This window comes from Mus musculus, chromosome 19, assembly GCF_000001635.26.
Source record: "Mus musculus strain C57BL/6J chromosome 19, GRCm38.p6 C57BL/6J".
Classification (NCBI taxonomy): domain Eukaryota; kingdom Metazoa; phylum Chordata; class Mammalia; order Rodentia; family Muridae; genus Mus; species Mus musculus.
The window spans coordinates 28,730,661-28,796,794 of record NC_000085.6 but is presented as its reverse complement, the minus strand read 5'-3'; the positions used below and the strand labels follow the sequence as shown (position 1 = coordinate 28,796,794).

General features: G+C 42.3%; 1 long non-coding RNA gene and 2 pseudogenes across 2 annotated transcripts; 2 read left to right on the top strand and 1 right to left on the bottom strand.

Annotated features, from left to right (window-relative positions):
- Positions 1 to 8,609: 8,609 nt before the first annotated feature.
- Positions 8,610 to 36,762, bottom strand: Gm35922. 2 transcript variants are annotated; one of them, XR_877801.1, is made up of 4 exons: positions 36,508 to 36,762; positions 24,628 to 24,878; positions 17,287 to 17,363; positions 8,610 to 8,697 (listed from the first exon to the last, which is right to left on the bottom strand). It is a non-coding gene; the product is annotated as a predicted gene, 35922 (long non-coding RNA). The 2 variants fall into 2 exon arrangements; XR_386639.2 differs by lacking the exon at positions 36,508 to 36,762 and adding an exon at positions 25,944 to 26,029.
- Gm6788 (predicted gene 6788) lies at positions 33,256 to 33,930 on the top strand (annotated as a pseudogene).
- On the top strand, positions 54,227 to 54,672 carry Rps15a-ps2 (ribosomal protein S15A, pseudogene 2; annotated as a pseudogene).

Sequence of the window (66,134 nt, the reverse complement as noted above, 5' to 3'; positions counted from 1 at the left end):
AACTAGAGATGCTCGGGGAAAGGCAGCCTCAGCCCATGAAGGGGCTCCTAGACATGTCTGTGGGGCACTTTCTTGATTGGCAATTGATGTAGAAGAGCCCAGCCATCTGTAGTCCAGGGCTGGATAAGAAAAGGAACTGAGTATGCAATCAAAAGCAACCCAGGGAGTTGCATCCCTTCATAGTCCCTGATTTGGTTGCTGACTCCAGGATCCCATCTATGTTCTGACTCTGACGTCTCAGTGATGAACTGTTTGTTACCATGGAGTTGTAAGATGAATTAAGCCCCTTTTTCCCTGTCCTGGTTAGGCTTGTGCCAACAAGACACAAGCTAGAGTCGTCTGAGAAGACAAGAACCACAATTGAGAAAAATGCCTTCATTAGATTAGTCTGTAAGCAATTCTGTGAGGCATTTTCTTAATTAATGATGGGGGGGGCATACCCTACTGTAGCTGGTGCCAATCCTGAGCAGATGGTACTAAGAAAGCAGGCTGAGAAAACCACGGGAAGCAAGCCAGGTACCAGTGTTTCTTCATAGCCTCTGCTTCAGTTCCTACCCTGGATTGCAAGCTAAACGATGAAATATTATATGATTGTATATAATAGCTAAGAATCATTGAATTTGAGCTGACACTAGCTAGTAATCTAGTCTTTAGTATTCTTGCCTCTAAAACTGATGAAAAAGAAGTCTTTCCAGTGTGAAAACCACAACAACCTGTCCAGTCTGTCCAGTGTTACATGGCCATTCATGGAGAAACCAGTGAGTCTCTAGTTAGAGTAAACTGAGTTTTCTTCTGTCTGCTAGAAAGGTAGATGTAATCTCACATTTTCAACATCCATCATAAACAACACACCAAAATATGACTTTAGACCATGGTGGACCAAATGTAAATTCCATCAGTAGTTTTGCCCCTACAGAGCCTCTGGCAATGTCCGAGAATGGCCTTTGATGGGTTTAGAGCAGCCCATGGTACTGATCTCAAGCACATGCAAGTCAGGGATGACGCTAAATATCCAATAACGCATGTGGCAGCGGACCCTCAGCACAGACATTCTCAGTACCACATTGCAGCAGTGCCGAGATTGAGAAGCACAAAGGTGGGACAGTAAAAACTCCTTGGCTATGAGGAATCTGGGCAACAGGAATAGGCACGGTGGGAATTTCACATTTCTTTCCGTGAGGCTTTTAATTATGAAAATAAGTATCATCTCCAACAAATAAATAAGCAACAGGAAAGTTGTAAAGGCAGAAGTACAACCTGTGGCGAAGAAGAGGACACAGTAAAGCAGGCTAGATCTTGCCAGATCCCCATGATGTCTGACAATTAGGTGCTTGCAGAATGAATGAACAAGCCTCACTTCTAATCATCTTAACAGAGTTAAGGTTAGGGTCTTAGTTAGGGTTTTACTGCTGTGAACAGACATGATGACCAAGGCACTCTTAGACAACATTTAACTGGGGCTGGCTTACAGGTTCAGAGGTTTAGTCCATTATCATCAAGGCAGGAGCATGGCAGCATCCAGGCAGGCTTGGTGAAGGAGGAGCTGAGGGCTCTACATCTTCATCTGAAGGCTGCTATGAGACTACTGGCTTCCAGGCAGCTAAGAAAAGGGTATTAAAGTCCATGCCCACACCTCCCAGTAGTGCTACTCCCTGGGCCAAGTGTATACAACCATCACAAAGTGATATGGCATAAATTTAGCTTCCTGGGGGTCAAATGCTTTTTCTGAGAGGATGGATAATTATACCCTCATATCTTATCAAATTGAGAAGGTACTGAAGTTGAGATAAGAGATCAATCACCTTGTGGTAGAAACGTTATACCTTCCTGGTGAGAAATGACTGTCCACAATTAGAGATTAGTATGGAAAAGCTTTGTTGAAAAGCACTCAGCTGGCTGTGGCCAAAGCCTAAAGAAGAGCTGGCCTCAAATAGAAGCTCTTAATTTTACTAGCCTTTATACCCCTTAGGCTTATGCCTTTTCCATACACTGCCATCTTTAAATCTCCTTTAGGTTCCCTCCCCTGGTCACACTTTTAAAAAAATTTAAACAGAGACAAGGGACTGCAAAGATATTGCCAGAATTATTCCTTAAGCACACCAGTGTTATTCTTTCTGAATAGCTGTTACCCAGGGTCATCTTGCCCGCATGGCAGAACTATGCTTTTTTGATAAGAACACAGGACACTTAAGAGCAGGCCAGTACTTCATGGTAGCTATGATCCTGGCTGTCCCCTGGAGCTGCCCGACAGAGGCCTGGGCCTACTGACTGGTCACTCCCGGTGGACAAACATTCGCAGGCATCCTAGCTCTTGCTTACCTCTAACAGGCTTTAGAAGAGTTCTCATATTTGTGGTCCTTTGGAGGCAGGGCTAAATTCTATGCCATATGATTTAATTCCTCCAAACCTATTTGTAAATTCTTTACAACATCAGTTCTATTACTCTGAGCTTCTTCTGTGTCAACCTGGACTGACATTCAGCCAGAGTTGTGTCAAGTCCCTGCTGGAAATGAGCAACAATCTCTCATAGTATACCCTTCACTTAGGTCTTTCCCAGAGCCAGTTAAAGTGGGCCCAGCCCTTTTGGGAAGGGAAAATGTTACCTTCAAGGACACAAGTCCTAATGAAGCTGGACTACCCTTTCCTTTGACTGAGCTTGGGTGGCAGACACCACCTGCATATTGGAGATGTCAAAGGTTAACTAGATTGACAACTCTTGAAAGGTCACGTGTTCACCCTGAAGCCCTGCAGGAAGTGATTTTGGGGAATAAAAAAATCATATCAATGTGTCTAAAAAGCAATCAGGCTAAGCATGCAGATCATGTGTTTCAGGGGTCACATAAATAATGACAAGTCAATAAACGGATTTACATTCTACTTGTAAAACTGTCTTTCAAAGGAAAAGATGTGGTTGGGGTTTAAAAATGGAATTGCTAACATTTACCTTCATGAGAATAATTTGTAACTCATGAACATAGCCTACATAAAGCCCTTACCATCAACCTTTAGTATATTGTATATAGGCAAGAGCTGCCAACTCTATCTACTCTAATGAGCAATTAGGAAACATTGTATACAATTGTACATTGTATACATTGTATACAGGCATTCTGTTGTGGTTCTGAATTTTTAAATCAGCAATTAGTCATCTTCTAGATATTTAGTGCAGGGATCATATTCAGGGTGCTCTCCCAGACCAGACTGAGTAAGTAACTAATTATACGTGGGCTGTTGTGGTCTCCAAGTATAGAGATGGTCACCATAGTTAGACGTGGCTATATTTGGCAGTGTTTGGCTATTGCTGCAATACAAGGACAGCTCAGTGAGGTTGTAAGCATTCTTGTTTGCAGTGAGAGGAATTAGAAGCATGCTTGCACAAGTCCATGCCCAGTAAAACAATCAAATGTAGGAAAAGTGAATGGGTGAATGCACAGGCAGATTTTTCTGAGAAACTCTGGGGTGATATATATGTGACCCTGCAGAAGGCTGTGGATTGGATCTAAAAGGCAGTTCATCTGAATGAGTCTGCATTCCTCCCACTTACAGGCCCTCAGGACCCACTAAACCAAAGCCTGAACATAGTTCTCACTTGCTTGTTCTTTAAGAACTGCAATCATAAAGAATCCTTGTCTATTAGAAGCATATGCCCCAAAGCCCACCACTAACTTTCCTGATAAAATAAAGACTGAGAACAGCCACAAGTGGCTCCGTTAGTCCTGGAGAACAGGTCTTGTCTTACTTTGTTTTCTGTTGACCAAAAGCAGTGCAAGGAGGAAAGAGTTTACTGCAGTTTATAGCTTCTTACAGTCCATCACTGAGGGAAACCAGGGCAAGAACTCAAGTTAAGAGCCTGGAGTCCAGAGCTGATGCAGAGACCACAGTGGTATGTTGCCTACGTGCTTGCTCTCCATAGCTTGCTCTGTCCAGGGTTGGGGGGGTTGGGGGGTGGCTCCACCCACCATGGGCTGGGCCTTCCCACATCAACCATTACTCAAAAGTGCCCTACAAGTGTACCTACAGGCAACTCGTATGGAGTTGTATGGAGTTATTTTCTCTAGTGAAGTTCTCTCTTTCCAGATGACCCTAACTGGTATAAAGTTTAAAAACTAACTAACTAACTAACTAACTAACTAACTAACCAACCAACACAAGGCTCTAGAAGAAGAATATTTTTTTTTCTTAATTACATTGAAGTCATCTAGAAAAAAAAGACATGCTGTTATGCCTCATCTCAAGCATCCTTCACTTATGTACTCCCCCAGAAGGAGTCCAGGTCCTCAGAGTCAGCAGCCTTATTAGCTCTTTTTCTTGTTGCTGAGACAGAGTACCTGATGGGTGTGACTTGAGAGGGGCAAGGTTTATTTTGGTTCCCCGTTTCACATGTCTATCATACATTGCATTGAATGTTGGTCTGATTTAATTCCTTGCATCTCCAGTGGTTTCTCAGATTTTCTTCCTGTTTTAGCTTGAGCTTGTTCAGGTCTTACACAGGCATCCCCATACTCCTGGGGTTTCTGGAGGGTAACCTTCCTGTCATGTCCAGAAGACACTCTTGGCTCTGGTTGTCACTGACCCCGGTGTCTCCCGTTCCCACCATGGTCCCTGATCCTTTGGTGGAAGTAATGTGTGATAGTCACAGTTGTAGCTGAGTATTCCAAAGACACTGTTCACACTCTGGCCAGTTGTGAGTTTTTTCTGTTAATCACCATGTATTGCGCAAAGAATAGTGGCCAGTCCGGATGGCACATGCTTCATCAGTTTAATGTCAGCACTCAGGAGACAGAGACAGGTGGATCTTTGTGAGTCGGAATTCCAGGCCAGTCTGGTCTACAAGTTACAAGCCAGCCAGGGCTGCACAGCCAGACTCTGTTAAAACAAAAGATAACAAAAGCAAAAACAAACAAAAACAGCAGTTCACCGTATAAGTAGAACACCTGAGGTTACCACTGCTGACTGTCAGAGATGGCAATGAACAGAGACAGGAATTTAATCTTTAAATTGCTTTACAGGGGGCACCATCAACCCTATAGTAGATGCCATGCTAAAAGCCCATCTTCCTTCTCATCTCTAACCAGTAGCTTACAAAGAGAGAAGTGGGGCCAAGGACAGCCAATCAGCGTGGAGCTTACTTATCCTTGCCCTGTGGGTCACTGATCGAGTCCACTTTGACAGGGGTAGAAGTTCAGCTCTGTACTGCCACTCTCCATGAAGCCCAAAGAGTTTCCCTAATCTTTTAGGGACTCAACTCAGGGAATCCCAAATTTATGGCTTCAGCCAAGAACTGAATTTAGGACCAGCCAGAATAAAATAGAGTCAGGATCTCATTAAGTAAAAAGGAATATAGGAAGGAACAAAAGGCCACTCAAGAGCACGAGTATGGGCTTCTCTGAGAAAGAGTTACAGTTTATTCGGTTTTCAAAACAAGCTACTCTGTGTAGCCCTGGCTATCCTGGAACTCGCTCTGTAGACCAGGTTGACCTTGAACTCAGATATCTGCCTGCCTCTCCCTCCCGAGGCCCGAGATTAAAGGTGTGTGCCGCCACACCCAGCCATTAAGATATTTTAAAGATGATTTTGAGTGTGAACGTTAAGCAGAAACGAGGCTTGGGAAAGATAAGGCATGCTCAAGTGTGAACAAGGGCTCCCGGTGGACTGACTGACTGACTGGGTGGCTTTCACAGAGAATCATAGCCTTAGACCAATGAGCCAGATGTTAAACCTAAAAAGTAAGAAACGCTCCTCTGTTTCCCTGATTTATCTGTCTTGATAAGTGAGATTGCGGGATGGCTCCCAGATGCCTCGGATGGAATAGAATCTGATAACGGACCACCAGGGGGCCACTGGAGTTGCACAAGGGTTTTCTGAAAGCCACAACTTTTCAGGCCCGAAGGGAAAGGCCTGAAGCAGTTGACACCAACTGCTTCCCTGGGCTGGGGTTCCCACTTCCTTGCAGGTAAGAGGCTCTAACCCAGTTGTTCTCAACCTTGGGGTGGAACGACCCTTTCACAGGGTCGCCTGAGACCATCAGAAAACACAGAGATATACATTAGGATTCGCAACAGTAGCAAAATTACAGTTCAGAAGTAACAACAAAAAGGATCTTATGACTGTTGGTCACCACAAGATGAGGAACTGTATTTAAAAGTTGCTACATTAGGAAGGATGAGAACAACTGTTCTAATCAAATCACGGGCTGAGGAATTTGTCTCCTTTCCCACAGCTTCCAATGGCTTATCATCTTTCCCTCCTGCTTTAGTCACCTTTAGGAGACCCACGAGACCTGCATCTTTCTACTCATCCATTGCACTCTCTCCTCATTCCATGAAAGTTTGGCTCAGACACTTCTTGGAGTACTACAGGGATTAACCTTGTCTCCTTTGCAGGGCATGTGGGCTGGAGTTAAAGAGTAACAAACCCTTAGCAATGTGTGAGGCTAAAATAGCAGCAAGTGCCAGCAGGTTCCTTCCTAAACTATGGGCAGCAGGGTCTTTATAAGAAAGAATATTAAAGTGTCCCCATCCATCTCTCCTGTCCCCTAAAGCAGACTTTTCTCTGACTTCCCAGTTTGTGGCTTTCTGAATAAAGAGCAGCTTTTAGAAAGGTTCAATCTCTGATTTCTGTTTAGGTGACAGGTGGCAGGCAGAGTCCAGTCTGGTTTCAAGAGCAAAGAAAAAGAGGGGTGGGGAGGGAGGGAGGGAGGGAGGGAGGGAGGGAGGGAGGGAGGGAGGGAGGGACTTACACCAAAGAGACCTGCTGATGGTGACTTGTTTTACTTTGTCATAAATATAGTTAGAATGTATAGAATTTAACTATCTGGTCAAAGACCTGGTAAATCTCTCCTGCCTTCCTTATAAACCTAAGCTCTTAATTTCTTGATCATCTAGAAAATGGAATATTTAAATCTATTAGGAATTTTTACCACATCTATAAAATGGAATATTTAGATCTATTATGAATATTAACCAAAACATGAATGTACTTTAAATGCAACATTAAGAAATATCTGTTCTTCTAAGCAAGTATTTTAAAGCGTCACTAAATATCCACCCACTTTACAGAAAGCATTCTATCGCTTGCTTACATAATGCACATGATGAATCATAAGATGGAAGTCTTGTTAAGTTACAATGTTTTGCATTCATTACGTAGATTTTAATAAAGATTTTTTTCTCATAGATAGTGGAAATAAATTAAATTTTATTCATTCTTCCTTAAGTCGTTGAGGGTAATAAAAATGGGAGGGCACAAAATGCTTTTTGTTAATCAAAATGCAGTATTTTAAATGCATTTTGAAAGAAATGCATAAAAATCCAAATATGATTGCTTTGCAAAATTTTCTTGATGTATGGAAGCTATCAAGCAAAATTTTGATGATATATATAAATATCTTAATATATAATTCTAGAAACAAATCAAAATAACTCTAAGTGCATTGATTAGATCAGTGCTGTGTATTTATTTCCCAGAAATATGATGTGAGATTTCATATGATATTTCTATGGAGACTGGGATACGTATAAATTATGAATGCAAATGCTTTACAAAGAGATTTACATTAAGTTTCCTTTTTTATGATGGGATTGCAGGCAATACCAAGCCCGTAAGCACTACCAGTCAGGATCTAGGTGAGATGTTGAAGTTATTCTGTACCATGCACAGGGAAAACAAAGACTAGATTTAAAGGGTGACTAAAAATTAAATATGTCTATTTAAATGCTTAGAAATTTTCTATACTGTTTTTGTGCTATGTAAACTTAAATTTAAGAGATTAAAAAATTAAAGGACTAGTACTACATGTAGAGAAAAATTTTAATGGCCTCTTAAATTTTTTTCCATATAAAATATATATTTATATATATATATTTAGAATGAAAAAATTATATGTATACATAAATATATATAAAGTTGGTATTGAAATATATATATATTAAAGGATTTATTTATTTATTATATCCAAGTACACTGTAGCTGTCCTCAGATACACCAGAAGAGGACGTCAGATTTCATTACAGATGGTTGTAAGCCACCATTTGGTTGCTGGGATTTGAACTCAGGACCTTCAGAAGAGCAGTCAGTGCTCTTAACCGCTGAGCCAACTCTCCAGCCCCTTGAAATATATTTATTTATATATAAGGTTGGTATTGAAATGGGCTCAATTGGTTATTAGGCCATAAAAATTGCTATTAAACAATAACCCATTACTAATAAATAATATATTTATTTTATTTCTATGATATTAGATATTTTAATATTTAACTTGATATATATAGGATAAAATGTCTTAAGATTAAACCTGAATTGGCCTCAAAAAGACAAAACTACATTTAGAGTTTTTAATGTTCATTGACTCATTAAACTCAACTTTTCTATTTGCTCCTATGTGTAATCTCATAGTCATGTTATGGATATTATGTAACATAATAATACCATTAAATATGTTTATGGCAACTGAAACAATAAAAAGTTATTAAAATTCTTTCTCATTTTATTTTATAAAGTTTTTATTAGCACATTTATATAAAACTAACAGGCTACATCAGAACCTTCTCATACAAGAATACAATGTGTTTTGATCGTATTTATTCTTCATTACCCTCCTTCATCCCCTTTCCCACTCCTGGTGACTTCCTTCTGCCCAGCTCTTCCCTTTTCATGTCTTTTTGGATTTTATTTTCCAGTGAGTTTAGTTTCAGTTGCCTGCAGAAGAAAGGGTGAGAAACCATTTGCAAATACCTAGACACTGTAGCAATGTCCAACCACTGAAGCAAATGCCTGTGCCTCCTTCAGCAACTGTTAACTGCCTACCAAACCTCAAGAAGGAGCCTGGCTTCATGACCACTGGGTAGGGATTCTCCTTTCCCCACATCTTCACCAACACTTGTTCTCATTTGATCTCTTGATGATCATAATTCTGACCAGGATGAGATAGAACCACAAAACAGTTTAATTTGCAAATCCCTGATGGCTAATGGTATTAAGAAAAAAAACTTAAAAAACATAGCCATTCATATTTCTCCTTTTGAGAATTCTCTATTCAACTCTATAGTCTATTTTTCAACTTGGTTATTTCTTGATTTAAAAAAAATGTATTCTAAATATTAATCCTATGTCATAAGTATAGCTAGCTGAGATTTCTCTCTGTAAAAGTATCTTTTATTCTCCTGTTATAGTTGTTGTCTGGGAGGCTTACTGTGTCTGTCTGCTAACCTAGGCAATAGTCCTGGAAGATTCTAGCCTCCATACAATCTAATCTAGGCCTATCATGTTTTTAACCTCCGAGACTCACTGTTGAAAAAGCTCACCCTTTCTTGTTATTTCTGAGCTCCTCCTGGCTAGATCAGCTCAGCTGTTGTGGCTCAAACTCCTCTGCAAGCGAACTTATTCAATCTGGCTTTTCTTTCAGCTTCTGAATTGCTCCTCTTGGCCACAAACTATACCAACCCCCTCCAACCTCTGGCTCCTCCTTATTCTCTTCTCCTTCTGTCTTTACCTGTGTCTAGGTTGTTCTTTCTTCAGTCTGCCTCTGTAAAACTTTCCCAGTAAAACTCCCTCCCTCTCCCCCTTCCTCGCCCCTCCCTCTCCCCCTCCCTCTCTCCCTCCTCCTCCCCTTCTCCCTCTCTGTGTGTCTCTATTCTCCTCCCTCTCAGCTCCACTGTATTGTTCTCCAAGAACTCTACTGTATCCTAGACTGTACTCTCTTTTTCCTGTACTGTCCATCTCTTCCCTTAAGTAGCTTCCCTTTCCTCTCTCTTCTTGTGAGAGTTGGGCGTATCCTACTCTGTCAAATCTTTCTCTAATTTTTTGCTTTTTCTGTCTCTCAAGTAGACATCACTTTCAAACATGGGTGCTTCCTTCTACAAACTACCTTCATTGTTTGGGATTAAATGTGAGTGCTGAGTGCATGTCTATATTTCAGCCAAAGAGATTAAAGGTGTGTGATAAGGGCTGAGCCACACCCTAACTGGAAATAGATTCAAATATCCTATAATTTCTCTCCTTTTCTCTAAGAAATTGTGTTTTCGTTCAATTGACTGATTACTTAGCTGTATAGAAAGTTTTGGGTTTTATGTGGTACCATTTGTCAATTATCTGGGCGAGTGACCAGACTCTTTCCCATGTTTACATGGTATAGCTTACCCTACTTTCCCCCTAGCAGTCTCAGGTTTCAGGTTTTACATTGAGGCTTTGATATGTTGGAGTTTGGTTGTTGTTGTTATACATAGGGTCTCATTATGTACCTGGCTGGCTTGATACCCACATAGACCAGGCTGGCTTCGGATTCACAGAGATCACCACTGCCTCCTGAGTGCTTGAATTAAAGGTGTGTGCCACCACAGCCAGCCTCTAGAGTTTTGTGTGCCATGGGAGTGGTTAAAAGTTTTAATTCATTCTGTAACACATGGGCACCCAGTTTCCCAATGCCATTTGTTAAAGATGGGTCTTGCTCCAGTGTGCAGGTTTTTCTGTTCTCTTTGTCAAAAAACCAAGAAGGCTGATGGTGAGGTCCTGGCCTGTGCTGCCACCAAGGAATGTGTCTGGGTCTGTGGCCCTGCAGCAGCTGGAGTCTTTGTCAATGTCAATGGCTCATGCAATCACCACAGGTCATGCAGACATCCCTGGTCTGGGCTACTGCCTGGGGCCATGGTGATGTCCAAGAGCAACACAGAGGTGGCTCAGCCCCTAACAAGCTGTGGTGCTCAGGAGAGCTGACACCATCCCTTGCCTGGTCAGTGTGAGTGAGCTAGCCCTGAGGACGTGAGAGCAGGAGATCAGATAAATGTCACAGCCTTATTTATGTTCAGGATTGCCTTGGCTAGTCTAAGTCTTTTGTACTTCCATATGAATTTTAAGATTTTTTTCTATCCTAAAGACTGGCATGGGGATTTTGATGAGGAAGGACGGTCATTTTTACAATTCCAACAATCCATGAGCATGGAGGTCTTTCTCTCTTCTAGTGTCTCTGTGTCTTTGAAAGTTTTTATCACCTTGGTTTGATTTTTTTCCCAAGGTATTATATTTTACTGAGGCTACTGTGAATGGTATTGTTTTCCCAATTTCTTTTTTTTAATGTTAATTAATTTATTTCATGTATATGAGTACACTGTAGCTGTTTTCAGACACACCAGAAGAAGGCATTGGATCCCATTACAGATGGTTGTGAGCCACCATGTGGTTGCTGGGAATTGAACTCAGGACCTTAGGAAGAACAGTCAGTGCTCTTAACTTCTGAGCCATGTCTCCAGCCCTCCCCAGTTTCTTTACCCTGTGTCTGTCATTCGTATATAGAAAGGCTACTGGATGATTTTTGTATGTTAATTTTGTATTTTGCTCCTTTGCTGGAAATGTTAACTAGTTGCAGTGGGTTTTGTTTGATCCCTTTTTGTTGTTGTTTGTTTTATCTTTTTGTTTACACGTTTTATTTCATTTGTTTATTTTAGAAACAGGTTCTTAGTATGTGGCTTTGGCTGTCCTAGAACTCTCTATGTAGCCCAGCATGGCCTCAAATCCACAGGGATCCATCTGCTTCTGTCTCCTGAATACTTGGAGTAAAGACAGATACACCACACCTGCCAAAATTATACTATCTTCTTTGAAGTCTTATTTTTCTTATCTTTAAAAAGTGTGTGTGTATGTATGTGTGTATATGTATGTGTGTGCATGTATGCATGTGTATGTATATGTGTGTATGTATGTATGTGTGTATATATGTATGTGTGTATGTATGTGTGTGTATATGTATGTGTGTATATGTGTGTGTGTGTCTGTGTATGTATGCATGTGTATGTATATGTGTGTGTATGTATGTGTGTGTATGTATGCGTGTGTATGTATATGTGTGTATGTATGCATGTGTATGTATGTGTGTGTATGTATATGTCTGTGTATCTGTGTGTACGTATGTGCAAGTGAATACAGGGGCCTGTGAGACCGGAGCCATCAGATCCCTGGGAAGCTGGAGTTGCAGGTGGTCGTGAGTCACATGACACAGGGGTTAAGAAATAAATTCAGGTCATCTGCAAGGGCAACCTGTGCTCCTAAACCCTGAGCCTTTCTCCACAGCTCTACTGTTGTCTTCAGAATCTCTTGTACATAGCATAATATCTGCACACAAGGATATTCTAACATGTTCTCCTACTTGTATCCCTGTTCATTTCTTTTTGTTAAAAAAAACTGGATATTTTATTTATTTACATTTCAAATGTTATCCCCTTTCCTGGTTTCTCCTCTGCAAAACCCCTGTCACATCCCCCCTTACCCTGCCCCTCACTCACCCACCCACTCCTGCCTCACCGCCCTAGCAATCCTCTACATTGAGGCATCAAGCCTTCACAGGACAAAGGGCTTCCCCTCCCATTGATGCCAGATAAGGCCCCTTCAGCTCCTTCAGTCCTTCCCCTAACTCCTCCATTGGGGTCCTAGTCCAGTGGTTGGCTGTGAGCATCCAAGCATCTGCATCTCTATTGGTCAGGATCTGGCAGAGCCTCTCTCTCTCTCTCTCTCTCTCTCTCTCTCTCACACACACACACACACACACACACACACACATGTCATATAAATATAGCATATAAATTCACACACACACACACATATGTATAGTTGTGTATTGTATTGGGTTTGCTTCTTCTACCACCAAAGGGCAGGCCAATTTAAAGATAAAGTAACTGTCAAATAAAAGACAATCACCTAAATGCCAATCTTTTTGTGAAGTAAATGAACATTGATAGCACTATGTGTGGATATGAATATATGAGTTGCTATAGCTATAAGTTAAAGGAAAAATATACCAAAGCTAGCAATTAGTCTTATGTTGAGGAGGGGAAAGTAGAAGGGGGAAATAGTAGGGATGACCTGTCAAGAGATGAGGCAGAGTTTGCTAAGTGTATAATGAAAAAAAAAATAAAGAAATGTAATTAGTTAAACTAATGCAATCCTATCTCTCAGAGAGCTGAGACATGCAGAACCCTATACCAGGCCAGTCTATATTTTCAGGAAAGCTTGTCAAAAGAAAGATGAAAAAGGAAATCATATATAGAAAATAAGAGGAGAGGAAGAGGGAGGAGGGGAGAGAAGGGGAAGGGAAGTGTGAGGGGAGGGGGAGATGGAGAGGGAGCAGGAGAGAGCACTCAGAGAGTTCACATGCTAGCCTATGAAATGGACACCGGGTTTTAAATGAAGGAGGAATAAATGTGAAGGGGAAACCAGCTGGACGAAGGGTGAGGATATGGATGCGATCTGGGCTGCTTGGTGGCTCCAGTCTGCACTCTCTAGGCAATTCTCAGCCTTCAAGATACCCACCACACCTTTCGCAGGCTGGGCCATAAATTCTTGTCACGTTTCTCGGCTGTCCACAGGGGTCAGGTTGCGAAAACTGTTCTTACCTCTGGCTGGTCTTTGGTAAGGTCTGGTCATGGATGCTTATTAAACCTTTGGATGGTGTTTTAGAATCCAGCTGGGAATGCTGGTTCTGGCCCTGGGTGGTCCTTCCTATTCTGTCTGTGGTTCTCTGCAGACTCTGTCTCCAATCAGGGTTCCATCTTGTTGATCTGGACAGCTCTTATTCAAAGTTTCTCCTTCACAGTCTAGGAGCATTTGGCTGACTGGGTTTCAGTGGAGAGCCCTCTAACACTTGCTCTGAGATTCCAGAGAGGTCCATGGACAATCTGTTGCTGCTGACTCACCGTCTGAGTGGTCTAGGTGACCTATTTCTCTTAGAAGCTCTCACACATCTCAGGCTGGCCTCAAGCTCACTATGTAGCTGAAGATGACCTTGAACATCTAACATCGATTGTCTTGCTTCTTCCTCTGCAGTGTTGGATTTCTAGGCTAGGGATAAAACCCAGGGTTCTGTGCATACCAGGCGGTCATTGTATCATCTGAAGTACATCCTTGTCCAGAACTTGAATGTTCTCAACAAAACAAATGGCAAGTGTTTGAGGTAGCTAAACATAATACACCCTATTGTGTGTTATGAAATATACCAACAAAAAGACCACAATGATGTGAAGAAGAGGGGTTTCCTGCTGTCTTTCCTCCTTCTGACCCTGGGTGTACAACTTTCATCTCCCTTCCTTCCTCTCTTTTTATTTTCTTCTTTAAAATGTCTGTTACTAAGAGTATAATGCCTGTTTTCTGAGGCTCTTCATTTTAAGTGTGGTTCTGGACACTCCCATTTCGGACTGTTCTTGAAGGACTAATTATATACGGACAGAATCTGTGGTTTGAAGTCTGACAAATCTACGTAACCTGTTTCTTGCAGATAGATGAATTATGGGACTCGGCACAGTGTGAATTACTTTCTCTGTGTATCGTAAGATTGTTGAGCACTTCAGCTGTATCTGGTATTTGCCTCCTTTAAATGGGATTCTCTCTCATTCCAGAACACCTTAGAGTTCATTAGACACACCATGATCTTTCATATCGAAGTAGAATAAAGTAGAAACCCAGTTAGTATATAATGATTTGTTAGTGATTGCCTATCTGCCAGGCATGATGTCATTTGCTACCTGAAGCAGAATGACCTGGAGAAATAAATGAATATGACAGATCATTGCCCTTAGCAACCTGCAACTCTCGCTTGCTTGCCTGCCCAACCCTGTGGCTTGAGAGTACAAAATGAGAATGCAAACTGGGCCCAGGATCAAAACCTTTCAGGAGCTGGCCCTGGTTGTGGTCTGCTGGTGACATCTCCTCTCTTCCACTCTCCCTGGCGAGTGCTTATTCCAGAAGGATTCCCACAACAATATGTGCCTGTGGTGTTCTCTCCCTAGAAAGTCTCTCTTTTTTTTTTCTTTTCTGATGAAAAATTTTAATTTATCTGTGCTTTGGCCCATTATAACAAATAGAACTTGCTCAGACTGTGTTAAGGGAATGAATGACCATGACAGAAGAGTGGCTCCTTCACCCCTCTCTGTCCTTCACCCTTCTCCTTTCTAACTTAGAACCTGATAATCTTTTTGTCTTGTTGCTGGGATGAAATACCTGATGGAAGGAACTCAAAGGAGAAAGGGATTCCTCTCTCTGGCTCGCAGTATCCTGGTGGAGAAGAAAGGCAGGAGGTGGGGGAAGCAGCTGCTCACACTGCATCTGAAGTCAGGAGGAAGAAAGCGAAGAGTGCAGGATGCTCAGCTGCCTCTCTCTGCTTGCACACATCCAGATCCCAGTGAGACAATCGTGCACAGTGGATGGATCGTCCCACTCAATCAACACAACCGAGGCAATTCTCAGGGGGCCCGAGCTCCATCTCCCAGGGGACTCCAGATTCTGTCCCGATGACAACACTGATCACTGCACTTTTAAAAGTGTCAGCCATCTCTCATATCCCCTTCTGTTTTGCCTCCTTGCTTGTCTCTCTTCTGCAGGAAGACTCCTGACCATTAGTGCTATTATTGCCTGCGAGGATAAGTCTGAAATGTAGAAGAAGCTCAACCAACTCTACCTGAATCGATTTGAACCTTTGTTTGTTTTATCTTGGACATCTGATTACTCTGTGTAGTTTAGATGTCCATCTTCCAGTGCAGGCATCTGCCCCACATGTGTCTCTATCGTCACGTGATGCGATTGTTCTGGATACAAAACTATACACTACCTGCACACTACAAGAAGCATACTTCTCTGGCGTGCATTTATTATTTTATTTATTTAAAATGTAATTTGAAACAGGAAAATATGTAACCCAGGCTGGCTTCTAGTTTATTATCCTCCTGTTTCTGCCCTGTGAGTTTGGGGATTATAGGTCTATTCCACGATGCCTGGCTTTATTCTTTAATCTAGATTCTTCCCTTGAACCCTAAATTTTTAGTTTGTTTCAAGATCTAAAAACCATTGGAAATGCAAACTCTTAGTGCACTATATTTAACAACAGCAGAGACTTTTGTGTCTCAGCAGCCTTGGAGGTCTTAGGTGGTCCTTTGCTCAGTGTGGAATCTCAAACTAAGAAACTAAGACAAGTTCTCTTTCTTACACGCCACCCTTCTCTGCTTGAGGGAAAACCAGAAACTAGTGCTTCTTTGTATGGGAAGAGACACTGAATGGCACCCTGGATGGAGGCAGGCCAGAGCATGGCTTTCCGGAGCCTGGACTTTGAGATCATCCCTGGCATTGAATTTCAACTTCATTCCTTATCAGATGTTCTAATGTGGACAAATGAGTTTTTCCAAACCTAAATGATATCATATGGGAAATGGAGGAGAATAAAGAATACCTTTGTTGTGGGACACACACACACACACACACACACACACACTCAGATTTGATGAGCTAAAGCATATAGACAAGTAGCCAGAGTGACACTTCATAGCTGCTAGATCCTCTTGTGAAAGTTTAGGCTGACTAAGGCTTTTACACCTTAGCCAATTTAAGTGTTCTTACTTTAATTTCATACACACAAATCTGTTAAGTATAAGTGACGGTTCCTCTTTAATTCATCTTCTACCTCCTTGAGGACTTCAGAAGCTTAGTTTTTTTTTTTTTCCCAAATGTATAGTTTATGACAGTTCTTCTGGCTTAGTACCAACTCATAACTTCAAAGCTATCTAATGGTAGCTTTGGAGACACTTTGGGCTGTTCGTTATTGCAAAGAGTACACATGGAGGGACCCATAGCTCCAGCTGCATATGTAGCAGAGGATGGCCTTGTTGGACATCAGTGGGAGGAGAGGCCCTTGGTCCTATGAAGGCTTGTTGCCCCAGTGTAGAGAGGAATGCTGGGGTGGAGAGGTGGGAATGAGTGGGAGGAGGGAGAACACCATCATAGAAGCAGGGCGTAAGAGGATAGAGGAAAGGGTTTTGGGGGGGTGGAAGATGGAAACCTGGAAAGGGGATAACATTTGAAATGTAAATAAAATATCCAATAAAAAATAAACTAAAACTTTAAGATTTATTTTTTAATTTTTACTAATGTTTATATGTGTATCTGTACACACACACACACACACACATATATGTATATGTATATATATATGGTAGCCAAGGAGACAGGAACCGCACCCAGCCGCTATCATGAAATTCTTCCAGTAAAATTTGCTCTTACTCTTCTTCTGCCCTGTTAGCGAAGATTTCTGGAAGTCAGAGTATTTTCCAGGCCCATCTTACTAGCCAGGATTCAACTTGGTTACTTTTCTATTGCTGCAACCAAACACCACGACCAAGACAACTTATTAAAAAAAAAATGCCATGTGGAGAAAGCATCGGAACTTCAATCAACCAGAGACTCCTTGCTTGCTCATCTTGGTGAGAAAAAAAAAAAAAAAAAAAAAAAAAAAAAGAAATAGAATTGACTTTGACTTACAGTTTCAGAGGTTTTGAGTCCATGAAGTCAGAGTAAAGATGCAGCTGACATCTTACATCTTGATCCACAACCGTGAGCTAGAGGACAAGGGAGAGGGAGAAGGGAAGGGAGAGGGGGAAGGGGAGAGAGAAAAATGGAGAATGACACAAGTCTTTTGAGACTTTAAAGCCCACAGCCTCTCCAATAAGGCCACACCTCCTAGTCCTTCCCAAACGTTTCTACCCATTGGGGACCAGGTATAAAACCATGATTCTGTGGAAGCCAGTCTTAGTCAAACTACCACAGCCTTCTCCAGCAGTCATGGCTATTGTTTTAATAATCTTCCCTGATGCAGCAGTTCTCAACCTGTAGGTCACAAACAACCTTTTCTCAGGGGTGACCTACCATTACATTTCATACAGTAGCAAAATTACTGTAATGAAGTAGCAGCAAAAATAATTTTATGATTGGGGATCACGACAGCATGAGGAAGCGATTTAATGGGTCGCAGCTTTAGGAAGGTTGAGAACCACTGCCCTGATGGAGCTCATGAAAGCCCAGCCTCCTCCAGTGGTCATATCTTCCTTAGCACCATGTGGGGAATAGAAGGAACGAGCTTAATGCCCTGTAAGTGCAACGATGATTAGCAGACCAGAACTCCTCCAGCCATCCTGCGAACGTAAGGAGGGCCTACTGAGGTAGATGGATTTTCAGGGATGTAAATGCAGGGGAGGCATAACCTAGGTGTGATGGGGGGACCCAGGTTCTCCCTGGGACAACAGAAAAAGAAAGACCTTTGTTTTGAGCAAGGAGGGAGTCTACTTCTATTACTGGAGATTTGTTTGCTAGCCAATACCTCAATTTGTTGCAGTTTATACTCTAGACACAGAATGATCCTGCAGTTAACACAAAGAAGGGGGGATTATCCAGGAAACCAGCCTTGCTGGACACAGGGGCTCAGACGGAGATTAAGTCGGCTGTTACCAGAGAAGAGCTACAGGGGCCTTTAAAGGTCTCTTTCAAGCTCGTAAATCTAGATTCTATTTCCTTCCAACCGTTTCTGTGGATTTTTAGTGCAACCAGAGGATTGGAATTCACAAAGGGTAAAATATTATTTCCAGGTCTGAGCTTGTACAGGAACAATTCTATCGGAGGACATAGCATCCTAAGCCTGTGAATAACTAGAAGTAATAATCCAATAACTTCTGCCAGATGCACAGGTTCTTTGTTACCCAGATGAGTCATAATCGTTCATGACCTGAGACTAGAGAGGTCTTGGGATCTAGGAAGACAGCTATTACTGTTATTTTTATAAAGAAGCGTAGCAAAAAACCAAACAAACAGAAAACGGAAAGCAAACATGAAAAGGGCTCCTAATAATGTATTGCTATACCCATATGTCAGCATATCTCTCAGCCCTAGTCAGAAAAGCTTCCTCTGTAGCAGAGAGGAACTAACTCTGAGACCCATACATGAACAATGGCCACAAACTTTGGCCAACCCAGCCCTAAATAGAATGTCTTTCTCAAACTCTTCCCTTCAAGGCTCAGGGATCCAAGAGCCAGAGATGGTGGATGCCTTCCAGACACAACAGGAGGGCTGATGCACACATGAACTCACACAGACTGTGGCAGCATGCGTTAAGCCTGGCACACATTCAAGACAGACAAAATCCTGACACGGAGAAGGGGAAGTGGACACTAAGTCCCACCTCTAACCAAGAAGCTGTTTGTAATACCCACTGGGAACAGGAAAATCAGTTTCTTCTAATGGAGCAATGATAGATATATCAGCTACACTCCATGACATTCTGAGGAGCTGATGGTCAACACAAAATGGACTCTATGTGTGTGTGTGTGTGTGTGTGTGTGTGTGTGTGTGTTGCTTTTGTTTATTTTGTTTTTGTTTGTTCTGATTTCTTTTTAAAGAAAGAACATGAAGTTGGGTGGCTATGGAGGATCTTGGAGGAGTTAGGGGAAGGGGAAAGGATATGATAAAAATATATTACACAAAAAGATTTAAGCCAACAAATAAAAATAAGAACTTCATAGTAAACTTAGATATTTGCTTATCCAGGGATAACAATGGTATAGCAGTGGTAGACATAAAAAAGAAAATTCAGCTTTATTCAACTCAAATGTTACTGAAAACTGGCAAGATTGTAAAGGGTGATTTAAGAAGACAAAGAGGTCGAACCCAGCTTCTCTCACTCGTCCATTAAGTGGATCCTTCCCTGGTCACTAGGATACAAACACCAGGAAGCTAGTGCGATGACCTCTGCTCTCTTTTAGTCTTGTTTCTCCAGTGAGGCCTGGCCACCAGAACACACACCACTGCTTGCTCTCAGAGAACCCAAGCTGTGTAGAGTCCCTGGTTTTCTTGGCAAAGTTTGTGCACTTGAGAAAGGGAGGCAAACAGGAAGTGTAAGCATAGAATCAGAGTTCAAGAGAAGTCCAGCGCAGTTGTGGGACACGATTTCCAAGGAGCTGGATATATTAATTAGGTGGTAGTGACACCACCTGGTCATCATGAGCATCTTCCCTCACACGGAACACTGGGAAAGGAATAGACTTGGCTTTTCTGCTTAAGCCATGTTAGATGCAATTGCAATTACATCAGAGGTACAAGGGCCTTGATCTTGAGAGGTTTAATCATCTATGCAACAGAAAAAAAATGCATTAATGCTAACTCCCTTACTTCAGCAGTTTGACTCTGGAGATTAGGAGGTATGGAGTCCTGATACCTCGACTTCTCTGGGCATCCCAACGAACACTCAGATCAACCCAGGCAAGGCTTTGATGGATAATAAACCTGATAAAATACTAAGGAAACCATGGAACAATAGAATTATAGGTCATTTGGAACTCATAGAATAATCTATGAGAAAGAGATCCTTGTAGGTTTGTGTGAAAAGCAAAATTAAAACAGCAACAAGAAGATGTGGTCAAAGTTTCACTTTTCTTGCAAGTCTCTCCCATGGACTCTTTGGCTGTCTCATCCCAATACTAAATCAAAGAACTCAGGGCAGTGAGTGTGGTCACTCAGCCCTGTAATCCTGGGACTTGGAATTTTAGCTTTCTAGTGAGTTTGGAGCCAGCCTTGACTATATAGTAAAGCCCTGTCTCGAAACACACAAAAGATTAAGAAAACAACAATAATACTAAGACAAGAAAAATGAGGGACTATTCTGGGTTGTCTGGAATATTCTAATCACCACTGTGTACAACCTTCAGATTTCCACTACTGGAAGAAATTCCTAAGATAAGCAGTTCACAAGGAGAAAGCACACATTTTTGACATGCAATTTCAGAGGTCCATGGGCACTTAGCCATGTCGCTCTGGGCTTGTGGCAGTTTGGCATAGTACAGCAGGATCATAATACAGTGCAAAAGACTTGTCACCTCATGGTGTCCAGAAAGCAAAGAGTGGAAAAATAGCATCCTTGAAGAGCATGTGCCCCAGGGAACTCTCCTCCTTCCACTACCCCTCACATACTAAACGTCTACAGCTTCCATGGATGCGGCCATTGAGGCTTGAACACATGGGCTTTTTGGAGGGCAGTTATGATCCAAACTAGTAATATACTACTTAACAGTGATACAATTATCCCATTTAATCTCTATTTTAGAACCATTTAACTTCTAGAACAAATGAAATGCTCTCAAACCCGAGTTTTTTGATACCTTGTATAATTATATTTCTCTCACCTTTACCAAATCTATCAGTTAGGGTTTTGTCAGAAGAACAGAAATGACTCTACCATGCTCAGAATTATGGACTTAACGTAGATCTTGGACTTAGGAGGCCTGGAAGGAAAAGCAAATAAGAGAACTAGAGAAGCAAGAGGAGGAGATGGCAATGTGACACTGTGTGGCATTCAGAGATCAGTATCTGTATGATGTAGTGGTCAGCCTCAAGGACCAAGAGACTAAAAGGGAAGAAAACCCATCATTAAAATATACGATTCAGTTCCTAGGCCAGCCAATACTAGGAATGCTGAGCACAGTCACCCTCGCCAGTGTTGGCAACAATGAGGATCCACAGTTAGTGCAGAAGGCTGGATCACTGAAAGGCCATATCTGCTTCCACAAATACCAGCAGCTACAAAAGAGTCTGAGGAATAAACAATGTCTCTTCCTTCTGCTAGCATTTAGCAGAAAGCCAAATCCTACAAGCATTTGGAGATTTGGGGATGTAGCTGTGGATGCCTGACCCTAACAATACAAAACAGACAGAATGTGGTCCTGGAACTGAGGGAAAGAGGGAGGTAACTGTCCTACCAAGTAAAATAAGGCAAGATGTATCTCCTAGAAGGCAAATGAACATGTGCCATTTGGAGGCTCATGCACGGTCCTGAGGGGTATTAATGCTGTAATATGCTCCAGTCCTAGTTGAGCATTTACTGGTTCCGACATGATGGGCAGAGAATGGTGCTGAACTCACACCCATCCATCCAACTCATCCAAACATCCAACCCAATCAATATATATCTATCCATTCAATCCCACTCATCTACCCATTTTCATTTGGTTCAACCCATCAATTCAACCCATGCAGCCAATGCATGAATGCACATATCCATCAACATGTATCATACATTATTTCATCTTTCCAGTCCAATCCATTCATGACACACACATACATGCATTCATACACACATACATACAATCCATCTAACCATCCAATCAGTCCATCCATCCAATCTATCCACCCAACCTATTCCTATTAATTCAGTCCCATCCATTAACTCAACCATCCATCTATCCATTCACCCATCTATCCATCCATTTACACATTTGGTGAGCACTTATTATCTACCAAGCATTGTGCTATGCACTGGAGATTCAAAGAGAATGCCAGTCTTCCACAGGTAACGTTCAAGCCAGGAAGAGACTGAACAACTTCGGTAGCCACAGGAAATATTACAAGTAACAATCACTTGTGTGAGTCAGTTTTCTGTCACTATAACAAAAGCCTGAAGGGTTTGACTAATAAAGAGAAAAGATCGATTTTTGGCTCATAGTTTTTGAGAATTTGACCCATGGTTGAGTGACTCTGTAGTTTCTAGACCCGTGAAGAGGCTGTCTATGACCATGGGAACAACAAACTCCAAGGAGTTTGCCCAATGGCTGGAAAGCAAAGAATATGGCAAGGAATAGACCAGAGTGCCCTTCATAGGCATCCTTTCAGTGGCCTGAAGATTTCTCACTCTACCCAACCTCTTAAAGCTTCTACCACCTCTCAACAGAACTACTGTGGAGGCCAAGCCGTCAACACAAGGGCCTTTGGGTGACATCACAGAGCCAAACAACAGCACCACATTGTTCTTCCTTCCTTCCTTCCTCCCTCCCTCCCTCCCCCTCTCTTTCTTTCTTTCTTTCTTTCTTTCTTTCTTTCTTTCTTTCTTTCTTTTTTTCTTTCTTTCTTTCTTTCTTTCTTTCTTTCTTTCTTTCTTTCTTTCTTTCTTTCTTTCTGCCTGTCAAAGTACTTTGCCATCTTAGAATTCTTGTAGAATATAAAAATCACATGGAATGTATCTTTACTTATTTTTCTGTCGCCAAACCTTCCATGGACATTGTATATAATTCCTATAAAAACAATTCCAAGTTCTGTTGCTTTCTCTTTCACTTGTTCATACTGTTTTTAATGACTAGCTTTCTTCCTTTGACCAATGACTTCCCTGGCTCTCTTCTGTCTTTTCAGCCTTGCACAGTCCTGTCACCTCAGAGACTAGTTATCCTGAGGCCATCTCTCTGCCCTTCCATATTGTTTGTCTAACAGTGCAGGGCTCTCCAGCTCCTAGGCTGGTCTACTTTCCTGTGTCATACTTACCTGCTGCTTCTCCTCATTCAACTTGAGAGACATTTTGAGAGAACAGACGTTGCTGGGAAAATCCATCTCTACTCACCGCACTATGGGAAAAGTTTTGTCTCTCTTCTTCTAGAACTTCATTAAATTCATATTCTTTTTTTTTTCACTACAGTGACTATATGCTTATACGTGGTTGACTGATACTCCTCCAATGTCTTCAGTAGACTTCCTACATCTGATTCTCAGCTTTTAAGTGTGAAGGGCTTTTGGTGGCAGTGGTGGTGGTGGTGGTTGTGGTTTTGTGTGTGTGTCTTTTCAAATTTCTTTCTTTTCTTTTCTTTTTTTTTAAAGGTCTTCACATTTTTATTCTTTGTGCACAAAGACTAGCATGATCGGTTCCACTTGGTAGTCAGTCGAACCCATTGAAGGTTGCTTAGTCCAACTTAATGAAGCCTATGTCCTTCGAGTACTGCGAGGGAAAAGGCTTTTTTTTTTTTAAAGATTTATTTTATTTATATGAGTACACTGTAGCTGTCTTCAGACACACCAGAAGAGGGCATCGGATCTCATTACAGATGGTTGTGAGCCACCATGTAGTTGCTGGGGATTGAACTCAGGACCTTTGAAAGAGCAGTCAGTGTCCTTAACTGCTGAGCCATCTCTCCAGCCCCTGTGTTTTCAAGTTCCATTCTACTGACTCAGACTCTCTGGGGAGGGGCCCAGAGAAATCACGTGCTTCCTAGGCACAGCAGGTGTTTCTGATCACACAAAGGGGGGCAGGCAAACCGAAACTGCCTTTGTGTTCAGCTCTGACACTTTTATTCTTCCTTCCTTCGGTGTTTTTGAAAATATTGTTATCTTTCACAGCAGACTCTCTTGTCACCAGACATTTTAGATGGGCAGTGATAATTTGAAGTTTGCCCCCTTATTTCTGAAATCATTTCTCTTTGAAACAATTATCTTTTTTGGTATGTGACAGAGGTTTTTATTATCTATAATAGAGAGTAGAAAGCCATTTTTTAAAAAAGACACAGCACTAAATAATTGTCTAATTAGCATGTATCAAGAAGACAGGAAAAAAATATTCCATTAGAAATTCTTAGGGAGAGCGCATAGCAAACCGGTTGTATAAGCTTTCTCTCTCCTGTGGCATATAGGACAACGCCTTCTAGATTTGATGCTCTGTGTCAACGTAAGCCTGAGGAGTAGAGCGGACATTGATGTGGTACAGATGGTGAGAAGGAGGCTTCGGAAGAATGGGGCACTTGTGGGACATCACATGAGAGTTAAATGACAGTGGAATCCAGCTTCCCTGTGGACACTTCCAATTCAAAGTTGCTCTCCTTGCTAACACACACACACATGCACACACTTGCATAGATACACACACACACACACATGCATAGACACACACACACTGCTCCTTCTCTTGGCAATATATCATAACATGACACATTGAATATAAGCTCCTTTGCACCCAACGTTTGCAAAAGTAACATGGAAGTGAAAAGCACCTTGGAAATAGCTCACATTTATAAATATTATAAATACCAGGGACTGATTCCGTCTTCCACCCTGAGTGCTGCTGATTACAAATTGGGAGGCTGGGGCGTGATGCAGTGGAACAAACAGCCATGGTGATTTCAACGTCCAGTGAAACTGCAAAAAGCAAGTCAGTTCCCATCGACCAATGGGAATGAGGCTGCAAATGAGGCTGCTCGGGCTTCACCCGCTAGGCCCTGCCATCTCCTCAACTCAAAACAGCCGATCCCCTTGAACAGACTCATGATCCCACCTGTAACCTGCAATGGAAGAAGACACAGATAAAGTCCATTTTCCAAAAAGACTTAAAATCCCACATCATTTAGATTTGACTTTGAAGCATAGTTTCTTTTTTAAAAAAATGTATTGTATTTTTATTTGTTTATTCTGTGTGTAGAACTGGGGCAGGTGTGTGTGTGTGTGTATGTGTGTGTGTGTGTGTGTGTATAACCCAGCTTCCAGCAGAAGGTATTTTCTTCCATCAAGCATGTTCTGGGTATGAAACATAAGCCATCAGTCTTGGCATCAGGTCCCCTTACCTGCTTAGTAGTCTTGACAATGACACGACACATTTTTACATTTAACATTTGGATTTTGAATTAGTATATTTTGAGAAATATACTTATATTATAAAATTATAGTAATATTGTATAAAATATCTAATTTATATTTATATCCTATTAATTCTATTATATAAATATTTAAATTTTTATATTTATTTATATTTATGAATATTTGACTATAAAATTGTATTTTAAAATTATAAAAATTTATAGACATTTAAATATTCTTATAATGAGAACCCTGACATAATAGCCTGGTTTTCTCAGTTTGTCTCCTTATTTAACACTGCTTCTCTATGTAGAACATGCAAGGGATACTTAGTGATGTCAGGAAGATAGCTAAACTGATCCTCTTTTGTCAGATTATATACATAATTATTGTACCTACTGATGTATGGCTGCCAAATAAAATACAGAATGCCTAGGGAAGCTTTAATATTAAATAAATATTAAATATAGCCTTAGCCTTAAGTATTTCAAATAAACTCTGATCACTGCACACAAACATTTATCCATTCTTTATTTGAAATCTAATTTAATGAGAAAATGTAATTTTATTTTCGAAACCTGCTAACCCGGAAGGGAAGATTAAATATATATATACAGTTTCTGACAGGCAGTAAATGTTCATTAAAATTATTTTTGTAATTGAGTTTCTATAGCCCCTAACAAACGTGATTTTGTATGATTTGACTGTTCCCAAAGCCTTCCTGAATTCATAACCGCACTGAACCTTGTAATGAATGAATAGAATCCCCTTACCAGGTGAGAAATTAAGCCTGTAGCCCTGTTCCACGGACTGCAAAGTAATCCGAGCGTGCTCGACAGTACTTCCTGGGCATCCAGTGTATGAGACAAACGCACTGTGCCTAGCCGGGACTGACGCATGCACAGTTTTAAATGCTGACGACCGCTGCTAATATTAGTAAAGGGATATCAGTGTTCCTGTGGGTTTGTTGTTAGTTTATCTTGAGACAACATCTTGCTGTGTAGCCCTGGCTGGCCTGATACTCACTATGTAGGCCAAGCAGGTCTGTACTTTGCAATACTCCTCCTGACTCAGCCTCCTGCGTGCTGGGTGTTCAGATGTGCACCACCATGCCTGGCCGAGCACACTTTTATAATGGCATCACCAGCTCCTTTCAGAGACCACGGCTGCTTTGTTTTCTCTTGTCTGACTAAAGAACTGTGCAATAAATGTTTTATGAGGAAATTAAACATTCAGATTATTGCTATATTTTCCCAATAGGAACTGATATCAATGTTAATACCATCTATGGAGAGCTGTTTTTATTCCTGGTGGCTTGTATTTACTAATTTGTGCTAGCTTGTGAAATGGACAGTGTTAGCCCATTTTATAGATGAGGAAACTGAGGTGCAGGGATCAATTATGTTCCTGTCTATTTGGCTAGTATGCAGCGAACTGGGAGGCTTATCTCCAGGATCTGGATCATAGCCTACATTGGATTTCTTTTCATATGGTTAAAATTGTATCTCTTCTTTGATATGGGGAATATTTACATATGTGTCCTTTGACATATGAGGACTGAATAAATACAATTTTATTTTCATTTGTGAAAAGGGGCTTTCAAATATCGTTTGCTTGCTCTCTGGCTTAGTGTTTAAACCTCTAGAGCAGTGGTTCTCACCCTTCCTAATGCTGTGACCCTTTAAATACAGTTCCTCATGTTGTGGTGGCCCTCCCACCCCCAACCACGAAATTACATCCTTACTACTTTACAACTGTAATTTTGATAATGTTACAAATCATAATGCAAATATTTCTGTTTTCTGATGCACTTCGGTGACTCTTATAAAAGGGTCATTCAACCCTCAAAGGGGGTGCGACCCACAGGTTGAGAACCATGGCTCTATCATATGACATTTAGACACAGATACAGAGAAATGTGTCCGAGTGTCCCTTTGTGATTTCATCCCTTGCTCTTGCATTTAGAAAGAGAAACACGGGTCCTGCTCTAAGCTCGGTTCTGACCACTATGGCTTTCCAAAGACTCTACCCAGAAAGAGAGCTTTCAGGACATCAGCCTCAGGCAGTTCTCCTTGGTTCCTCTAAGCCTGAAATGTTTGACACCTGAAGAAATAGTTATTTTTTTTTCTCTGTGAGCCATTCCACTTTTCCCTGTCAACCACCATCCCCCTAACCCCCACTTTTTGACTTTCTGGTGCCAGGAATGGAACCCAGCCAGAACCTTGAACACACGGAGCTACCGTTCTGAACCTCTTACCTTATCTTCAGGGACAATATTTGCTTCACTAGCATCATATCTGAGAACACTAAAGAAGAGCGCACATCACTTTGTGTGTGTGTGTGTGTGAGTATGTGTATCTGTGTGTATCTGTGAGTGTATGTTTGTGCCTGCACATGCCACATGGAGATGAACATACCCACATGCTCACTCTATGACCAGAGAGCATAGAATGTTCTATTCTGTCGCTCTCCTCTTTACTCTCCCTGGGGCAGAGCATATCACTGAACTTGGAGATGGGCTAGCAGCCAGCAAGTCTCAGTGTTCCTCTGTCACTACCCCTCCCAGCCTGTGGGCTCCAGGGATGGGAACTCAGGTCTTGGTACTTGCACAACATCACAAGTGCTCTCTCCCAGTGAACCATCAATCTAGCCCCCACACAAAGGTTTTTCTTTTCCTCTTTTCTTTTGTTCTGGCTATTATTATTGTTATTATTTTTTAAGAAAACCAGTTACGAATCCAAAATTTCCAGATTTCAGAACAACAATAATAAGGCCTTATCCTAAGCCCCATACTTAAATTTCATCCCATTTCTCACAGACAATGACCCTGGCTTCATATGCTCTCTCCTCTGTACAAATCAAACCAAGAAGCTAACGTCACTGTAGTCAGCACTTCTAACAGACTTTCTTGTGGTTGAAATCGTGTCCAACACAGGAGCTAAATACTTACCCGTGTTTGTTTGTTTTTTGTTTTTTGTTTTTTTCCTGTCAAATATTAGTGTTCTAGAAGATTCTGGAACTTTCTCAGACCTGCCTGGTGGTTACTAGTTGAGGACAGAACATGCTCTAAGCATTCACTTCCTATGCACACGGTTTTCAAAGGTGGGAAACTGGCGTGTGCACATTCTTAATGGCCTCACAGGATAGAAAGCGGGATTTCGGCTGGTTATCTTTTGTGTTAGCCACAAGATGGTACCATTGCACAGCTTAGAGAGAGCATCAGCCAGCAGAGACCCTCTAACATCTCCTGTTACACATCCCACAGAGGAACCTTGTCTTTATAAATTCTACAGTATATAAGCACTCTTCTCACCCCCATCGAAGCATAAAGGAAATTTGCATGTCCTGTAACTTGATCTATTTTTTCCTCTCACCCCCACAACATCAGGACTCTGTTCTGTTTACAAAAGCTTGAGGATCGCCTCCGCTTCTGCTGAAGGAGAAACTTGTCATTTGAATGCTGAGAGTTAGTGGGGCTTACCTGAAACCCCTTTACCTTCAAGCCTGTTGGCAGACCTTCCCTTTCAGAAGGGGCTGACTCTAGGGCATATTGGGGTGGGGGTGGGTGAGTCAGCTCTCTGAAATGATCTGAAGTTCATTTTTGTAACATGGAGAATGACTAAGGGCAGTATGTTATGCCAGGAGACAAGATTTGGACTTAAGATCGATCAAGCAGAAAGTGGACATAGCATCATTCATAATAGTGGAAATTTGGAAGCATTTTTAACGCCAATGGTAGGGCATAGGGTGAAATGACCATACCAGAGGACTGCTGCAGACACTAACTAGTAGAATATAGAATAATGTTTTTAGCAAGTTAGACAATGCACAAGACGTATTTTTAGGTTAAAAAATATCACAAAACAGTGTTACTCAATAGTGTGCATGTGTGTGTGTGTGTGTGTGTGTGTGTGTGTGTTACCCCAATATTGGTTCTTTTAAAATGTACCATAAAGTGGAAGATCAGGACAGCAAGGGATATAGAATATAAAGCTGACCTTCAGCTCTTTCCCATCTTTTTTGCTTCAGAGGGGTATGGAGAGTGGGGACTGGGACACAGAGAGAAAGAGGAATTGTTCTAACTCCGTTGGTAATTTCCCTTGGAGCAGAGATGCCTGACGATGCTGACATCCAGTTGGAAGGTGGTTTTGGTCTCCTCTGCATTTTAGTAGCAAGATCCAATGGTAGACATGCTCGTGTGCAGAGACTCCCCTATTAAAGCATCACTTCTTGTCCCCCTTGCTTGATGATGTGGGAAGTATCTGTAAAGGGTACACGAGATAGGGTCAGCCATTCAGTCATGGTGTACTGACATCCTCACACTGTACTAGGAATTCTCTAGCCCTAGGTTATCTCAGACAAGCTTAGGATTGCTGAGACAATCACCTCATAAAGACAAAGACTTATTTTGGCTCACATTTACAGTGGTTCCAGCCCAGGATCAGTTGCCACTTTGATTTGGGTCTGCAGCCAGGCAGGTCTGCATATGTTCACAGCAGAGCCAGGACACAAAGATGCCAGGGTACCACAGTCTCTTAGAGGGCACATCCCAGATGACATAGTTCTCCTGTTAGTGGCCGCCATTTAAAGGTAGCACCATCTTCCCAACAGTGCCTTCATATGCAAGGCATCATTGACAGATGAGATCTGAGAACACCATTTTCATCCCCAGGCCCCATAGCGCTACCAGGAAAGTCCAGTTTCACATAAGTAAGCATGCTATCAAATGCTTGGAACTTAGGAAACATGGAAGCCGTCTTCCTGGGGTGACAGAACATTCTGAGATGTTGGATAATCAGATATTGGATAATCAGACTGTTTTAATCTTTCTGGTACATTTTTTGTGCCTTCTGCCAATATTGATGGGAGACCTACCAGTACCTGGTCACTGCGTGAGACACCTAGGTGACTATCCCAGAGGCTTCACTGTCTGTTAGAGGCTCCGAGGGACAGTGACGATGCTACTGCTCTGATGGGAGGAGGGGAGAGCATGAGGGGATGGGTGAGAACAGCAGTCTGTCGAGGCTAGACGGACTTGCAGAACTATATCGCACTTCCCAGCTATTTTTAGATGTATCCAGGAAAGTCGTCTACTTCAGCAGATCTGAAACCCTAAGAAATACGGCTGGCAGCAAGTCTTTCCCCTTTTGGTCACCAGACAGTCCCCTAAATTAGTTGAATCTGGAAAGTTCTAAATTTGAGGCAAAGTTTTTTTTTTTCTTTAATGCATAGCAGTTAGAATTTAAGTGCAAACACTATGTGATTTTTTTTTTCTGGCTTTTTATATGCACGAGTCTCTTTGCTCATAGTCCTTGGCTATTCTCCATTAGCTAGGGGGCAGCTGCTTAACAGCACGTGCCTGCTCATCCCTTCAGGGCACCACTCACATGCTAAAGCCTGTGGTGGACTGTCTTCTCTTTTCTAACCAAAGCCCAGTCCTAATCTTGCCAACCAAGACACACCTCCTAACAGGTGCTTAGTGAAATTCCCACAGTACTAACCTCGGCTAGTACACTGGGGTGCTTAGTCATAGGCAGGATGAGACTCGTCCTGACCCCATCCTCTGCTTAGCTACTTGATTTTTTTTAGGTGCAGTGGGAAGCAGAAATATAGGACCTTTCTTCAAAAGGCAGGGAAAAAATATCACTATTAAAAGTACTTAAGCATAAATACTAAGTGTTCTTCTTTCTTCAACAGTCTTTTCCCCTCTTCACTTGTTATAATGTGTACTTTTTTGCTACATAACACTGCGTGAGGAACATTTTAATTTTTTAGCCTGAATTTTAGCATCCATCTTTATATTGTCAAAGCCAATTTCATTCTTTCAGTTTTAAATTTAAAATATTTTGACATAGCGTTGTGTGGTTTATTATATTAAACTGATGTTTTGAAGGTCACATCCACTATGGAATTATTAAATCTAGCTGATTAACAAATGCCTTACCTCACATAATTTTTTTGGTTTTGTGACCAAGAGCAACATAGCATCTCCCCCTCTCTTTCCATTCCTCAAGAACATAATTAACTGCTGTCAGTCAGGAGGCAGAAGGAATGAGGGGAATATGTGGGGCCGGAGCCTTAGCTGGGCTCTTTATGAGAAGAAAGGGCAGAAGAATGAAGAGGGCTGAGCATCCCTCTGGCTGTCTAGTGGTAAGAATTCTGGTGAGCTCTGAGCTACAGGAGGGGTCCCTAGTTGTCCGTGGGGACCTAGCTGGCCCTTGGGACATGAGTTGTTGTGTCTGGCCAGTAGATCACAACATGGGTTTTAGCCTGGAAAGGCATTTTGGAAACCTGGAAGAGAAGAGGGGCTGGGCTGCGCGAGATAAGGAAGGAACCAAGACAAAGCTCTCTGCGCAAGGTTCAATATTTACTATTTCGGCACTCAGTTATAAAGGAAGGGGGAGGGGCCCAATTCGCCAAGTAATCTTGGAGTCCAGTAGCAGGGTGATCACGTGATGGCTTCAGAACAACAAAGCCTCAGGTTCCAGCAGTAGGCGTGGCAAAAAGATTGAGCGAGAAGCTCCACCCCTGAGCAAGCAGGTTTCAGGCTGGGGGAGGAAAAACTACAATGAGTGAAGAGGAATATTGCCTCTCAGTAGAAGCCAACCCAAGGATGTATACTGGAGCATTTCTGCAGACTAGCGGCTCTGTAGAGCAAAGCCACAGTCACAGATACCTTGCTTGGCTAACCATGGCCTGGGCTACCCCCTCCCCTGCTTTGGTCCACAATGTCTCCAAGATATAAAAACATCATAAAATACAGAAAATTGAAACACACGATTAATACGACACATATAACAAAGGTTCAAAAACTAAACTTATTCAGCACATCAAGATGGCAGCAATAGAGTGTGAGACCCAGTACTTCTGAGCATAGGGCCCTGGGCACCTGAAGCTGTCAGTGTCTTTGCCTTTGCAAAGTCCATTTTCTTTCTTTTGTTGTTGAGCCAAGATCTTGCTAGGTAGCTCTGGCTGGCCTCAAACTCACTATGTAGCTCAGTGTAGCTTCTGACTCAGAATTCTCCTGCCTCAGTCTCCCTAGAGCTGGGATTACAGGTGTGTGCCAACACGAATTCTTTCCAGTTCAATCACACATAGAGTAGAGACTGGCTCCTTTGAATACATGTTACAAAGTTGCATTTTTAAAGTTACAGGGTTCTCCCAGGAACAGGGCAGACAAGACCCAGGACCAGGCCTCCCCTGGGACCAGAACAAGACTCAAAAGGACTCAGCCACAGGTTTGAACAGTTGAGTCCAGTAGACAAGCAAGGCTGGGGATGGGGAGGAGTCCCCACTAGCAGGTCTGGCAAGAAAAAGCTTCCCAACTGTTCACACTGGGCTAAATTTATGGGCAGAGCACCAGCCTTAGGTAGGGAGTGTGCAGACCACATATGAAGCTTGAAAATATTAGCACATAATAGGAGGGATAGTGTTAGGAATAGGAGGTATCCATTGGAAGATATGGAGTTGGCCTGGGGACAGCCCACAGGCCGGAGGTCAGGACTCAACAGTGCCTCCTCCAGACATTGCTCCACAGCTGCCTGCAGGCCCCTGTCCTCTCCAGCCAGGATTTGTCCCAAATGTGTACTGGATGAGCACGTGGAAAGATAGTGTTCCTCTAAGCCCAGCCTGAGAATCATCCAGACTAAAAGGTTGAACCAAGACGTGTATACAAAGACTTTTAAAAAGTAATCAAGATCTGTAGTCTCCCCTCCCCTAGCCTGAAACCTGCTTGCTCCGGGTGGAGCTTCCTGCTCATTCGTTCTGCCACGCCCACTGCTGGAACCTGCGGAGCCACACACGTGCACCTTTCTACTGGACCAGAGATTATTCGGCGGGAATCGGGTCCCCTCCCCTTTCCTTCATAACTAGTGTCGCAACAATAAAATTTGAGCCTTGATCAGAGTAACTGTCTTGGCTACATTCTTTTCTCTCGCCACCTAGCCCCTCTTCTCTTCCAGGTTTCCAAAATGCCTTTCCAGGCTAGAACCCAGGTTGTGGTCTGCTGGCCGGACACAACAAAGATCCTAAATTTTTCTTTTATAAAAGTTTCTGTATCTTATAAATCAATAAAATGGGGGAAAAAGATGCGCCACGGCTTCGGTAGCGACCGGCTGTCCTCTGCTGCTTGAGCGGCGCCCGCACCTTCCCTAGGAGCTCGCAGCAGCCGGCTGGCCTCTGCTCTACGGTAACCATGTGCGACCGGAAGGCAGTGATCAAAAATGCAGACATGTCGGAAGAGATGCAACAGAACTCGGTGGAGTGCGCTACCCAGGCGTTGGAGAAGTACAACATCGAGAACGATATTGTGGCCCATATCAAGAAGGGGTTTGACAAGAAGTACAACTCTACCTGGCACTGCATTGTGGGCCGAAACTTTGGTAGTTATGTGACACACGAAACCAAACTCTTCATCTACTTCTACCTGGGTCAGGTGGCCATTCTTCTGTTCAAATCTGGTTAAAAGCATGGACTGTGCCAAACACCCAGTGATCCATCCAAAAACAAGGACTGCATCCAAATTCCAAATACCAGAGACTGAATCTTCAGCCTTGCTAAGGGAACACCTCGTTTGAATCTGTTGTGTTGTGTACAGGGCCTCATTCTCTGTACAAGTCTGTGGTTATAAAATTAGTAAAACAGCTTACATTTGTATTTATTTTCTAGTCCATACTTCTGTACCCCCATTTTTTCTCCCTTAGGTCATTCCTTTAAAAATAAATCTGTTGGAGATATAAAAAAATAAAAATAAAAATAAAATGGAAAAATCTAAGCAAGCACAATTTTGGGCCACTGTCAACATTTAGAGGTATGTACAGTCAGTAATTCACCTTTGTAATCTCCCCTCTTTGAGACAAAAATGAGAGTCTCTTATGTTATTTTGGGGGTACTGTCTCTTGTATTCAGGGGACTTCCAACTAATTAATGTTTCTCATGTACTTGTGCACTCATCTTGAGCCTCCCTGGAACAGAACCACAAAGATGTCCCCTCTCACCTTCTCTAGTGCCCTAGAAGTTTCTCTTGAAGTCTTCATCAAGTGCCAAGGGTTCGGTGCTTGGGTGCTTAAAGAAGTGTACATGGGCAGGGTGCTGTGGCTCATGCCTCCAATCTCAACACTCAAGAGTTGGAGGCAGAAAGATCTATGAGTTAGAGACCAGCCTGGTCTGCAAAGCAGGTTCTAGGACAGCCAGGGCTGTTATAAAGAGAAGCACTGTCTCAAAAAAAAAAAAAAAAAGTAAACACGGAAGATGATAAAATGATTGAACAAAGTCTATGATAATAATTTTATTTAAAAATTAATTAAAAATGATATGCTATGTTTATTATAAGAAACAATCAAATATACGTCTGTTAAATATTAAGTGTGATGCGTTTTCTAGCTTAGACACCTGACCATGTCCAGCTCCTGTTTCTTCTGTCCCTTCTCACCAGCCAGATGAGTTTGAGGTTCATCAACATTCATGTAACAGAGACTAGAATCAAACTCAAATTCCTGAAAATCTTGCAGGTTGGAATAGTAACTCAAATGAACCGAGTCTAGGGAGAGTCAACCGAGAGATAAAAGTCCTTCTGGAGAGCTGAAAATCTAGCAAGAAGCATGAAGACGCACATAACACAAGAGCATCCGTGAGACCTCTGGGGCAGTGCTGAGACTGGCAGAGAAATCGTGGAAGACCAGGATGCTGCAGAGGTCTGTGTGAATGATGCTCTTCACTCAGTGCAGACAGCCATGTGGAAAAAGTGGCCCTGAGCCAATACAAAGCCCTGAGAAGTACAAAGCCCAGAGAAGCATGAGCTCCGAACTGATACCAACGCCCCGAGAAGTACGAGCTCCGAGCTGATACCAACTCCCCGAGAAGTACAAGCTCCGAGCTGATACCAGAGCCCCGAGAAGTGAGAGCTTTAGGGGAAGACAGTGTGCTGCTGGCTTTTATTTGGCTTCAGGTCTCCGAATCTTTTATCTTTTCACTGTCTCTCCGTTCATGAATTGCTCTTTAATTATTCGCTCTTTTGCCTTGAACATTGGGCTTTGTGTGTGTTAGATGAAGCTTATTCAGTTGTGGTTCATGGCTGTAACTCATCCAGAGCCATTGGAACCTTGATTTGGTCACTGGGACTCCTAAGCCAACTCTCCCTTCCATGTGTGCATTTGATCAGCATGCTGTTATATTACAGCTCCAGGGACAGGTAAGAAATGGAGGATTTAGAAGGGGAACTGCTTGCCCAAACCATTCCAGCTAGGATGTACCCAAGCTGGGTCTTTTGATCCTCACGCAAATGTTCCTTCTGTGGTTGAATACTTCCTGGGGATAACTTTGAATTTATGGGTAGCTATAGTAGAACCCACATACCAGAGACCTGTGTCTTGAGTTGATATTATTGTTTGCATTTTCAGATGAGACTCTTTGGAAGGGTAAAGATTTTTGTTTCAAGTAAAAGAACAAAGCAAGTGCTATGTATGAGTTGTTACAGAGAATAATCAGGTGAGAAAGAAATCTGCCCTTTTTGATATTCTTTTTTTAAAGATTTATCTATCTATCTATCTATCTATCTATTGATCTATCTGTTTGTTTGTTTGTTTGTTTGTTTTATGTGTGTGAGCATACTCTTGTTGTCTTTAGACCCGCCAGAAGAGGGTATTAGATTCCATTACAGATGGTTGTGAGCCACCATGTGGTTGCTGGGAATTGAGCTCAGGACTTCTGGAAGAACAGCCAGTGCTCTTAACCTCCGAGCCATCTCTTCAGTCTCCTTTTTAATATTCTTAAAACACTCAGAGGCTACAGTTTTCGATAACTTAAGATGATGGCTGAGCTAGGATTATTAAAAGAAGAGGGCTCCAAGTTCTAATGAGCAACAGTGCTAGCTAGAAGCTACAGAGCAATGTATGAAACTCCGGCGGTTAAACTGATCTCCCTAAAGGGTGTGCTATGAGAAAGCATGGAAACCTTGCGTGGGATCCTGGATGGAATTTTAAGTCCCACTCTCTGCATTTAAACTTAGAGAGGTTGACAGAATTTTCAGTGCGTCCTCTGGAACAAGATTGGTTCTGTTACATTAAAGTTTGGGCTGCATCACCAAGATGTTGACTACTCTGAAAGGTGTTTGAAGAAGTTTATTAACGTGAAACAAAATGACTACCTTGCCTCAAGTATTTGCCAGCAAATTTGAGGGCAACCAGCTACACTTCAAATGGAATAATCAAAGTTTAGACCTAGAGTGGGTCCCTTTGGAATCCATACTAACTTAGGCTAACTCTTTCTATTTTTGGCATAGAGTCTGGCTCCATAGACATTGAATAATAAAAATAAAATACCAATAGCACAATTACTTACAGTCCTCCTGTTTCAGCTTCCCTAACTGCTGCGATTACAGGGATGCGCCACCATGCCAGCTCCCATTTCCTTCTTTGTTGATGATGAAGAACCAAGGTCCCAAGACCAGTGCAGCTTGATGAAAGTCACTGTGTGGCTTGGGCCAGTGTTCTTGCTTGGCTTAAGAACAGCGTTGTCAGGAACTCCTTCCCAAAGCTCTTTCTGTTCCCCACCTTGTGATGTGCTGTTGCCCTTTGGCTCAGAAAATCCACTAATAAGGACTACTCAGGCTGGTTTATTTTATTTGGAGACATTAAGAACATTTTTTTTAAAATCCCCTTTTAGGTTATAAAAAGAAAACCTCCAGCTAAAACCTGACATAAATGATTTTTCGATGACTCTCTCTGAGAGCAGCCATGCCACGAGATGCTTCTGATGGCTCGGGTAAGCAAGAGCAGATGGTTCGTAAGTTGAGCTAACTAAGAGGAACAGTCATACAGTAAAAGCCTGTGGACTTTCGAAATTGCACTTGGTTGTAATTTCTAAATTTCTGTGGACTTTGCTTTTCTGACTATAAATTGAAGGTGATATTATTTTCCTTCATTGTTTCGAATAAAAAAAATATAATAATAGCACCCAGCCTAATACATACTTACAGAGAACACACCTATGTTTACATAGAATAAAGACCACTCTTTTTCCTTTCTAGGCCTTTCTTCTTTTTATTTATGCTAGTTTTGGAGATCAGGGAAGGCTTTGATGATTAAGTTAAATCTTAAAGGATGCGTAACTGATCATGGTGCAGGTAAAGAAAAAAATATCACAATTATTTCAAAGGGAGGCAGCAACCAACTGCACAAAGACTGCAGAGGGAACATTCAGGAATCATGGAGTGACCGCAGGAGTAGACTTCACCAGGGGCTCAGCAAGCCTCGGGGATGATTGGGGGGGGGGTTAATTTTAAGGGCAATGGAGAAATCACTAGAGAACTTTCTGAATTTGAGTTTGCCGTTTTGTTTCCAGCATTCCGGGTCTGTGACTAGTAGCTCACGGACAAACTGTGGATAGAGATTACTACCAAAACAGGCAGAGTGTCATTTGTTCCGGGACTGGGGGGCAAAGGCAAGAGAATAGCCACTCCTGGTGGTCCACCACTAGAGGGAGCTGGTGGCCTTCCGTGGTTTATAGTTCCTTGGATGACAAGGTGGCATTGGCATTTGACTCAACAATTTGGCCATTTTCCAGGGACAGGGCCATTATGGCAGTTGGTGGCTAGTAACTTCGGCCCCTGCACTCTCTGCCCAACCATATGTCCAGACACTACTGAGAGTCCTGGGCCCGGAGCCTCTAGCCAGCTTAGAACAAAGGCAGCCTGAAAAGGCTTCTTGCTGTTAGCATGGAGACCTCGCGAGCATTCATCCTTTGAACAGCTCCCTTACAGGAGAACGTTTGTGTGCTTCCAGAATGTGAAGGAAGGTTCATGGTTTTTAAAATTCATGAATTGCGTGGAATGGAACGTTCTTTCTCCAAGTCTGAGGAAGAAACAGAGAGGCTGTGTCCTCATGACGCCCAAGCTCCGGGTCATCTCTGGGAAAAAAAAAAAATGTCCAGTCAAACCGTTTATTGGAAATGGTATAAATACCCCACCGCCCCGCCCCCACCACACACGTCGTCTCAAAAAGAGGTTGGGGGTTTTATGTTTTTGTTTTTGTTTTTTTTTCAAAACTAATTAGTTAATTATTTATGTTTAGCTTTTGAACTCAAGGCTTTGGATTCACTCAGCCTCAGGCAACTAGCTCAGAAAATTTAGCATTTCTCTTTCAAATTACTCTAAAACAATTTTTAAGCCTTGGTGAGGCCTATATACTAAAGTGAGAATATGGCTAGGGGGTTTTTCAAGCTCCTCTCCGTGTTTAGCTCTCTGGCTTCCCTGGTCCTTTTTCTTCCTGTCTTCTGAGCACCCAATGCCCTTGTGCTCAGGTTAGACCTATGAACACATCCCTCCAACCGCTCCTTCCCAACACTCTTAAAAGAAACCCCAGAATCTGAGTCAGAAACAAAGACAGTTAGCTGTATTTGGTTTTATGGACTCTTAACGTGTGAGCGTAGGCACACCTACTACAGTCTCTAGCTCCTTGACTCTTTGGTGTAGAAGCAAGGGACCTCATAACTGTGTAGAAGCAAGGTATCATCGCTGTGGCCTCACTAAAATGAATTAGGTGGTATTCCTTCTGTTTCCATTTTGTGGAATAGTTTGAGAAGTATTGGTATTAGGTCTTCTTTGGAGGTCTGATAGCATTCTGCACTAAAACCATCTGGTCCTGGGCTTTTTTTGGTTGGGAGACTTTTAATGACTGCTTCTATTTCCTTAGGGGTTATGGGACTGTTTAGATAGTTTACCCGATCCTGATTTAACTTTAGTATTTGGCATCTGTCTAGAAAATCATCCATTTCACCTAGATTTTCCAGTTTTGTTGAATATAGGCTTTTGTAGTAGAATATGACAGTTTTGGTTTTTTTTTTTTTTTTTTTTTTTTTTTTTTTTTTTTTAGATTTCGTCAGTTTCTGTTGTTAAGTCTCCCTTTTTGTTTCTGATTTTGTTAATTTGGATGCTGTTTCTGTGCCCTTTAGTTAGTTTGACTACGGGTTTATCTATATTGTTGATTTTTCTCAAAGAACCAGCTCTTAGTTTTGATGATTCTTTATATAGCTCTCTTTGTTTCTAATTGGTTTATTTCAACCCTGAGTTTGATTATTTCCTGCTATCTACTTTACTACGCTTGGGTGTGTTAGCTTCTTTTTCTTATAGAGCTTTCAGATATGCTGTTAAATTGCTCCACGATGTTCATAGCAGCCATATTTATAATAGCCAGAAGCTGGAATCAACCCAGATGTCTCTCAATGGAAGAATGGATACAGAAAATGTAGTAAATTTATACAATGGAATACTAGTCAGCTATTAAGAACAATGACTTCATGAATTTTGCTGGCAAATGGATGGAACTAGACAATATCATCCTGAGTGAGGTAACCAAGACTCAAAAGGGCATACATGGTGTGTCCTCACTGATAAGTGGATATTAGCCCAAAAGCTCAGAAGACCCATGATATAACTCACAGACCATAAGAAGCTTAACAAAAAGGAAGGCCGAAGTGTGGATGCTTCAATACCACTTAGACGGGGGAACTAGCTACTCACAGGAAGCAGAAGGAGGGAAAAACCTGGGTGAGGGAGGGGAAGGAGAGGGAGAAAAGGCAGGGCAGGACCAGGTATGGGAAGAGACAGAAGACCAGAGGGCCAGGAGAATGAATAGAAATAAGTAGCAATGGGGAGGGGGCAGGGGGAGCCACTTGAAAATCCCAGATGCCAGGAATACCAGCGGCTCCCAGGACCCAACAAGGATGACATTAGCTACAATACATAACAGTGGAAAAGATAGAACCTGTAGAGACCACATACAGTAGAAAGGCATGGCCAACAGAGGAGGGAGGGGGCTACTCACCCATCTCAAAATTTATAACCCAGAATTTGTTCCTGTCTAAAGGAAACATAGAAATATAAAAATGGAGCAGAGATTGAAAGAAAAGCCATCCAGAGACTGCCCCACCTGACTAAGACAGCTGCAGATACTCACAGCCAACCATTGGACTGAGGGCGGGGACCTCAATGGAAGAGGTAGGGGAAGGACTGAAGTAGGTGAAGGGGTTTGCAACCCCATAGGAAGAAAAACAATATCAACTAACAGGACCCCTCAGAGCTCTCAGGGACTAAGCCACCAGCCAGAGAGTATACATGGAGGGTTCCATGGCTCCAGCTACATGTGTTGAAGAGGATGGCCTTATCTGACTTCAATGAGAGGGGAGGTGCTTGGTCCTGTAGAGGCTTGTTGCCCCAGCAAAGGGGGATGCTGGAGGGGTGAGGCAGGAGTGGCTGGGTGGATGGAGAGGACCCTCTTAGAGGCAAATGGGAGGGGAGATAGAGAGAAGGGTTTGCAGAGGGAGACCAAGAAAGGGGACCCCTCTGCAAACCCTCTGCAAGTTGAAATGTAAATAAATAAAATAATTAATAAAAAATGTTTCTACCCCAGTGTCTTTCATTCCTTTACTCTCGTCCACCAGTATGTAGGATGTCTGTAGGGACCATAACTGCTAGGAGAGATGGCAGGATAAGACACTAAGTACTGAATCCCCTAAGGCAGCCATTCTCAACTTCCTTGAGGCTACGACCCTTTAATACAGTTCCTCACGTTGTGGTGACCACCACCAATAACATTACTTTTGTTGCTACTGTTATGAACCATACTGTAAATCTCTGGGCTTTCCCACGGTCTTGGTCTTAGGAGGCTCTGTAGAAGGGACATTCAATCAAAGGAGAGCGACTCACAGGTTGAGAACCGCTGATCTAATAGGACGTCTTGTCTAATAGAGTTATCATTTTTAAAAGTCATGGGATATGTTTGTAAGTTAAAAATATTTCTTTTCACTCCAAAATAGAATCATTTTACTTTTTTCCCTTATTTTAAAAGCAGTAAGTGATGCCAGCATAAAGACAGAAAATATAAATGGAGTGTAATAGGGAAATGGAGACAAAGTGAAATGATATATCTGACCCCAGATTTATGAAATAATCGCCATTAAAATATTAGCATGTTGGGACATAACATTTAAAATATTTTACGTTTCATGCATATATACTTTTCATATAGAAATGGCTGACCTATCATGATCACTATTGTGTAATCGGACTTCCTTCACTTATTTTCAAACCATACATTTCAAATACAGCATTATTTTTATTGGTGGCTTACGGTGTCTGACTGAAAACGCCACCATTTATTTAAGAAGTTTGACCAGTATAATGGGAAATGTTCAGACCTGAAAGATGGCCAACTATCATATTTGAACCTTCCCACTGCCAAAAGGTGCACCACTATACCTTGAAGAAGAAATTTGCTGGTGTGTACTTATGGTATTGTTGTTCTGGCCACTTTTTCAAGATTAACTTCAGAGGCAGGACCAGAGGTTACATGAAAAAATGTTCAACATCCTTAATCATCAGGGAAATGCAAATCAAAACAACACTGAGATTCCACTTCACTCCAGTCAGAATGGCTAAGATCAAAAACTCAGGTGACAGCAGATGCTGGCGAGGATGTGGAGAAAGGGGAACACTCCTCCATTGTTGGTGGGATTGCAAGCTTGTACAACCACTCTGGAAATCAGTCTGGCGGTTCCTCAGAAAATTGGACATAGTACTACCGGAGGATCCTGCAATACCTCTCCTGGGCATATATCCAGAAGATGTCCCAACCAGTAAGAAGAACACATGCTCCACTATGTTCATAGCAGCTTTGTTTATAATAGCCAGAAGCTGGAAAGAACCCAGATGCCCCTCAACAGAGGAATGGATACAGAAAATGTGGTACATTTACACAATGGAATACTACTCAGCTATTAAAAAAATGAATTTATGAAATTCCTAGGCAAATGGATGGACCTGGAGGGTATCATCCTGAGTGAAGTAACCCAATCACAAAGGAACTCGCACAATATGTACTCATTGATAAGTGGATATTAGCCCAGAAACTTAGGATACCCAAGATATAAGATACAACTTGCCAAACGCATGAAATTCAAGAAGAACGAAGACCAAAGTGTGAACACTTCACCCTTTCTTAGAAATGGGGAAAAAACACCCATGGAAGGAGTTACAGAGACAAAATTTGGAGCTGTGACGAAAGGATGGACCATCTAGTGATTGCCATATGCAGGGATCCATCCCATAATCAGCTTCCAAATGCTGACACCATTGCATACACTAGCAAGTTTTTGCTGAAAGGACCCAGATATAGCTCTCTCTTGTGAGACTATGCCGGGGCCTAGCAAACACAGAAGTGGATGATCACAGTCAGCTATTGGATGGGTCACACGGCCCCCAATGGAGGAGCTAGAGAAAGTACCCAAGGAGCTAAAGGGAACTGCAACCCTATAGGTGGAACAACAATATGAACTAACCAGTACCCGGGAGCTCTTGTCTTTAGCTGCATATGTATCAAAAGATGGCCTAGTCGGCCATCACTGCAAAGAGAGGCCCATTGGACTTGCAAACTTTATATGCCCCAGTACAGGGGAACGCCAGGGCCAAAAAGGGGGAGTGGGTGAGTAGGGTATTGGGGGGGTGGGTATGGGGGACCTTTGGGATAGCATTGAAAATGTAAACGAGGGAAATAACTAATTAAAAAAAAGAATTTCAGAGTGATTAGCTGCTCTATCGATTGAGACTTCTTCTGTAGTCTGAGAGATATCATAAGATTGAATAAGAACGACCAAGTATTTTTAAAAGTATTATAAATATATATTCCATTCGGCTTTTATTCAGGTTTAACCCAGCACAGCAGGTTTTATAACATGGCCACTCATTTATTACCAGTGGTATGTACTCTAAGTATGTACTAGGTCAGGCTTGGTAGGGATTATAGGCAGCCTGCTAATGAAGGAAGGCTTCTGAAGAGCGAGGAGCAGTTGAAGACAAGGCTTGAAGATTCCAGAAAGTTCTTCTGTAGCACTGGACTAGGAGTCCTGCCATGCTCCCTCATAGCATTTTGTTTGTTTGTTTTTCGAGACAAGGTTTCTCTGTATAGCCCTGGCTGTCCTGGAACTCACTTTGTAGACCAGGCTGGCCTCGAACTCAGAAATCCACCTGCCTCTGCCTCCCGTGTGCTGGGATTAAAGGCGTGCGCCGCCACTGCCCGGCCTACTCCCTCATAACTTGGAACAGACCCTAACAAGAATAATGGTGAATCTGTGTAACTCAATGTATTCATCTTCACGACCATTTGCTACAGACGGTGCTAAGCGCAGACTAAAAGTATTTACACATGCATGCTTTCTGAGCAGAAGCACTGTGTAGGTAGACTTCATGAATATGAAAGGAAAACCGGTCTATGATCAGTGTTGCTCAGGGCGCGTTTGCTGAGGTAACAGAGGTTGGGGGGACTCCAGTTCTGGGACACTCGAGGCTGAGAAATTAAAGTCTTTTTCAATGCTAAGCACTGCCACTGTGGGAAATGAGCCTTAGGGCTCTTAACTGATGCACTGGACAGAATTCTGCTCCAAATCTTGTGTTTAGTTTACACACATCTTAAATGTGTTTGAAGAACATTAACATTCATTCTTAAAGTAAATTAATTTTTATTTTTATGCCCTAAATTTCTCACTTTTTTTTTTACATTAAAGCAATCAAATCATTTAAAACCATCTTTAATTATTAAGAATTGATCACTACTTTCTTTCTCCTCCTCTTACTCCTTTTTGGTGGTTTTCTAGGTCAAGTCTGTCTCTTGGAATTAATAAAACTGCTTTCTAATTTACCAAATAAACAACAGAGTAGTTTCTCACTTCTCATTTTCTCTTTCTTTGTCCTTGTTTGATTTTGAGTTACAGATCCAGTCTCATTCGGCAACAGGGGGGCTGGGGGAAGGGTTATACTTCCTTGGATTCTACTGGCCATAGTTTAAAATATTTTGGGGGAAAATTGTGTTTGTACAGAACGCTTGTAGGCAATTTTTATCATTGTTATTCATGTATTATTTATCTTATACTAGGCATCATGAACAATCTAGAGATGCTTTTAAAGTATATAGAAAAATTGTGTGTGTTGTATGCAGATATTAGTCATTCTATGGGGAACTTGAGCATTCATGGTTTATTGGGGAGGGGTCCATGGGAGAATCTTGGAATGAACCTCACCCAGATATTAAGAGACTACTATATTTCTCTTTTGCTATTTTCTTTTACCTCTCTTCTTCCAACTCTTTTAAGTCCATTTCTTTCTCCTTCAAATTAGGCACATTTTATGCTTTGCCATCGTCTCCAAGTGGTCTTTCTAGATCCTTCTCTCGGTCTGCAGAGTTTATGGGGTTTTCCACTCACATGGTGAACAGCTGGTCTCCCAATCCCCGTGTGCTTCTTCTGCCCACCATCATCTTTGAATGAGCATGACTAAATGGCCCTCCGAATAACTGTGTGTGTGTGGGCAGTATGTGCGCATATTCATTGGTGTGTGTGCATATATGTGTGTAGGTACTTAGGTACGTAGCACAAGCCTGATGCCAACATTTGGTACCTTCTTGGATCACTCTCAGTATTTAATAGGTCACTCTTGGTAGGGATTATAGGCATCCTGCCAACAAAGGAAGGCTTCTGAAGAGAAGTTGAAGACAAGGCTTGAAGATTCCAGAAAGCTCTTCTGTAGCACCGGACTAGGAGTCCTGCCATAACTTGGAACAGACCCTGGTAAGAATACCTTCTGTCCCTGTCTGAGAGTCCATGAGGTCACATGTGGAGGAAATGCTGTGGACAGCTCCTGGCTAATCTACCTAGGGCACTGCTCTCCACAAGGAGAGAACATATCTTGTCTCACTGTGGGCAGCTTTTAATTGATGGCCAGTAGGTATGGGCAAACAACAAGACCTGACTGGTTGACTTAAGAAGGCTTCCAAAGAGAATTTGAAGACAAGGCTTGAAGATCCCAGAAGGCTCTTCTGTAGCACTGGACTAGGAGTCCTGCCATGCTCCCCCATAACTTGGAACAGACCCTAGTAAAAATAATGGTGAATCTTTGTAACTCAATGTATTAACCTTCATGACATTGTTTGAGACAAGATCTCTCACCAAACTTGGAGACCATCAGTTGGGCTATGCTGATTGCCCAGTAAGGCCCACATGCTTCTCCCTCTAGCCCACTATTGTTAATAGTCTCATGTCATGGTGCTGGAGTTTCAAATCAGATCCTTAGGCTGGCAGGGCAGGCATTTCACCGCTTGAGTCATCTCCTTCCACAGACCCCCTAATGTTTTTGATCACAAGAATCCCAGCCAGGCATTGCCCATAGAAGGTAAGGTCCTGGTCCCGTGGAACTCTTTGCTGGCGGCAAACTCAGAGCCGTGCACATGACTGAGAGAAATCCATCAGGAAAGCTCTGGTTGGGAAAGGTTGAAAAATAAGCTGGTGCTGTAGAAGTTTAATAAAACTGGCCTTGGGCCAGGATGGAAAGAGCGTGGTCATCAACCCCAAAGGGAGATTCAGCTGAGAGGCCTCATTCTCAGATGGAAATCGGCTTCCTGTTTTCTGTGTTTTCTGACTGCATCAACGATACAGCGATTTCTTTGATAATTTCCAGTTGTGCACAAGCCAGTCAGCAGAAAAAAAAAATGAGTTTCCTTTCTTCCGTAGATGGGAGAATGTTCTTGAAAAAGAAAGAAAAAAAAATGAAAAGAGGAAAAATTAAAGAAAAAAAAAAAAGAGCGGAAAAACCCCACAGCAAACCCGTGTTAAGAAGAATGTGCTCTGCCCACTGGCTTCAGAAAAATGAGGCTGGTTTCATGTCCAGTGGCTTGCCTATCCTGATAGTTGTCTCTCCTGGCATTTGTGGCGACTACAGGGCCTGATAGGCCCCCTTCAGTGATTTGATTTCATATAAGCAAACGTGGACCCCATCACCACGTATCACCGGCTTGCTTCTGCTTTGTAAGCCCGAAAGAGTGTATCAGTTGATCATTGGAATTCCACTTAGAATTTTTCTCATTAAACTGCTAGCACATTTTATTTCCTTTGGACAGGGAGAGGAGAGATAACATTCCAAACTTGCAAAAAAAATAATTTTTTTTCAAACATTACAAGATCTTTCCCTTCACCAGTGGGAAAGGAACATCAAGTTAGACAGCGTAATTCCCACTGCTGTTCAACCGAGCTTGGCGGTTTAAGATGTAATAAAATCATCATGCTACGTTGAAGAAGTTTGGTTGCTCGTCTTTGCTAACTTTTGGTGCCAACTCTTCCGAAGCTGTTCGCAAGGTCAGCGTAAGGTCAGGCCAGGAGTGTTTATGAAATGGACAGGGAAAGGAATGTGGGGTGCCTGGAAGCTTGGACCCCTCGGGTTCTATCCCAGGACTGAGTTTAGCTCAGTCCTGGAAATCTGAGACTTTTTTTTTTTTTTTTTTTTTTTTTGCTGCCGCTGGAGAATGGGAGGGAAAGGGGGGCGTTCATCAAATCTATTTACAAGAATTGTTTTATTGAGTTCCTGAGGCAAAAGAACAATGGTGGGGGGATGGGGGAAGCAGGGCCAAGGAGCAGCTTTGGTCAGGAGAAGCCCAGCTGTGAAAGAGTTGAAAAGAAAGGTTCAGAGGGTCCCCTGGGGGAACACTGCAAATGGATCATTAGCTAGAGGAGTCCACTCTTGAGTCACCCAGCCAGGTCTTGCTGTTTGCCCATACCTACTGGCCATCACTCGAGGGCTGCCCACAGTGAGGCAAGATATGTTCTCTCCTTGTGGAGAGCAGTGCCCTAGGTAGATTAGCCAGGAGCTGTCCACAGCATTCCCTCCACGTGTGACTTCATGGACCCTCAGACAGGGACAGAAGGTATTCCAAATACCCAGGAACCACGGTGCTGAATGCTGTGTGCACTCGTGAGCGACTGCAGAAATAGGTCCTCGTCAAAAGAAAACTACGAAACAGGCCTCTGGACAACATAAGGTCAAGGCAATTAGTGGCCGACTGCAGGATGTTCCTTTATCTCCTGCCTTGGCCTTGCCGAGCCAGGTCTCTGTCTCAGCTCTCATCCCCAATTTCACTTAATATGAACAAACTGCTTTTGTAGGGCCTTTAAGGCGTATGCACTTGAACACAGCTCTGTTCCTCAGCAAAAGGCAACATAAAACAATGTTTAAGAAGATAGACTTTGAAAGCAAACAGACATTGATTCAAACCCCAGCTGTTAATATCTGTAGGGCCATGTATAAAGGATTTAAGCATTTCTTAGCTTCAATGGTTTCATTTATAAAACGTGGCTGGCAGCATTGACCTCATGGGGCTATGGGAAGAAATAACCTGGCATGATAGATGCAAAGGCTCAATGCATTCTAACAGTTTCTGTGAAAAATGACATCAATTTAAAATTATTAATAACACTGTGCTAACCACCCACCCATGATTCCTAACCTAGTACGTTCGCGCTGCTCAGGTGCAGGTGGGTGTTGGCTAAGATGGACTATGTTTTTCTCACTATGGTCAGACTAGTCAACGGCTTGCTCCTTCCTCTGTTACGGCCTCTCCTTACACAGAGAGGACTTGCAGAGATGGAGTTGTCCGATGGAAAGTGATCTAAAACCAGGGGTGGGGCCGACAATTTGGTCTCTTCACTTGTCTGTCTTTCTCCACTGACTTCTGTCTCAGGAGCCAATGGAATGGTATGCACAGAGCGAGGGACTCACTGAAGGACAGACAACAGAGGGCAGGAATGGCTTCATCAGGAGATGTGAAGAACACAGGTAGGCTATTTTATACCTTGCTTCTTTTACAAAGCCTAATATTCTTTAGAGATGTTTTAAATGCATACTATATAAATACATAGAAAACTATAAAAGAGCAAGTACACACCTATGTAAATTTGCATATGTATGTATGTATAGTTAGCATTCACCTTACTATGGATCAAAGAACACATATACATATATATATATACACATGAATATACATATTGCATATATACAAATATATAAATTATGCATTATATATGTACATATGTAATATATCTGTGTATGTATGTATATATATATACTTTTAACTTAACATCAAGAATAATTATTTTTCCAAGCTAAATATTTACTAAAGTGGAAACCAAGGTAATGTAAACCTCTCAGTTCAATAATTCCTGATGTTAACTTCAGCAGAAATCAATATCTGCTTATTGTATTCCCAAGAGCAAAATCAGGCATTCTACCATTTTTAAATACATTTTAGTCCTGAAGTTAAATGAAAAATCCAAGTGTTGGATTTCATAGGTATCATGTACTCCCAAGCTCTTTCTACAAAGTCTCAATGGAGTAAAACATTTTGGGGTCTTTTGCCCTTGTCACCAGTCAGAAGCTATTTCTCCACAGAGCATTATAAGGAGGTTAAAGGCAAGCAGTAGCTGATGAAGGAATTATCCAGAACGATTCTAATGTAGGCTCATGAGAGATGAAGTAACAGCCAGGAGTTGGTAAACCAGCTCCCTCGAAGGAAGGTGTGTGAGCCACTGTTTCTGCCAGCCATTAGCCAGCAGGTCCGGAAGCAGTTTGGGTGAATCTGCAGGTCAGAGCAGGAAGGGGGGCAGTGAAGGCAACCATGAACTTTCCCAGTGTAGCTATAGAGCCAGGGCAGGGCTGTGAGGCCAGCGGTGTGGGGACTGCCACATATGTGTAATGCTGTGTGCACAGCCATGGCCCTTTGGGAAGATTTGAGTCAGTACATCCATGATACATGTAATTGATGAAGGAACAGATGAGTTTTATATCAGTCTAGCGTTTTGTTGTTGTTGTTGTTGCTGTTGTTATTTGTTTCTTGTGGGGTTTTTTTTGTTCTTTGTTTTTTTTTTTTTTTTTTTTTTTTTGGTTTTTTCGAGACAGGGTTTCTCTGTATAGCCCTGGCTGTCCTGGAACTCACTCTGTAGACCAGGCTGGCCTCGAACTCAGAAATCCGCCTGCCTCTGCCTCCCGAGTGCTGGGATTAAAGGCGTGCGCCACCACGCCCGGCTTTGTTCTTTGTTTTTAATATGGAAGTAATACTTGGCCATAACAAAAAGATAAACACTTAAGGGAATTTACAACAAAAAGAAGACTTTCTTGTTGCCCTGACCAAAAGGCTCACTTTCCAGCACCAACTAGTATCTGTAGTTTATGTACCCTTCTAGGAATGGTCTTTGTGTGCACACATATAACATTAGTGTACACATATATCTGTACACGAGTGCACACACACATCCACACAGATGTGAACACACTGTGAAACAGTGCTGTCCCACCTTGGTTTTGCTCATCTTGTACATCTATCCTTATCAGATTATCCAGATGAATCTCAGCTTTCCAAACAAAGGAACCATGTCATGATAGAAAGGGAAAACAGCTTCTCTCTGCTTCTTCCAATGGTGACTGTTTGCTATGTAAGCCATTTCCAAAAATTTAATTCTGAACACCTTTGCTGTGCTTCAGAGGTGATGTAGAGGCTCTGGGTGGATAGTGTCTCCCAGGGATGTGCATCCCAGTGGCCTTGGTTCCTAGTACTCTGTCCCATGTCCAAATGTTTCTGCAGGATAAATTCCCAGATGATCAATCACTGCACCAAAGGCTGTGCTCAGTGCACAGTCTCATCCAATGCTGAAGGTGCTAATGTGGAACAAGTGTGGCTATCTAGAGAAATAGAACCAATAAAAGAAACACACACTTGCACACTCACACATACTCACACACACCACATACACACACTCACACACACATACACACTCACACATACCCACACTCACACATTCTTACACACACACATACACACTCTCACACAAACACACTCACACATACGCATACTCATACTCACACATACCACATACACACATTCTTACACACATGTACACATGCACACGCATCACATACACACACATTCTTACACACATGTACACATACTCACACATGTACACATATCACAAACACACACATTCTTAACACACACACTCACATACTCATACACACACAAACACACACACCCCATAAGGAATCGGTTCACAAGATTACGGAGGCTGAGTAATCCTCCCACCATTAATCAGCAAGCTGAAAACCCAGGAGAACCTATGAAATAGATCTTGTCTGAGAGCCAGAGTAGGCTGGATGTGAAAGGTCTGGTCTGAATTAAAATCCAAACACAAGAGAAGATCAACATCCCAGACTGAAGTCAATAGGGAGGAGACCAGAACTTCTTACTCAAGGTATTGCCCCATGAAGGTTCCCACAGACTAGACAGGGTCCACCCACACTGCAGAGGACACACTGCTCTAGGCTCCTGATTCCGTTGTTCATTCAGAAATATCCTCTCCAGACACATCTAGAATAACACTTAACCAAGGCACCTTGTCAGGTTGACATGAAACCACTGCAGAGTTATTCTTCAAAGCCTTAAAGGAGAACAGATTCCACTCCTTCCCTAGATCTGGCTCAGCACCTGTTAAACGGAATATTTATCTCTCTCCTGATGTGTTAGGGAAGACTCTGCTTCTCAGAAACACGAGCATGCTACGCTTCGGTTTTAGGCTCTCGATCTTTGGAAACTACAAGACTTTATATTCTACCCTTTTAAACACTCATCAATATTTTACAGTAGTGTCATCCCTCAAGCTGTCGGCACAATGCTGCCTTTGAAAAGTCACATTCAACTTTCCCTGGACATGTGTAATCTTGCAAACATTGACGGTCACTTTGTGTCCACAGGCTTTGGGATCAAGCCTTTAGGGACATTCTTCCTGATGGCTCTCAGCTTTTTAGCTCATCGGCAGATTCCAAACGCATCCTTGATGAGCTCCAGTCCTCTCATGCTCATCCAATTTCATTTACAAACGAAACAAGGGGCCTTTGATCACAAACTCTTTGCAAACCTCTACCACACTCTGTCCAATCTGCTGTTTCCTTTGTACTTGAAAAGCAGTAGCTGCACTAGAGACAGCTTGACCTTACCGTGAGAAATTGCATTTTATCACGAAACTTGGCAAGGCCTTCAATTTCCTCCCTTCTAATATCCGTCAGTCATTCTCATTGTCCAGGAAACGTTTTCTCCACTCTCCATGTGAAAGCTGTTATCTCTCGTGCCAGATACAACTTCTCATCCTCAGCCCGTGGCTCAATCATGTTGCCTGTCTGGATCCCTGTGGAAAACCAATTGTGTTCTTCAGAGTATGGCGGGAATGTCTGTGGTACAATACGAAGACACTGCATCTCCCACATATATACCATAAAGTCAGTCTCTACTCCTCTTAAATTGTGCACCAATCACTCAGAGCCTGCTGGACTCAGTGGGCATAACATAGAAGCTGAAATGAAAAAAAGAAAGAAAGCAGACCGTGTTTACTGAATCATCTTGTTGAACTCTGTATCATCATAATCCCCCTTTTCCATATAAACAACACAGTTGACTTGGATGGATACCAGCTCATGAATGTCGGAAGCATTTGCTTAATATTACCAAAGTTTAATTTGCACATGAGTACAGAGCTAAAGAGGCTAGTTAATGGGTTTTAATAAATGTGTGTCCCTATGTAACCATATCCACTATTCTCATATGTTCTCTTCTCCCTGGAAAGTAGCCTTTTTGTCCCTGGCTAGTGTTTTGGTTATCACTGGTCTTTCCCCAATGTACACACACCATTATTGGTGAAGAAGCTATGCTGGAAACAGAGTAGCTGGTACCAGACACCAGGCCAGTAGTTTCTCAGAGCCAATGTCTGTAGTTATTAAAGGACATAAATGAGGGGACCAAATGTTTAAGCAATTACTTAGCAATGGTAGTGCATGCATGCCTTTAAGGCCAGCTTGGTCTACAGAGCAAGTTCTAGGACAGCCAAAGCTATACAAAGAAACCCTGTCTTGAAAACAAAAGTGTTTTTCCTTAATTGCATGTATTTATTTCTGTGTGTACATATGTGAAGCTGTGTACACCCATGCCATTTTGCGAGTGTGGCAGTCAGGGGACGACTTGCAAGAGTCAGTTCTTTCCTTCTGCCACGTGTGTTCTGAGGGTTTTTGAACTCAGGTTGTCCGGGTTGGCAGCAAGCAACTTTACCCTCTGAGTCATCTCACCGGAGACTGCAAAGGTTATAAATTTGCTTCCAGTTCCCCATGTACATCTGTTTGTGAGATCTTTCTGCCTGGTCTGTGAGGTATTACTGGTACCATAGCAAGAAGTCTGAAGAAGCCCTGGGACTAGCACATTATTGCAGATGGGTGCACGTGTACCTGCCTGGATCTAGGACAATCCGTGCCTTCAATGAGATGGAGCAGGTAGATCATGGTGGCAAAGCAACTAGGCCATCACAAAGTGAGACCTGGGCAGAGGCATGGACCAATAATGGAAAAGGGAAAGGGGTCTCACCACTCACTCACTCAGAAACAATTACAATAGGGTCCTTGTGCCTGCTAACGGGGTGTTGAGTCCTCCTTCCCACAGCTCGAGGGGGGCTGTTCTATTATAAGAGTGTGAATTAATTGCCTTTGCTTAGGCCGGTGGCCTGAGACAGCTTGTGGAGTTTCCCTCAGTTGTTTCACATACCTTTGCCTATCTTCTGACCTTAGAGCTTGCTATAATTTTGTTTTGTTTTGTTTTGTTTTGCTTTGTTTTGTTTTGTTTGCTTGTTTAGTTGGTTGGTTGGTTGGTTTTCAAGGCTAGCTTACTGTGTAGCCCTGGCTGTCCTGAAACTGCCTTTGTAGATCAGGTTAGCCTGGAACTCACAAAAGATCTGCCTGCCTCTGCCTCCCAAGTGCTGGGATTAAAGGTGTGTGTCACTACCTCCCAGCAATGATACTCTTTTTAAAAATTGTCTTCTTGGTTAGTAAGGATGTCTCTGGAGTAACACTTAGGAGATTATAAGAAATGAAAGCAAATGAATAGAATGAGAGAAACCAACTTAAGCAGCACACATAGGATTCTGAACACATAGCTCCCTGCAAGCCACATGAAAGTCTAGGAGGAACAGCTGAGAACTATCTCCTTGTGTGCTTTACTGGACAAGCTGCCTCAGACTTAAGGCCCCTTTTCGTCTTCACTTTGGAGCAGCCGAGAGACACTTCTGGGCAAGGAACCAGAGTGCAGTCCTTAGTTCTGTTGGCACTACACCAAACACAGAATGACCTTGGCCAATGTTCAGCAGCAGTTCTGGAAATGCCTTAGTCATTTCTGAGCTGGGCTGAGTCCAGAGGCAAACCTAGCCTTGACACTTGGAAACCCTGATGCTCAATAGACTTGATGGGCTTTGCCGCCAGTGAACTCCTAGACCACCCTCTCATATTTTAAAGCAAAGTGCCTGAGGTCAGAAGACTGAGATGTCATCAGAGCAGATCATACAGCAAGCAAGTTCACAGGCAACCAGCCAAGGGAGGCTTTGAGGGCTTGCTGGACTACTGATGTCTACAATCCAGCTTGTGGTTTTGCCTGGCTGGTGAGGCATAGAATCTGGTCATCTTTGCCTCAGCAGTTTTAGCCTTCAATGGCACAGGAGTGTCAATACAAGGTGTCTCTTAGAACGGAAGAGAGGCAGAACTGTGTTTGTTAACTCGGGGATCAGAAGACAAAGCTAACTCTTGGAAGGTAACTGCCATACTTGAAGCTCGAAATGTTTCCTAATCAAATCATTGACCCACTGAACTCCTACAAGCTAGCATTCTGATAGGGCAAGAGGGTTCCATATCTCAGTCTCCAGAGTGAGTGTTTATACTCAAAAGGACTTGAGCTAGGGATGGAGCTGCAGAGGAAGATAGCTAGAACTATATACAGGTCCAAGGACATGGGTTTGACCACAGCTATCGTGGTAAATTTTCTAAAATGTTTTCAAATCTTTCCATGATTGGTTTTCCATGCTAAGAATATTAATTTTTGCCATAATGACACCTGAAAATATTCATTTAGGACCAACTCCTTATTTTGATCTCCCTACGAGAGTATTGCTTCCTGGGACTCATGGCACAAAGGCACAGGGTGAGCAAAACTTCCCAATGCCATGGCTTGCCCCTCTGGCCTACTTGGTCATAATTATCTCCCTCTCATGAGGTCATTGTTTGAAAAAGATTATCAGTGAAATGCAAATCAAAACAACCCTGAGATTCTACCTCACACCAGTCAGAATGGCTAAGATCAAAAACTCAGGGCCCAGCCCACTCTCTTTCTGCCATCTTCCCTCGCCGCCACCATGGTGCGAATGAATGTTCTGGCAGATGCTCTCAAGAGCATCAACAACGCTGAGAAGAGAGGCAAACGCCAGGTCCTCATCAGGCCGTGTTCTAAAGTCATCGTTTGGTTTTTAACCGTGATGATGAAGCACGGGTACACTGGTGAATTCGAGATCATTGATGATCACAGAGATGGGAAGATCGTTGTGAACCTCACAGGAAGGTTGAACAAGTGTGGAGTTATAAGCCTTAGATTTGATGTTCAACTCAAAGACCTAGATAAATGGCAGAACAATCTGCTCCCTTTACGGCAGTTTGGCTTCATTGTGCTGACAACCTTGGCTGGCATCATAGACCATGAAGAGGCAAGACGAAAACATACAGGAGGGAAAATCCTGGGATTCTTTTTTTAAATGTAAAGCATAAATAAAAAGCCTTTGTGGACTGTGGAAAAAAAATCAGGTGACAGCAGATGCTGGCGAGAATGTGGAGAAAGAGGAACACTTCTCCACTGCTGGTGGGATTGCAAGCTGGTACAACCACTCTGGAAATCAGTTTGGTGGTTTTTTTGGACATAGTACTACTGGAAGATCCAGCAATACCACTCCTGGGCATACACCCAGAAGATGCTCCAACTTGTAATAAGGACGCATGCTCCAGTATGTTCATAACAGCCTTATTTACAATAGCCAGAGCCGGAAAGAACCCAGATGTCCCTCAATAGAGGAATGGATACAGAAAATGTGGTATATTTACACAATTGAGTACTATGCAGCTACTAAAAACAATGAATTTATGAAATTTTTAGAGAAATGGATGGATTTGGAGGATATCATCCTAAGTGAGGTAACCCAGTCACAAAAGAACATACATGATATGCACTCACTGATAAGTGGATATTTGCCCAGAAGCTCAGAATACCCAAGATACAATTTGCAAAACACATGAAACTCAAGTAGAAGAAAGACCAAAGTGTGGATACTTCGTTCCTTCTTAGAAGGGGGAACAAAATACCCATGGAAGGAGTTACAGAGACAAAATTCGGAGCAGAGACTGAAGGAATGACCATCCAGAGACTGCCCCACCTGGGGATCCATACCATAAACAACCACCAAACCCAGACACTATTGTGGATGCCAACAAGAGCTTGCTGACAGGAGCCTGATAAAGCTGTCTCCTGAGAGGCTCTGCCAGTGCCTGACAAATACAGAAGTGGATGCTCACAGCCATCCATGGGACAGAGCACAGGGTCCCCAATGAAGGAGCTAGAGAAATTACTCAAGGAACTAAAGGGGTTTGTAGCCCTATAAGAGGAACAACAATATGAACTAACCAGTACCCGCAGAGCTCCCTAGAACTAAACCACCAATCAAAAAAAAAAAAAAAAAAAAAAAAACATGGTGGGACTCATGGCTCTAGCTGCACATGTAGCAGAGGAAGGCCTAGTCGGTCATCAATGAGAGGAGAGGCCCTTGGTCCTGTGAAGGTTTTATGTCCCAGTGTAGGAGAATGCCAGGGCCAGGAATCTGGAGTGGGTGGGTTGGGAAGCAGGGGGCAGGGGAAGGATATAGGGGATTTTCGGAGGGGAAACTAGGAAAGGGGATAGCATTTGAAATGTAAATAAATAAAATATATAATAAAGCATATCAATTAATAAGCAAAAAAAGAAAAAGCTTGCAGTGATTCATAGGAAGGAAACTACATAGCAGGGGCTCTCAGCCTTCCTAATGCTGTGACCCTTTCATACAGTTCCTTATGTTGTAGTGACCCCTAACCATAAAATTATCTTTGTTGCTGCTTTATAACTGGAATTTTGCTATTGTTGTAAATAGTAATATAAATATCTGTGTTTCCCAATGGTCTTAGACAACCACCAAAAGGGTTGCGACCCACAGGTTGAGAACTCCTGAACCAGGACTGTTCACTGTAATGGCCATTGCAAGAGACTTGGCCTTTTGGTTATCAATTTATCCCTCGGATACAGAGAGTTGGGGAGGGGGAGTCTTTAGTGATGCCCCCAAATTCTTCAGACACCTAGAGACCCAAAGGGAAGGGTGAAGGGGTGAGCAATTTTAAGTCTAGAGATGGATGCCAAAGGGATCTCACACACAAAAAGCCCAGAATTATTCTAGTAGTCATGGACCAATTTAAGGTTTCCTTTTTTTTTTTAATTCCTAAACAATAAGCCCACATGACCTTAAGAAAACCCACAAGCACATGACCGGTCTGGCCTGAGCTTAGCTGATGCAAGCATAGTTTATGATCAGGCCTGAGCCTTTCAATGTGAACAAAGAAAGATAGGATGGACACAGACAAGCTTCACCTGTATGGCAGAAGTCGCTGCCTTCATCCCAGTTGAGACTAACTTCATGAACCTCCACACTGGCTTTTCATTACACGAGGACTTCATAGAAGGGAGGAAACAGCAGGAAACTATTCTGCTTGCTTGATTTTTAGCCATGGATAGCTATTAATCCTTGAGGTTCAAGCAATCTTTACATCCAAAACAACTCACACAGAGATCCATTTTCCTTCTAGACTCCAAATCCTGCATGCCTCCTCCCAAATAAACTGTGTGTCCATTTCCTCTGAAAAATACTTGTTTATACTCCACTTGTCTAGTGTAAAGATAACACTGGATTCTTACTTGGAAACTAACGTAACATCTATGACCCATCTATAAGCAACAATAGGCTTTGGGTACCATTTTATGTTCCCTAGTTCAAGGGACCATAATAGTTTCTTCAACATTTGATGTCCATCATTTGGCAATCCAGGTCACACAAGAATGTCACTAATTCTGAGAAATGAAAAGGCAATGTTAAATCAGGATAAACTCCGAACATCATTTGTGTTGTGTTTTTCACAAGCATTCTAATAGTTTTTGATAATTTTATAATATTTGTAAAACTCTTTCCTTTGCTTTCAAAATCCGAGCTTATTATTTGTGTTTAAAAAATCAAAACAAAGACTGTCAAGCATGGGAAGTAGACTATACCTATAGGCTTATGTTTTTTAAAGGGAACATTACAGAGTCAAACAAAATCTTCTTTATTTACCACTCTGCCACATTGGCTAAAGACAGCAAAGACCAAGAATATAGCATGCATTCTTATGATATCTGTGAGTCCTATTGTCATGTATCATTACATATGAAAAGACACTATATGTTGTGTGTTTTAGATGGTCCCAGGGACAGCATATCCCACGTAGTTTTGCACCTATTGTCACAAAGGCTCCTTTTGTGACTCTGCCTGATACTTGAGCACATGTATACAGTATGCAGTTATCAAATCCAGACTCTGCTCCCAGTATCCCCCTTCCCATCTTCCAGCAGTCAATAGTCTATACTCCTGTCTACCCTTATGTAGCTTCTCCATGTGAGCAGGACCTTCATACTTGTCTTTCTGCACTTACATTGTTCAATACAGGGTCCTCATTACATCCATTTTGCTACACACAGCAGTTCATTCTTTTTAACTAAACAATATTCCTCTGTGTGTGTTCCACAATTCACCCATTAACATGCAGATAGACACTTAAGGTAATTCCATATCTTACCTTTGTGGGCATGCTATTACTCCTGAATTCTGCTTTTCATTTTGACTTATTATTCTTTCCTGCAGACTCTTCTCTGTGGAGAGCCGTGCGTGCGTGCATGCCGTGAGCAATCGCCATTATAAGATGGCGCTGGCTTCCACTGCGCCTAACTAGTAAACAAGCCTTATGCGCAAGTATAAGAGTGAATTCACGCCTAGTCACTGCCCATCTCGCAGCGTAGTAATGGGGTGATGGGCGAGCAACGAATCAGGAGCTGTCATGCCACATTAGGTGCTGAAACGTCACGCTGCGGGCTATATAAGCAGCGCCATTTTCCCGGTTCGGGGTCTTCCCTCCTGATAAGTAAGTAATAAAAGCTTTGCCGCAGAAGATTCCGGTTGTCCTGAGTGTGTTCTTGCCGGCAGCGACAAAAGCTCGGGCAATACTTCTCCTATGAGAATCCTTTGGGTTAGACTCAGTTAACACTGTTGGGCTTTAGATATTTTAAAATGTATCTATATTATCTTTATTCTTGAACAGTTACTTATATGGAGTTAGAGTTCTATCCTGTCTATCTTCCTCCCAAACACTCAGAAAACAGATTCCATCTTTGCCTGGCACTAACTTCCGAGGAGAGGGCTGGCCATCGTGTAAACACACACGGCTTCTCCTTTGGATCTCTCATGCTCTTTTTCTCTGTGTGCTTTTATGAGTAACTATTAATCTCTTTTCATTAAAATGTATCTGTGTTGAGAACTATTTTTATCCTGATCACGACTCAGTGTGATTTTTTTTTTATGGATTTAAGGAAAAAAAAAACTTGGGTTGTGGTTTTCTTTCTTTCTTTCTTTCTTTCTTTCTCTCTCTCTCTCTCTCTCTCTCTCTCTCTCTCCCTCTCCCTCTCCCTCTCCCTCTCCCTCTCCCTCTCCCTCTCCCTCTCTCTCTCTCTCTCTTTCTTTTTCTTTTTGGTCTTGTCTTACTTTGTTCTGAGAAACTCTCATGCATTCTCTCTACTGTGTACTTGATTCTCTCTGTAGTACACGGCCCCATCCTATTTCTACCCTCCACGTCTTTCTCTTTTGTATTGATTTCCTTGTTCCTCTGGGCTTGCTGGCTGTGTGCTGCTCTCTTCCAGTATTTCATTTCTTGCATTTCTCCTGGCCCCTTTTCAAGTCCCACTGTAAATGCTGTGTGATCACCTCCTGTGTTAATTTGTATCTTTTTTATTAACAGAGATATTATATTATCTTAGAAATCCTATGCCTTGTTCCAGAGGCCTTACCACCTCACAACGAGAGATGCTAAACAGTACTTTTAGAAAGAGTCCAGTCTGGGAACATTTTAAAAAGACTTTGGTTAATCTTATTATCAAGCTAAAACCAATGTTTTTAGTTGTTTTGTTTTGTTTTGTTTTGTCTTTTTATCTGCAATAAGAAAATGAGGCAGTTCAGATCCCTGTGAGCATATTTTAACGGTGCAACAAGTCTAGAGGAGATAGGAAGAGGAAAGAGAAGGAAAACTGAATTGTGTTAATACCATAACATTGTGAGTAGGAGGGACATAGAAGCAGGAGAGACCTTAAGGGAGACTTGGGGGTTGCCCGCTCTCGTGGCAGAAAGAAAGAGAGTATTCTGTGTAAATTCAGAAGAGCACAGAAAATGGTGTCCTTTAGTATCATGGAACAATTTAGGTTCTTGGAGAAGAATTTTGTCTCCTGTCCACTATAAAAGTGATACTTGAATCTGGCAAACTCTTAAAATAAAAACATTTACTCTTTCTTTCTTTCTTTCTTTCTTTCTTTCTTTCTTTCTTTCTTTCTTTCTTTCTTTCTTTCTTCCTTCCTTCCTTCCTTCCTTCCTTCCCTTTTTCCCTTCTAGTTTGCTTTCTTTTTATTTATTTTTTTTTAAAGGAGATTGAAATAGCCCCATGCATCCTATCAAATCACCACGGTTTAACGCTGGACGTTAATATCAACAAAAACAACAGAAAGCTCACATACCCATGGAAGCTGAACAACTCTCTACTCAAGAAATTTCTATCAATGGATCTGATTTCATCAATAGTTCCCAATTCATATTACAAGTAGGATGAAAAAGCCAAAACTTCGTAAGTCAAATCTAGTAAACTTGGCCTCATGTAAATAGTTGCCTTAAGTTTAATTTCCACCCTTTCACATTTTCCATGTCCACTGTGTTCTCCAGGAGGAGGGGGCAAGTGCTGAGAGGGTGGAGACAGCATGGTCACGTGGTGATTGATGGAGGCAAGAAGCCTCCATCTTCACAGGGCTCTATGAGGAGATCTAGGTCCTCACGGGCCTCTACCATAATGGAAATCTGTGATTGCTTGGCCCACTTAGAACTACGGTAGACATTTGTCACTATGCTGCAGTGAACTGTGCCTTTCTGAGGTGGTATGGCTTGCTATCTGACTCTTAGTTGGTTTAAGTTGACCTAGTGCGCCACATTCGTCCCCTGTTCATCCTCTAGGACACCAGGGCTGCCCCGTGTAGCTTCTGGGATAGAGTATCTTGTTCTTGCCAATACAGGCCCGATAGAAAGGCTATGAACCCCAGCACCTCTGTATTCCACATAAATGTAAGGCTAGCAAGCAATTCAGGACACATTGAGGGCTCTGTGAGCTCACATTCTCCGGCAGAATAGGTCATTTATTTGCTCAGTTCTGCCACTTCATGGTAACTTCTCCAGTTTTCTTTCTTTCTTTCTTTCTTTCTTTCTTTCTTTCTTTCTTTCTTTCTTTCTTTCTTTCCCTCCCTCCCTCCCTCCCTCTTTCTTTCTTTCTTTCTTTCTTTCTTTCTTTCTTTCTTTCTTTCTTTCTTTCTTTCTTTCCCTCCCTCCCTCCCTCCCTCCCTCCCTCCCTCCCTCTTTCTTTCTTTCTTTCTTTCTTTCTTTCTTTCTTTCTTTCTTTCTTTCTTTCTTTTTTTTTTTCTTTTTGGTTTTTCGAGACAGGGTTTCTCTGTATAGCTCTGGCTATCCTGGAACTCACTTTGTAGACCAGGCTGGCCTCGAACTCAGAAATCCACCTGCCTCTGCCTCTCGTGTGCTGGGATTAAAGGCGTGCGCCACCACGCCCGGCCAGTTTTCTTTTTGAACATAGCTTGAAATACATCTCCCCTTATTTTCTGCAGCATTTCTGAGTGTTTAAAATGACTATTGCTCTCTATTTTTGTCTTGAGGTGCTGGGATCTGACTTCTGCTAGTAACAGGTTAAAACCCTCTTTTCCTGGGGTTAACCTTAGTTATTTAACCTTTCACCGGGAACTGAGGACTCGTAGGAAGCTGCTCTCTTGTCCTTTAGTGTCTAGCTGTGTGGAATGAGGATATGAGAGATGACCATGAAGATGAGGAACCTTGGTCTTTGATGGCATTTTGAGGGCAGCATATTAGTCCTTGCATATGGCCTACTTCTGACCTCCAGTTAGGTGAGAAAGAAGTCAATTTTGATGGGACTTAGTATTCTGTCACTGTAGCCCAGTACCCTTCAGAGAGAAAGCTTTATTTGATCTCTTGGTTCCAGAACTTTGAGCCCATGGTCCACTACCTCGATGCTCTTAGGCCTGCAGTACAGAAGAACACCATGAGGGAGCACATGGCTGAAGACACTACTCTTCTCTTGGCATCCAGAAGGCAGAGAGATAGAGGAAGGGACTAGGTTCCGATAGCCCTTTCAAGTCCATGTTCCCAATGCCTCAACTTCCTTCCCTTTGCCCCATATCTCCTAGAAGTTGCACTACCTCAGAAGTTCCTGTGCTGCAGGCTGGAGCCCAAGACCCTAACACACAGCCTTCAGGTGTTACTAGTCTATGATTATCTGGAATTCAGTTTATATAATTTATTTATTTTTATTTTATGTGTAATGGGTAGGTGCTCTTTGCCTCTGCAAGTCTGTGTACCACGTGCAGGCAGTACCGACAGGCTCGATAAGGACATGACTTCTGGAAACAGATGGCTGCAAGCTACTGTGCTGGTGCTGGGTTCTGAGAATCAAACTCCGGTCCTCTGGAAGAGCAAAGAGTGCTCTTAACCACTGAGGCATTGCTCCAGCCCCCTGAAACTTTGTTTTATTTGTTTTGAAGATTAAGAGGTGCTTTAAACTGACAGACAAAATGCTTAATTTTATTTAAATGTTTAAAAATGCAACTGCGTGAAATAGCTACTTTGTTAACAGGCATTACTTCCCAAAGTCATAATCCTTGTAGTAAGACCATTTAAAATTTGTTCTCTTAGGTTTTTTAGGGTGGACTGTAATATATCGTTTCAACCACTTTCCATGTTATACAACAGAGCTTCCAAATTTATTCCCACTCTCTACCTGAAATTTTGAATTCTTCAGTCAACATTATTTTTTGTATACGCAGATGAATCATATTGATAAAGATACTGACACTGATCGTAGTTGTTGCTGCGATCAGCTGTCCTACAATTAACATAGTCGCTCAAGCACTCCTGTTCATTTGTCTGAGAAGCTTACGAACTTCTTTTGTTGTTCTTGTTTTTGAGACAGGGTTACTCTGTGTAGCCAGGTCTGCCCTGGAATTGGCTCTGTAGACCAAGTTGACCCCACACTCTGAGATCTGCCTGCTTCTGCCCCCTCAGAGCTGAGATTAGCAGTGTGTGCCTCTGTGGCCAGCTTTGTTTGTTCGTTGTTGTTCCGGTACTCTCGGATTTCTTTAGGTAAATGATAAAAGACTTATGAATGTTTTACATTATTTTTTAAAGTAGTTTCCTTTATTTGGGGACGCATCCTCTTTGATGATCCTTGAGAGCAATGAGCACCTGAGGTGAGACTACACCTCCTAAATATGCCTGCTGCTCCTGCTCCGAGAACGGCTAATGAGCCGTGATGAAATTTAATTAAAAGCAAACCCCACAAATAGCTCTGTTCCAAGCTTGCCAGGTAGTTATTCTCGAGACGTTCATTAGGGCTTATGCTGTGAATCCACCAAACCCTCCACTCAGTCCAGTCGCTACCACAGAGTTGACTGCCGTTCATGACTTTCATACAGTCAGTATTATCTGAGATGACTAATGTTGGTGGATGGTGGAAAATCACACTTTGGCACAGACAAACACCCACTGCCAGCTCACCAGGAAGTGTAGACTCTTAGGCTTCACTTACGTGTAATTTGCATGCACCCCATGCCTACATCCTCTAGGTCCTCTGATTCAGATGGTCTGAAGTTGGGCTCAGGAAAATGTCTGTATCAGGAACATCACCTTGAGAAGTGCTCTATATACTTTAAAGACCTTTCCACCATGCCAGGAAACCCTGTCCATTAGTAAATCTTGTTGCCTTGGTGCTAACTAGGAGCACAGGGAAGCTGGCCAAAGATGTTATAGATGTACAACAGAGACAGGCAATTCTGCATCTTTCCATCAGTTGACTGATGGCTTGTGACCGTGGATGTAAAGTAATGGCCACGCTTATGAATAATGTATATGATATTTTAGGGATTATTTAATGTATTTTTTATTCTCTTTAAATCAAGATGCCATATGGCTTCCTCTCCTTTTAATCAATGAATTTCAATGCTTCAGGGGCAGGACAGTCACTGGCTAGAACGCCAAAGTCATCACTCAGCTTTGACTGTCAAATGAAGCTTTTTATGTTGTGTATCCCCAGGGGGAAAGAGCTGTTGAAAGCCAGGCTGCATCAAGAGAGAAAAAGAATTTTCTAAATTTCCAAAGCTCACTTTATATATCATTTATTTCTAATCTTATTGGGTTCTTATTAGAAAACAGAGCCCATAAAAGCCCCGCTCTTCATGTTTTCTTGAGGTTTTCTTTGCAGCCAAGGACGCGATACATCTGTGCTGACTTTCCTTGTCTGGATGTCAAGTTCTCTAAGTGTTAGAGCAAGGAAGCTGACTGCAGCACCCGGCTCCTCTGTGTCTGTAGCTATTTTCTGCCTTCTAGATCTCACTGCTTTGAAAGAAATATCCGAGACCCCCTTGTATTTTATTCCACCCTTTTAGGACATTGAATATTCTTTTTGAATTTAAATTTCATTTCTATCAAAGCAGTATTCTTTTGTAGTTAAATTGTTCTCTGATGCTTAAAACAACAAGAAAAAAAAATGAAACAAAACAACCCCAAAATGCCAACTACACAGTCCCTCTCTCATGTCTTCCCTCTTCAAGTTTCCATTCCCTCGAGTCAACTGCTTTAATCTCTTTTTGCCTAATGTCTTGATGGTTCCCTCCATATTTTAAAACTGTGTGTGGCTATGGCTCTTAAAGTTCAAATGTTATTCTTTAACATGTCATTTTAAAAATGACTTTGGATATAAATGGGAAAAAAATGTCTATATGCAACTTACCATATTTATTATTAACAAAGGGGCAGGGGAAAATTTTAAATCCATGGACCCTGTTTCCCTCCTCTCTAGGCCAAAACCTCAGTCGTGGGACAGTGACTATTAGATACAATACGATGCACTAGCTAATATGGAGTACATATCATTCCAGTGAAAAGTCTCTTATGTTTCCATTCTCATTGGAGAGCCAGGTGATGGACAAGTGGGGTTGTGCATGTAAAATGGTAAGAAAATGCTACAGAGGAAGGAGAGGATGAGCAAGGAGGTAAGCAGGCTGGGTAGGGAGAGCTTCAGATGGCAAGTGGTTGTAGCTTACACCATTACAGAGGCACTCCAATACCAAGGAAAGAACTGGAGAAATGCCCAAAGTCATAGGAAACCCCATAAGAAAAGCAGAGGGACAGAGGGACAGAAACAGGAAATAAGTTCAGAGAGCTCAGAGAAGGATGCTGCCCAAGGTAGGGAGGGATGAGCATCCTATTACAACAAAGGAAGTTTACTCAAGACGGAAGCTTGAATAAAGGAGAATCTAATCTGACTCTAGTTTAGACTGTCTTATCAAGAATTGACTGAAGGGAGACGAGGCTGAAGTCTGGAGGTTAAGACCCAGTGCCAAACCTCAGCAAGGCACCAATGGGATTTGGACCATGGTGCAGAGGCAAAGGCATGAAGAATATGGATTCTGGATGAGGCATGAAAGCAGAGTTAGGTCTGCTGATGGGCAGGCCTTGCCAGTCAGAGAGGAGAAGAACAGAGAAAACTATTTGTCTTAGGAAGGACAGAAATGCTTCTTCTTATAGTAGGAAAGACTGGGAAAGAACCTTTTGGGAATGGGGAATTTAGTTATGAGAACACCAGGTTCAAGATGCCTATAGGTTGTACAAACCAAACAAAGGACTGGACAGATGTCCTAAACTAGAGTTCACAGGCATTGAGACCCAAAGAACGTGAGTTATTAACATAATGGCATTTAAATCCAGGAGACTAGATAAGAACTGCAGTGTACTGAATGAGTATGAGAGTTGAGATACAGAGAGGCCTAAGGACGGAGCTTGACACACTTACAGGCTAGAGGGTCAACGAAGCATAGATAAAGAAGACAGAGGAAAACCAGGACTCCCAGGAACCCAAGTTTAGCAAAGAGAAAAATGCATTTGAAGGCTGCTGACATCTAACAGCATGGGGACTGAGAATTAACAAGACATTTAGCCAGGCGGTGGCCATTGGTGGCCTTGGAGAGAGCAGTCTCAGTGAAAGGGTGACACATGTGGGAGAGAGGTACGGTGCTATGCAGGGAGGTGACATGGGGAGTGTAACCAAAGCTTATGAGGAGATGTGCTCTAACGCTGAAGCAAAAAAATGAGGTGGAAAAAGATGTAGGTCCAAGGTAGGAAAAGCATTAGAGGATGCTAAATTTAAAAGGCACAAGTGCTGGAGAGAGTGAAGATTTAATGAACTATTGTACCAAGGTGCAAATGTGGTCCTCAGAAAATAGTGTCTGATCACAGCAATGAGAGGGGAGGTAGCACGCACAGACTTGGGTGCCACCGCTGGGCAGGAGCACTATAGAAAGCCTGTGGATGCTTACTGCCAGTTTATGTACACTTGGGATGGTCTTAGATCTAACATTTTAGACAATCATTCCGGATGAAATCAAGAATCAATGAGGAATTGCTATTGGTTTGAGGCAACGATAGGTATAAAATAAGCCATGGTGGTCAGCAGGATCTATGTACACTTGAAGACCTGCTTGGGGTCACTGAGTTTGAAGGTACTATCAGACTAGTCCCGTGGTGTGTGTCTTCATTCATTCTGTCACCTTGCTCTGTGAATGTGACAACCTGCATGAAGAGAGTTGAACCGAATGAAACTCTAGTATAACCACATGAGGATGAGTTTATAAACTAAGAGTATTGGGTTTAGTCCTGGGCTTCCTCGGGTGTAGGTTGGAAAACCCTTAGGTGCCTGTGTTGCCAAGGTAGTGTTGGAAACGACTAAAATGGAGGAAGTCCCACAGAGCAGTCTTATCTCAGAGTGC